A 63,074-nucleotide genomic window follows, 5' to 3' on the forward strand; every position below is an offset into this window, starting at 1 on the left:
AAAGTCCTGAAGACGCGAAAAGACCCAAGTCACGAAAGGAGCGAAGTTGAAGTCCTGAAGCCACAAGTTTAATTCTACTGAACACCAATGTGTATTTTTTTTATTTTTTTAAACCCCTGCCACCAATGTTTTTCTTAAAAAATATTCTCTTTTTTTTTTTTAACTTGTAAGGGGGGCCCTGCCACCAATGTTTTTTTAAATAACTTTTAGGGGGGGGCGTTATTTCTAATGGCGCCCCTGCTTATACCCACCATCCCTCTTGCCTAAAAGCCTGTTTAGATGGCATGGTGTTATCCACAGTGGGTCTCATGGGGGGAGGGGGTGAATCCTCTGCCCCCACTGAAGCTGTACCACTAATTATATTGGTACATACAGCCACACTTACATTTTGTTATTACAGCCCATGTTTTATTATTGATATCCGTTATAAAATTCACAGCAACGCAAAGACACATTTTCAGGCCGAACTCTGAATCTATTTAAAAAGGGGGGTTTGGAGGAGCACTCCAAGGGGCAGATTCACTAAAGGACAAAGTGGCTAACACTAGCGACAATTCTCCAGCGTTGCCACACGCAGGGACATCGCCAATTCACACAGGCGCCTATTCGATAGTGAAAGAGACCGCTGCTAGTGTTCATTTGCACTCTATCACCAGGCGACTGGGGGCTCTGGTAAAAGGGTGTTACTCCGCAAATTTGGAAAAGTGCGTATTTTACTGAACGTTATCTCTTTCGCCAGAGTTGACTTCACCACCTCAGACCAGGTGAAGTGCCATAAAGAATCTAGATCTTCCTCAATCTTCTGTCACTTACATTATATCCTGTGTGCCGAAAAAAATGCATCAAAGTTCCAAAAACTCTGGCGACTTTTGCTTTTTTGAAGCGGAATTGCCTGCAAAAGTCCTAACAAACTTTTTTTGGGAACCGTTTTTCTCCAGACATTTCGTTACATATGGAACATTCATTTTACAGTGGGCTCATGTGTAGGGCATTATATTAACTCTCTTGTCTTTATTAAGGTTTCCTGGACATTTGTAATAAAAAGTGTTAACTTCAAGCATTTGCATCAACATTTACAATAAAGACCTCCATATAACTTTAAATTACCCGCCGTATGCAAATTGATCTAAGCGCAAGATCACTAGCGATGTTTCACTAGGCACAAACAAACGCTAGCGCATCTTCACTATGAAATGCTCGCACTGCCCAAGTAACGCTAGGGAAAAGTTCAGCTTTTCGCTCTTATGCACATGCGCAGCCGTGTGAAGAAAGATGAAGACGGAAGAGGATCGCTCTGTGGTGCTCACTGGTATAACCCCGGCCCAGTGCAGTTTTCTGCTGATAGGAGCACCAGCCCAGGGTTTCAGGTAAGTCAATACATTCACTTGGGGGTGCCTAACATTTGGCAAGTAGACTTTCCTTCTCCTTTAATTAAATTTTTGTTTTCTAACATGCAAGTGACTGTTGAAATCTAATTTCTTATTATTTGCTATGGGCAACCTCAATATGTAGCATTTCTAGCCTGCTTCTTTATTGAGCTTTAGATCCCCTTTAAAATCAAGGAAATCTAATTCAAGCACAAATTTGAACTTTTTCAAATGCCCCAATCCTCCTCAACTGTACAAGACATCGATTGGCACAAACACGAGGAATACATTTGAAAACCTTGTGTATCATTTGGGGTTGCTTGGCCATTCCCGGCATCCCCAAAGTGCCAGTGACAAACTGTAGCTTAGCAACAGCTATAGAGCCACATGCTATAGTTGGTTGACCTAATTCATCTATAAATGATACTATTATAATCCGGAAACAGGCAGCTCGCGGCACTTCATTGTCCAGCACTCCCCCAATCTCGAAGAGATACACTGTTAGATAGTTAATAAAAATAGTGTCATGAAGTCCAACATCAAAAAAAATGTTTTTTATTTAAAATGAATACATAGATATGCAATAAAAGTTTAATGTGCATTTTAACAGATGCCTGCACATAAATATTTGTCTACATATATTTATGTAAATAAAAGAATGCTTGATTGTTCTTTGTGTGAATCATTGCTGTGTGTGCTGCTGTGTATCTTATATTTCAGGTATGATGCAGAATAGCGCTTCTATTTAGTAAGGGCTCTTACTGACGAGCGTTTTTACCTGCGCTCCCCTGCGTTCCGTTTTTCTGCGTTAAGCCCCAGGGTAGCGCTAGAATAGACGCATTACATTTTTTCCAATGGGGCTGTACCCACACAGGCGCGTGTAGGTGCCGAACGCAGGTTGAGACGCAACATGCTGCATTTTTCATGCGTCTATTCCTGCGCTCCCCTGCGGCTGAACGCAGAAAAACAGAACGCAGGGGAGCGCAGGTAAAAACGCTCGTCAGTAAGAGCCCTAAGTGTTTTTTTTAACTCTTGAACCTAATTGAAGTCATTTCATCTCCTCCCACACACCCTGGAAATGCCTCTGTGTTCAGATATTTATAATCAAACCCAGTGCAGCTGGTGATAAATATGTGAGGCCCATAGCTTTTTCCCTTGTGCTTAGGGAACTAAATTAGGAATAAGGGACACATGTCGTTATTTCTATTTTTAGCCAAAAATGGATACACTATAGAGCTCTTCCAGCTGATTTATGAGGGATCTGTTATTAATGGGAGGCTTTGTTCAGTTGTAATACTATTTCAAACATTGATGAAACATCTTCAACATTTAGGGGGTTATTTATCAAAGTCTGAATTTATCTCAATATTTTCTACTACAAACTCCGATCAAATCTGCTCGGGTTTATTAAATTTTCCTGGAAATTTGTTTCCTCCAATTTTAACGTTTTTTTTATTTTTTTTTTCACCCGAAATTTAGATTTCTTATGCTTTTTTACCCAAAAACTTCGGGGTATTGCACGAAACCAATCGCACATCAAAAAATCATTGGGACGTCTCCCTTTGACTTATATGTAACCTCGACAGGTCTGAGATGCCGGATTTTTAGATTATGACTTTTCCATCCTCGGGGTTTAATAAATTCTGAAAAATTTCGTGATTTTTTAAAAGTCCGATTTTATAATAAAAAAATCACAAATTGTTTGTGATTTTTGCATTCAGAGTTTAGTAAATAACTCCCTTGGCCTGTTCTGTTGCATTAAGCTGGCCAAACACACCTAAACACAATTTGGGATTTTTTGACTATATCATATATATATTCTATAATCCTATCAGAACACAGTCAGCCTATCCAAATGGAAAATTTATTTTGCCGATTCCCCTTCTCAGCAGCTGATGATGGAAAGAAGGAGGAGAGAAGAGGCCCTTCACCCACTGTCAGATCTTTTCATCTGGCTCATCAGCCCAAATAAACAGAACAATGCTAATTGGCAACTGAACAATATTAGTCCATTTGTGTTGCAGCCAATTGCTGGGACAACCTTAAAGGGATGCTGTCATGATGAATCAGGTAATAGTGCTGCTATATCAATTTTGAAATCTGACATGGGGCTAGACATTTTGTCAATTTCCCAGCTGCCCCATGTCATGTGACTTGTGCTCTGATAAACTTCAATCACTCTTTACTGCTGTACTGCAAGTTGGAGTGATATCAATCCCCTCCCTTCCCCCCCAGCAGCCAAACAAAAGAACAATGGGGAGGTAACCAGATAACAGCTCCCTAACACAAGATAACAGCTGCCTGGTAGATCTAAGAACAACACTCAATAGTAAAAACCCATGTCCCACTGGGACACATTCAGTTACATTGAGAAGGAAAAACAGCAGCCTGCCAGAAAGCATTTCTCTCCTGAAGTGCAGGCACAAGTCACATGACATGGGGCAGCTGGGAAATTGACAAAATATCTAGCCCCATGTCAGATTTCAAAATTGATTATAAAAAAATCTGTTTGCTCTTTTGAGAAATGGATTTCAGTGCAGAATTCTGCTGGAGTAGCACTATTAACTGATGTGTTTTGAAAAAAACATGTTTTTCGATGACAGTATCCCTTTAAGGTCAGTCAGACTATAGCCACCTTTACCATGAAAAAAGCTGAGAAATGGTAACACAACGACAAAAACCTTTAAACCTGTTATTCACAAACGTATCTGAACAAAGCGTCTAACAGAAGCAGCCGACCTATTGCTTTAGAAACTCTACGACGTCTCTGTTTTCCAAGGTGTTTAAAAATACTATATACGGTACATAGGTGAAATGGCTGTTTGGGTGCTCGTTCTTTGCATGTTTTTTATGTGTATTGTTTGTAACAAAGTAAAAACAGTGGATCTAAGATTTGTTTATCATATAACAGTAGAAAATTGCTGCACACAGAGGGTTAAATGTACAAAAAAATAAGGGACATGGAGTAATTCTGGTCGAGTGATTTTTGGAGTTTTATCTTATGGCCAGTCCCTTTGCACCAGATTTACTCCAGCTCCCATTTTACTCCGTTTACCCAAAAGTTGTGCAACACATATCACATGATATGACATCACAGTGCTAATCTTACTAAACAGTAGAAAATAAAGGAAGTCACATGGCATTTCCTAGGGCAGTGATATTTGATGCAGAACTCCCAGCATCCTTTGCTAAGCTCAGCTAATAAAGGCATGCTGGGGAACTGCATTTCGGAAAGGAATATCGCTGTATCGCTGCAGAGAGCATTATTTCATAAGCATACTTCCTCCGTTTTTTTTTAGGATAGCAATAAATAGCATTTCTGTTCTCAATCAGTTAAGAAGCAATGCACAATCTGAGCCAAGCTTAAAATAAAGCCTAAGAGAGAGGCTAAATAAAAAATAGGCAACAAATGTCAATACAGCTGTTGAGCAACTACAGCTCCACCCAGATTATCCAGCACATAAATGCTGGGGGTAGTAGTTATACTGCAGCCAATGTAACCCAGGATGCTTATCCTAAAGGATTAATCACAAAATAATTCTGTTATCTGAAATGCAATTTATAAGGGAAAGACCCCTTTTATTCTATATAAATGTGGGCAAGATTCAAGTTTTGGAAGCTGTCAAAAATCACATCCGTTATTTGTGTTTAATTCAGACTGAAAAAATATGTAAGATGTAGCCACAAGCTAAAGCTTCCAAAAGATCCCCTTACTGATTAATATTTTACAAGCATTTGGCTCCCTAAAAATAGCTGGAATCTCCGGCTACACGCAGCAGGTTTAAGCTTCAGTCCTGACAAGATGCAAATCTACAGTAAACTCTGCCAAACGACCCCTGCAAGATTCTTGGAAATCGAAAGGAGTAGTTCAGTGGAGTCCCAACTGTTCTTTATATGTTCTAACTACCCAACAGATACTTGAAGATATTTCACTGTAAGGGATCTAATTATCATCTCCGCTCGCTCGGCATCCAGCGCAGCTCCCCTCTTCATAAGCAGAACGTGCAGCACCTGCAAAGATTAAATAGAGAATTCATAAATATGTAGCATGTAAAGCAGCTTCGGCTTCAAGTACCAAAAAGCATTTCCATTCCACCATGAAATTAATTTAAATTAGAGACATTACAGAACACAGTGTGTTATCCCCATGCCCTGCCTTTAATGACTGGGGAAATGTTGCTTTTATCCCAAATTAAGAACACAGGGGTTTGCTAAAAAAAAAAAAAAAATGGGACAGAAATACCATTTTATGGGTCATTTACTAATAGCAGGACATGGTGCAAAGTTTAAACCTGGTGCAAGGTGCAGAATCCCATCAGTGCAAATGTGCAGTATATACAAGTTATACACGAAATGGCAGTGTTTTGGGAGTTTCCTTAAATGAGAAGGATTCAGGGGTTTTTGTAGATTCTGGGCAGTGTCATTCTGTGGCTACTAAAGCAAATAAAGTTCTTGCATAAAAAAGGGCATTAACTCAAGGGATGAAAACATAATTCTGCCTCTTTATAGGTCCCTGGTGAGGCCTCATCTGGAGTATGGGGGCAGTTTTGGGCTCCAGTCCTTAAGAGGGATATAAATGAGCTGGAGAGAGTGCAGAGACTAAGTGCAACTAAACTGGTTAGAGGGAGGGAAGAGTTAAATTATGAGGGGAGACTGTCAAGGTTGGGGTTGTTTTCTCTGGAAAAAAGGCGCTTGCGAGGGGACATGATTACACTTTACAAGTACATTAGAGGACATTATAGACAAATAGCAGGGGACCTTTTTACCCATAAAGAGAATCACCAACCAGAGGCCTCCCCTTTAGACTAGAAGAAAAGAACTTTCATTTGAAGCAACGTAGGGGGTTCTTCACAGTCAGGACAGTGAGGAGGGAATGCACTGCCGGGTGATGTTGTGATGCTGATTCAGTTAATGACTATAAGAGGGACTTGGATGATTTCTTGGACAGACATTATTCAAAGGCTATTGTGATACTAAACTCTATAGTTAGTATAGATATGGGTATATAGAATTTCTGTGAAAGTAGGGAGGGGTGTGTGTATGGATGCTGGGTTTTCATTTGATGGACTTTGGGGTATATTTATCAAAGAGTGACGTTAATAGTGAAGTTCCGCCACTAGAGTGAAATTCCGCCACTCTCCATTCATTTCTATGGGATTTTTATAGGCGTATTTATCAAAGGGTGAACTTTCACTTTCACCCATTGATAAATATGCCTTTCAAAATCCCATAGATATGAATTGAGAGCTGCGGAATTTCACTCTAGTGGCGGAACTTCACTTTTCGATAAATTTACCCATATGTCTTTTTCAACCCGATTTTACTATGTAACTATATAGGTCCTAAGGGGCTCAGTCATGAGCCAATGAGAGCTCTTGTACCCATGGAAATAATACAGAGACCTTTTATGTTGTAATATTTGCACAAAAGTAAACACATACTGCTGAAACACCATACAGTACAGAGCTAGGTAGATACAGTAGGTGGGGACATATTTTTGGAATAACAGACATACACATCAAAGAATGTGCTGTTGGGCAGAGATAGAGGGTAATTCATGTATTATTAGTTGCAAACTTTCCTCCAGGTCTATCTTGTTTGAAAGCAGTAAATGCTTCATGCTTATGGTTACTATAGGCTTATACCTTTTCATCTGTTTTCATACATTTCATCCATTGTGCTGCACAAACCATACTGCTAGGGGAAAAGTAATGAGAAGCAGAACTGAGAAAGTAGATGTGCAGATGGCGAGGATAAGAGGCCAGAGGGAGAGAGGATACAATGACTGAGCCTTAATACTTTGCCAAGACACCTTGGAAATCTAGCCATGTTAATCTTCTTTCCCTCTGTGCAGCCACTGACTACAAGGGACCCCTACATAGATATTAAGAGAGTTACGATATGCTTTTCATACATGAGAATTTCCTTCTTATAATAATAGGATCAAATTGCACTTACAATTAGGGATGGTTGAGTGATTGTCCTGTTTCGCTTTGCCGAAAAATTAGCTCTATAACATATGCAGTTCTGCAGAACATTTAATAATGGATTTCACAGAGTAACCCACAGAAAAAAAAATAATCTCCCATATTTATAAGTACCTGCTGTCTTCCCCTAATTAGGAGAAATATTATGGCATAATTTCCAACAAGCACTGAACATTTATTTTCTGCATATTAACCACATATGTGAAGTAGACACTTCTTTGATGCAGAATCCATCAATACAATAACAAGAGCAACATCTATTTAAGACCACTAGGGGCTGCTGTTGAGGGATCTAGTAATGACTCCAATGAGGGTAGGGAGCAAATTCACAGCTCCCATTCATGGTTATAAATGTAGAAATGAAGAGAGCAGATGATCTCAGGAAGCTTGAGATCTGCAGCCCATTTAAAAGGATCCTGTCATCGGAAAACATGTTTTTTTTCAAAACGCATCAGTTAATAGTGTTACTCCAGCAGAATTCTGCACTGAAATCCATTTCTCAAAAGAGCAAACAGATTTTTTTATATTCAATTTTGAAATCTGACATGGTGTCAGGGCCCGAAGGCTCTGTTGTAGTGTGGACCAAGGAGGAGACAACAACACCAAGTTCGCGGTACAAAAGGATTTATCAGGAGAATAGTCGTAAGCAGGCAAATGGTCAATACAGGCAGCAAGGATCAGAATCGTTAAACAGGCAAGAAGTCGGTACACGGATAATCAGAATAGCAAGAAATCACACCCAGGAACTATACAAGATAGACCTATAATTGGGCAAAGACAGAAAGGGCAATTGGGAATAAATAGTCCAAGGTTGGCGCCAAAACTTGACGCGATGACGTCATGACGCCGACACCGGCGTCCTCACGTTGGCGTCCTGACGCCGACGCACATTCTGACGCCGGCGTCCATTCCGTCGCCGGCGACCAATCCTGAGGCGACACGTTTCTGACGCAGTCATATTACGACCAGGAAGAGCCGCATGGTGGGGCAGGAGGTCGCCATCTTGGATGTCCCGTGGGGTAAGTTCTACACTTTCCATTTCACATGGGGCTAGATATTTTGTCAATTTCCCAGCTGCCCCATGTCATGTGATTTGTGCCTGCACTTTAGGAGAGAAATGCTTTCTGGCAGGCTGCTGTTTTTCCTTCTCAATGTAACTGAATGTGTCTCAGTGGGACATGGGTTTTTACTATTGAGTGTTGTTCTTAGATCTACCAGGCAGCTGTTATCTTGTGTTAGGGAGCTGCTATCTGGTTACCTTCCCATTGTTCTTTTGTTTCACTGCTGGGGGCGAAAGGGGAGGGGGTGATATCACTCCAACTTGCAGTACAGCAGTAAAGAGTGATTGAAGTTTATCAGAGCACAAGTCACATGACTTGGGGCAGCTGGGAAATTGACAATATGTCTAGCCCCATGTCAGATTTCAAAATTGAATATAAAAAATCTGTTTGCTCTTTTGAGAAATGGATTTCAGCGCAAAATTTTGCCGGAGCAGCACTATTAACTGATTAATTTTGAAAAAAATGTTTTTTCCCATGACAGTATCCCTTTAAAGTAAAACCGTTATAAAACATTATAAAGATTTTTATAAAGAAACGATAGTTTCCTGTCTCCACATTATGTCTGTATCTTATAGGTATATTATTCACCAAACCAAACAGGTAGAAAAAGAAATGATGTTCAAGGCCAATCTCTATACAAGGATCTGACACTCGCAGTTATTTTATACCAGATAACAATGCTAATTTTCATGGTATTCTTACAAGTACAGATTATCAATGAGTATGTGATTTAAATGAATAGATACACCGGGGAATTTAATACATTTTCGAAAAATACAAATGACAACTCCGACATCTTGAAAAAACACTCTCGAGCTTTAATAAATCAGCTCAATTAAGCCCCAGGTTACAATATTGAGATCCTGTTAATGTAATTAAAGCAGCCAGATCAATGACCCAAGAACTGGTATAATCCACATATATTCATTCATTACTTCAAAGTTGAGAGTTCACGCCATGAAAAGACTATCGGATTGCTTAATTTCATATGGGGATAGTAAGTAGTAGCTATATCAGTGGAAAGTGAACTGTTTTTACTGTATTTACTTCTAGCCTTGCTACATAGAATTGCTTATGTAGTTTAGTGAGATGTATAAAACTCTAAGGGGGTTATTTACTAAACCCCGAATGCAAAAATCTGAAAAATTTGTCATTTTTTTTTCATAAAATCGGACTTTTAAAAAAATCACAAATTTTTTAGAATTTATTAAACCCCGAGGATGGAAAAGTCAGAACCAGAAAATCCGGAATCTCAGACCTGTCGAGGTTGCATATAAGTCAGTGGGATTTTTTTGATGTGAGCTGGGTTTCATGCAAAACCCCGAAGTTTTTCGGGCAAAAATAGCATAAGAAATCTGAGTTTTCGGGTGAAAAATCCAAAAAAATCATAATTCGTATTTTTTCCCACAAAGCAAATTTTCGGGAAAATTTAATATTAAATAAGCTTAAAAAACCCGAGCGGATTTGATTTGTAGCAGAAAATGTTGAGATAAAGATTGAACTTTGATAAAGAACCCCCTTACAGATTTATTTATTTATTAATCATCTGGCAAATTGTCAAGGATTCTTAAGTAATTGAGCAAAATAGTAATACACCCAGGGCTGATTTGGAAACATTTACGATACAGTTTTGACTTGTGTCAGAAACACCAGATGAGCTAAAGCTCCTTCTGGTAGATGATAATACTCACATACTTTATTCTCACTTGGGGCAAATATACGTACCTCCGAAGATGCGCCAGCGTTGGCTTTGCAGCAGTTCGCCAGGCGAAGTTTCGCCAGGGCACCCCTAATTCACTAAAACCCAAAGTTGCACTCAGGGAGGCGAAAGGTAGCGAAGTTGCGCTAGCGTTAATTCGTCGAGCAAAGCGAAGTTACATTTCAACTTTTTTTGAAGCAATCCCTATCTACTCTATTGCACTTCGCCTGGTCTGAGGTGGCAAAGGCAAGTCTGGCGCAAGAGGTGACGTTCAGTAAAATGCGCATCTTAGTGAATTAACGTAGTTACGTCCCTTCGCCATAGCGCAACTTAGCCTGACGTAAGGATGTGAAGTAGTGCTAGAGTAGGTCCACTTCACTAGCGAATTTACGCCAGCGTCCGTTAGTAAATCGGCGAAGTAACGAAATAACGTCACACTGGTGAATTTGCGCTAGTGTTAGCCGCTTTGCACTTTAGTGAATTTGCCCCTTGGAGTTCAGGATAATGAGAATATCACCCTCATTTATTTAGAGTATCCCTTCACTGTTATGTACTCTTTTAACATTGCTCTCTGAGAAAATGCTAACATACCGTAGGAACTCTTATCATACAAGATGACAGTTTCAGAATAACAAACAGAATTGCTGTAGCCTCATTTCTATACTTGTTACTGTGCATGTGTGACGCTTATTCAGCTAGCTTAGTCACCCTATGATACTAATTAGCCATTGTTTCTCATTGTACGGCACTTTAGCAGACCGAAATTTGTTCTAAGCAGTTACTAAAAGCTCAATTGTGAGCAGGCTGGCAAGCACAGCGGTTGATCATTGTACAGAAGGCATTTTAATACTGTTCTATTCTGCAATAGATGTGTATACAGAGATTGAAGAAAAACAGGTGTTCCATGCAGATTCTCTTCGTAAATAGCAAAGACACGATGCTTCTTAATAATTTTGGTTAAAATTCACTCAAAAAATGCAATAATTAAATTGACCTGCCTGCTCTCATAAACTTGCATTGTGATTCTGGAGCTAAAAAAAAGTAATACGCAATAAATTACGATTGTGTTTAATTCAGGCTGCGAAAGCTATAATCCCAAGAGGGTGGAAATCCAATATTCGAATGGTATGTTTATATTAGGGATGCACCGAATCCAGGATTCGGTTCGGGATTCAGCCAGGATTCGGTCTTTTTCAGCAGGATTCGGATTCGGCCGAATCCTTCTGCCCGGCCGAACCAAATCCGAATCCTAATTTGCATATGTAAATTAGGGGCGGGGAGGGAAATCACGTGACTTCTTGTCACAAAACAAGGAAGTAAAAAATGTTTTCCCCTTGCATATGCAAATTAGGGTTCGGATTCGGTTCGGTATTCGGCTGAATCTTTTGCAAAGGATTCGGGGGTTCGGCCGAATCCAAAAAAGTGGATTCGGTGCACCCTAGTTTATATAGAGGTTAGAAGGGAGTATGAGGAAATCTGTGCTATGAAAAGTGGGCTATGGGATGAGTAACATGAAATATGGGATCAATAGTGGCCTTGGCAAGGTTTAACTTGAATCGAAAAGGTTCTGAAACAAGGACCTCTGATTAATATGATTACCAATTGTAATGGCACCAAATTGTAATACGTTGGGGTTTTTACATATGTTGAATTTATGATATTGTTTTTGAATTATTCTTTTCTTCTTATTCTTTTTCTGTACCCCCAAATGTTTTCCTTTTATAACAAAAGAAATTGGATAAAGAACTTGCACCAAGTTGCATCCACTCACTGTATACAATGCACCAAAATGCCCATTCTGTTTTACACAAGTTGAGGGTGAGGATGGCCTCACATCCAGCTCGGCAGCATAGCCAATACCTCCCCTTCTTCCATGTGTTGTATCCTAGGGCAATGGCACATAAGGTCTTTTTTGTTCACCTTCCAAACACTTCAGTTCAGTTGTTTTCACAAGACATATGGGGGCAGATTAGCTAAAAGTCGCCAGCGACTGCTTCACACTCATCGCTACACTTCACCAGGCGAAAATTCGCTCAGACAACGCAAATTCACTAAAATGTGTAGTTTCGTCGTGGGCAACGAATGCTGGCGACTTTTCGCTATCGTTACTTTGGCAATGCGAGCAATTCAAATCGAAGATGTGCTAGAGTCTAGGGGGTAAATTTATCAAAGAGTGAAGTTCCGCCACTAGAGTGTAATTCCGCAGCTCTCCATTCATTTCTATGGGATTTTAAAAGTCGTATTTATCAATGGGTGAAAGTGAAATGTCACCCTTTGATAAATACGCCTTTAAAAAACCCATAGAAATGAATGGAAAGTGATGGAATTTCACTCTAGTGGCGGAACTTCACTATTAACTTCACTCTTTGATAAATATACCCCTAGAGGTCTTGCGCTCAGGTTAATTTGCATATGGCATGAAATTTAAAGTGTAATGGACGTCTTTATGTTATATGTTGCAGCAAATACATTACATTTCCACTGTTAATTACACAAGTCCAGGGAACCTTAATAAAGATAATAGAGTTGTTATAATGCCCTACACATGAGCCCACTGTGAAATAATGTTCTATATGTTAGAAAATGTATGGGGGGGAAACCGGTTACCCAAAAAAAATTTTTTAAGGACTTTTGCAGGTTATCACTCTGAAAAAAGGAAAAGACGCCAGCGTTTTTTGAACTTTGATGCTTTTTCCGCAGAATATGATGTAAGTAACAGAAGAATGAGGAAGATCTATTCACTTCAGTGCACTTCGCCTGGTCTGAGCTGGCAAAGGCAAGTCTGGCGAAAGAGGTAACGTTCAGTAAAATCCACATTTTAGTGAATTTGCGGAGTAATGTCCATTTGCCAGAGCGAATTGTCACCTGGTGATAGAGTGCGAATGAACTCTAGCGACAGGCCTGTTTGCTAGCGAATTGGTGCCTGCACTTGTTAGTGAATTGGCGATGTCCCTGCGGGTGGCAACGCTGGCGAAAAGTCACTAGCGTTAGCCACTTCACCCTTTAGTGAATCTGCCCCATAGACTTTTTTTCAATTGCTTTTCATCTTTTATTTTTGACAATTTTCCTATACTCCTCCCTCCTCCTGTTATAGATCCAGTGATATATCAAGCAAGGGTTGCAAATGCACCCTGCCCCCTCACACACACACACCAGTAGGCCCCACCAGAGTCATCTCAGTGCACTATAGGAAGACCCGAAAGTAAGATTGTGTGTGCGGTATGTGTCCCACAGGGAGGGGGGCAGGAGGTACCCTTGGTTACACTACTGTATAGATCAAATTCTGTCCATTTTTGGGGGTTCGTTGTCTGGTGGCCTGAAGTTCTGTTTTGTCATGGATTCTAGAGGTAGCATTTACACTAGGGATGCACCGAATCCAGGATTCGTTTCGGGATTCAGCAAGCATTCAGCCTTTCTCAGCAGGATTCAGATTCAGCCAAATCCTTCTGCCCAGCCGAACCGAATCCGAATTTGCATAAGCAAATTAGGGACAGGAAGGGAAATCGCTTGATTTTTTTGTCACAAAACAAGGAAATAAAAAATGTGTTCCTCTTCCTATCCCTAATTTGCATAAGCAAATTAGGATTCAGATTTGGTTCGATACTCGGCCGAATCTTTCTCAAAGAATTTAGGGGTTCGGCCGAATCCTATAAAAATAGTGGATCCCTAATTTACACACAGGGGCACTTGCCAGTCTCATGTTCCCTGTGCAACCCCTGGAACTGCATTTCCTCATGTGACAGATACCCAATAAATCCAAAATAAATAAATCCAAAAGGTGTATGATTATTCAACTCAAACCAGGCATTTAGTAGGTGCTTTTTACAGGTGCATAAACCTCATGTAGCAGTACTTGCTATAAAGGATAACATACTTTTTTAAGGGCAATATATTCAATTACTAAAGAGTGCCCTGATATACAGTAAAATTATACTCCAGGGATTTGTTTTTTGAGAAATAGCTGCGAATCTTTAAAACAAGGAAGCAAAACGGTCAGTAGCTGACAACTCCCGACATTACCAAAAAGGTTCGCAATTTTACTGACAACAACTAAAATACCAATAGCTGTACTTCTATAAAGAAAAACTTAAAATACAAGATAAGAGAAAAATGTAGCAAAGGCCGGTGGTAAACAAGAGGCAGGAAGAGGAAATCTGAAAATGAATTTGGTAAAGAACATGACAGGAAGCAAAGGTAACGCAGAGGGTGATAAAGATAACGAGAGTTTTATAGCTGAATAATAATGCCACACAGAATAGGAGGCAAACACAAGATCAGAAGAGATATCAAGGGAACACAGAGCAAATGAAAGCAGCTTAAAGGAACATTAACAGCAACAAATTAAAATGTTTTAAGGTAAATAAAATATGATGTACTGTTGCCCTGCACTGGTAAAACTGATACTATAGTTTATATAAACAAACTGCTGTACAGCCTTGGGACAGGGCAACAGCACATTATAAATGAATTACTTTAAAGAACTCGTATTTGTTGGTGTTTCTGTTCCTTTAGGATTAGGACTGAGAGTAGAGGGAACATAGAAATGTACAACCCCAGGAAAGGCAAAATGGCAGAAGATGTGTAGAAGAGCTTGCTCCATTTTAAGCTCTATTTAAAATATTATCTATTCTTCTATTGACGCGCTATACTATCATATTTTCCCTTCAGTCCATACAAGTATTCAATTTGCTATTCAGAATGCTATATTCATAAAGGTTTGTTCCATGATGTGGATCTCAGTGCCTTAAAGAAGAACTATCCCCCCCCACCAAAAGCCCCCCTAAACTTTCAGGCATTACCCCCCTCCCCACAATGTGTATTAGTTTAAAAAAAATAAACCTATTATTCTGCTAGAGAATAAATAACTACAAATAACTTCCAATCATGACATTCTACATCTGTACAAATACGTTAGACAAGCATTTTAATTAATTTAATCCCCATTTCACTGAAAAGCATTAACAACACATTCTGACTTCTACTATTTAAATATACAGGGTTAGTTAGATGCGATTCTTCCAAATAATACAGATTTACATCACTGCCATTACACAATACTAAATTACAAGATAAGGCATTGTGTATATATGTAGACAGACTCGGGCTGGGCCAGGCCAGCCGAATGCCCTAGGCAACCTGGCCAGCCAAAACCCCTTCCCCTGCGTGGGTGAGCAACGAAGGGAGGGAGGGGAGAGTGACGGAGGGAAGGGAGGGGAGAGCAACGGAGGGGAGGGAGGGGTGTGCGACGGAAGGGAGAGAGAGGTGAGCAACGGAGGGGAGGCAGAGGTGCGTGACGGAAGGGAGGGAAAGGTGAGTGACGAAGGGGAGGGAGGGGAGAGCAACAGAGGGGAGGGAGGGGTGAGCGACGGAGGGGAGGGAGAGGCACTCAACGGAAGGGAGAGGTGAGCAATGGAGGGGAGGCAGAGGTGAGCGATGAATGGAAGGGAGGGAGGGGTGAGCGACAGAGGGGAGGGAAAGGTGGCCGATAGAGGAAAGGGAGAGTGATGGAGGGAGAGCGACGGAGGGAGGGAAAGGTGACAGGAGGGAGGGGAGAAAGACAGAGGGGTGGGTGACAGAGGAAAGGAAAGGGAGTAAGACTGAGGGTTACAAACACAGACTAGGGGTAGGCAGAAGACAATTTTAGAGGTAGCTGTCCAGCGCCCCCCCTATGATTGTGCCCTACGCAGCTGCCTCTTCTGCCTACCCCTAGTTCCGGCCCTGAGACAGACTGACGTACATGGTTTCTTTGCCTGCTTTTATATATCTTTGGAGTCAGGGCCTGAGTTAGAGATGTGGTGCCCAGAATATTGTAGGAAGTGTGAAACACTTTGGGGAAAATATATTGATAGACACAACCTAATTGCAACATTGTATATTACAACATAATTGCACCCTGCTTTATCACTTAAAATGTACAATAGTGAGCTGAGTAAAGGGTAATGCCTAGGGAAGAGCTGAATATTAATCCGACACTGTATACAAGTAAAGCCGTGTTGAGATTTTTTTAAAAGTTAATGCACAGATACTAACCAAAGCAAAAGTTAGTTAGAAATCCATTACCGTTAGTCTTTCTATCCATTATTATTGTCGCTAGAGTCAATTTTAAAGACTATCAAATATAATGATTGTGTGTTACAGAAAATATTATCTCCTCGGGTCTTAGGAACAAGTAGAAGCAATAGCATCATGAAAAAATGTAGTTCGCAATAACAAAACGTAGCAATCTCAGATATGCGGAAAAACAAGAAAAGCTTGAACAAAAAAAAAAAGGAGGTCAAAGGAAGAATTTAAAATACAGCACGAGAGATACAATTTATATTTTGAACTTGAAAAATCCAGCCAAGAACAAAATGTTCACCCAGGTGACAAGATACATGTTTTATAGTTATCGTTTGGCTATAAAAATGCAGTGTCATGGCATTCTAAACTACACAGGTCTAAACAATTACTGTCTGGGAGAAAGGTTGACTTTCAACAACCTGGGAAAATGCATTTTATGGGACTGCTCAGAGCACAGTTATGATGGCTGCTCCATTCCGTCCATTAAAGGGATACTGTCATGGGAAAAAAAATTTTTTTCCAAAATGAATCCATTAATGGTGCTGCTCCAGCAGAATTCTGCACTGAAATCCATTTCTCAAAAGAGCAAACAGATTTTTTTATATTCAATTTTGAAATCTGACATAGGGCTAGACATATTGTCAATTTCCCAGCTGCTCCAAGTCATGTGACTTGTGCTCTGATAAACTTCAATCACTCTTTACTGCTGTACTCCAAGTTAGAGTGATATCACCCACCTTCCTTTTTCCCCCAAGCAGCCAAACAAAAGAACAATGGGAAGGTAACCAGATAGCAGCTCCCTAACACAAGATAACAGCTGCCTGGTAGATCTAAGAACAGCACTCAATAGTAAAAACCCATGTCCCACTGAGACACATTCATTTACATTGAGAAGGAAAAACAGAAGCCTGCCAGAAAGCATTTCTCTCCTAAAGTGCAGGCACAAATCGTCACATGATCAAGTGCAGCTGGGAAATTGACAAAATGTCTAGCCCCATGTCAGATTTCAAAATTGAATATAAAAAAATCTGTTTGCTCTTTTGAGAAATGGATTTCAGTGCAGAATTCTGCTGGATCAGCACTATTAACGGATTCATTTTGAAAACATTTTTTTTCCCATGACTATCCCTTTAAATAAAGAGTTGTACCTCTTACACAACAGGGGTACAAAAAAGGAGTTCTGCCTTTTTATACTTCCTTCCCTTTACCAAGTCAGATTTATTTATGTATAAACACTGACATATTTATGTAAATTCTCTTGACAAACACACAGCTGGTTTTATAATCTATACATGATATAATAAAACATTGTAGTGTAAAAATATATCCATGTACAAGCTTAAAAAGTAAAAAAAACCAGTGTTCAAGCTTAATAAACACAAAATATCTAAAAATACATTCTCTGCTCCTCTGACAATTTAAATTTGAGGATCCCCAATGGTATACACAGTATGTTCATTATCCAATAAGAATTTACAGGTATATAGTCCAATTTTTATACTGTGAAAACCTAAAGTTGTGCACTGGTCTTCAGTAATTTTACATTTCTATCATACATATACTGAACAATATGTAGTGCAGGGTCTCAATCCAAAGGGACATAATTTGATTCTACAGTATATTCTGTACAAAGTGTAATGCACCGTTGGGGGCAGATTCACTAAAGGGCGAAGTGGCTAACGCTAGCGACTTCTCGCCAGCATTGCCGCCCGCACGGACATCGCCAATTTACTAACAGGTGCAGACGCCAAACAGGACCATCACTAGCGCTCATTCACACTCTATCGCCAGGCGACTTTTCGCTCTGGCGAGTGATCGTTACTCCACAAATTCACTAAAATTCAGATTTTACTGAATTTACCTCTTACGCCACCTCAGACCAGGCGAAGTGCTAAAAAGAAGGTAGATCTTCCTCAATCTTCTGTCACTTACATTATATCTTGTGTGCCAAAAATGCATTAAAGTTCAAAAAATTTTGGCGACTTTTCCTTTTTTAGCAGAATTGCCTGCAAAAGCCCAAACTTGGACTTTTTTTGTGTAACCGGTTTTCTCCAGACATTTTCTAACATAAGGAACTTTAATTTTACAGTGGGCTCATGTGTAGGGCATTATATAAATTCTCGTCTTTATTAAGGTTCTCTGGACATGTGTACTAAAAACAGGTGACTTAAACTATTTGCAGCAACATTTATAATAAAGACGTCCATACAACTTTAAATTTCCCGCCGTATGCAAATTGACCTAAGCGCAAGATCACTAGCAAATTTTAACTAGGCACAAATGAACTGTAGCGCATCTTCGCTATGAAATTCACGCACAGCCTAAGTAACGATAGCGAAAAATCACCATTGTGCGATGCCCGGAAGAAACTTTGCATTTTTGTGAATTATCATTTCCATAGTGCATTTGCGCCTGGTGCAGTGGTGTGATGGGTGTGAAGCTGACGCTGGCGAAAATTCCCCCGTTAGTGAATCTGCCCCTTGGAGTTTTGCAGTGCTTTTTAGTTTCAGCTTGTAAAACTCTACACCAGTCTATCACGAGAGGGTGATACTGAAAGAAGCATTGTTTTTCTTATCAAAGTGAACACAAAGTCACTGAGTGGACAAATGATATAAAAATAACCAGAACCTCATACCTTCTGAGTCTCTTTGATCTCGAACCTGGCTTTTGTCATCAGTAGGTGTCAGATCCTCTGGTGGCCAACGAAGTTCACCACTTTCCACATCTCCGCATTCTGTTGGTTCTACCACTATTGAAGGCAATCGTTTTGTCAGCTTTGGGTGCTTTTCATGAGTATCTGGAAAAATCTAAAAAGTCATTTAATTAATCTGGATTTCTAAAACCTCATTTTAATGTTCTGTCTGCAGATTTATTGCCAAAAAGTGGAAACATTGTTATTTACACATAATCAGTGCAGTTTGAAACAAAAATACCTGGATTTCAGTAGCTTTTTGCAAAACAAATCAAGCACGTATATTTACAAAATCTGAGAAAATACTTGTTACTTTTAGAACAAAGATATAATTTGCAACACTTGCAATATTTATCTGCAAACACATTGAGGCCTATTCATTAAGGGTCGAATTTGAGTGGTTTTAGAGGTTTTTGAAAGCATAAATGAACCTATTTCCCCGAATGTCAGTCATTTATCAAAAGATCCAAACTGAAAAAGCACGAACGGGAAAAAGCTGCAGTAAAGTTGCTAAAAACCATAACTTTTTCGACTTGTCTCAATAACTACAACTTTTTTGTTTTGCTGCACAAAAGCCAGCATCCAAATCATTTGAAAACCTTAAAAACCACAAAGCAAAGAAAGATCTTCCAGTTATAACATCTGACATTAACTTCTACATGGTTTCAACAAATTTTAGCTGGAGTATTTTCGGATTTGCAGTTTTGTTGCGTAATAAATCCTGGAAAAGTCACACTTTTTTTTCTGTGGTTTAGTAAGTTGGCCCCTTAGTGTGCAAAGACGATTTTAAATATCCTACATCCTAGAATGGAACCAGTACTGCATGCATTTAGGCAATATAGGGGGGAAATGTAATAAAAGTCGGTAACAGAAAAAATATTCGCAATGCGAAAAGCTATGCCTCTGTGCGAACAAATTTGCCTTTGTGCGAAGGGGCCCAATTACTTAGCTCAAGTGAAGGAATAGAGGAAAAAAAACTTCAAATTTCAAATGTTTTTTTGGCTACTTCGACCATCGAATGGGCTATTTCGACCTTCGACTACGACTTCAAATTGAACGATTCGAACTAAAAATCATTCGACTATTGGACCATTCCCCATAGGCCTTGCTATCTTCGAAGGATTCGAAGGATTTAATCGTTCGATCGAACGTTTTTTAGTTCGATCGAACGAATAGCGAACGATATTCGAAGTCGAAGGATTTAACTTCGACAGTCAATTATCGAGGGTTAATTAACCCTCGATATTCAACCATAAGTAAATTTGCCCCTAAGGGGCAGATGTATTAAGGGTCGAATATCAAAGGTTAATTAACCCTCGATATTCGACTGGCGAATTAAAATCCTTTGACTTCGAATATCGAAGTAGAAGGATTTTGCGCAATTCGTTCGTTCGTTCGATTTGCGCAATTCGTTCGATCGAAGGATTTTAATCCATTGATTGAAGGATTAGCCTTCGATCAGAAAAAACTTGGAAAGCCTATCATTCGATTCAAAGTCGTAGTCGAAGGTCGAAGTAGCCCATTCGATGGTCGAAGTAGCCAAAAAAACACTTCGAAGTATTTTTTATTCTATTCCTTCACTCGAACTTAGTGAATGGGCCCCTTAATGTAGCTTTTGCGATCCCGGAAACTGTTTAGCAACCACTTCCGACAGTGGAAGAAGGTTTGCGAATTTTATAGTTAGCACCAGTGCGCAGTGAATGTAATAAAACTTCTTTCTGAAAAAGTTGTTACATTTGCTCCAAAAGATTACGACACCTTCAAGCACTTGGTCATCTTTAGTTATGATCCAGACATACATTGTTTCACCATAAATTGAAAATAGGAATAAGCAATTAAACAGACGATATTAAGGCCCTTACCTGAACAGCATGACCTTCAGCGCCAGCCGACGCACTTAATGTAAATTCTTCCATCGCAGGATCACGTGTGTTCATTACTTCCGTCATTCTAATGAGGACAGAATGTTGAGACTGCTTATCTGTCTTGATTTTTCTGGTTTAGTTTTTATTTCTAAATGACATTGTTTACACTGCAAATAATTCACTGTACCATAAAAAAATGTAATTCCTGAACCAATAAGTGTTTTTTTTTTAGTTGTAATATTGGTGTGTAGGTGCATCTCAGGTCATTTTGCCTGGTCATGTGCTTTCAGAAAGAGCCAGCATGTTAGGATGGAACTGCTTTCTGGCAGGCTGTTGTTTCTCCTACTCAATGTAACTCAATGTGTCACAGTGGGACCTGGATTTTACTATTGAGTGCTTTTCTAAAATCTAAAAGGCAGCTGTTATCTTATGTTAGGGAGCTGCTATCTGGTTACCTTCCTATTGTTCTGTTGTTAGCTTGCTGGGGGGGGTAAAATCAGTCCAGTTTTTCAGAGCAAAAGTCACATGACTGGGGGCAGCTAGGAAACTGACAAAATGTCTAGTGCCATGTCAGATTCCAAAATTAAATATAAATAAAAAAATCTGTTTGCTCTTTTGAGAAACGGATTTCAGTGCAGAATTCTGCTGGAGCAGCACTATTAACTGATGCACAACTGCCCCTGACTTTTAATTGAATTAGACAGGTTTTAGATGGAGTATTTTTGGATTCAGACTTTTATCAGCTTCAGGACCTAATAAATCTCAAAAAATTCACTTTTTCCTCTTAAAATTTGTGTTTTTTTCACAAAAAAAACTCTAAAAAACTTAGAAAAAAAAACTAGAAAAAATCGAGTCTTAATAAATAACCCCCTTAATGTACATTAATATTTTGAAGAGTAGTTTTTAGTGTCAGTATCCCTTTAATCTTAAAGGTCACTCAAATTGCTCAGTGTTTCTCAGATACCCTTTAAGAAAACGGGATAGCTGTCTTATATTTAGTGCCAAAAAATTGTCTTTTTTCCTACAGTGGAATACTATTCTAGAGATTTCTATATGTACCTCTTATATACGTTAAAGGGATACTGTCATGGGAAAACATGTTTTTTCCAAAATGCATCAGTTAATAGTGCTGCTCCAGCAGAATTCTGCACTGAAATCCATTTCTCAAAAGAGCAAACAGATTTTTTTATATTCAATTTTGAAATCTGACATGGGGCTAGACATATTGTCAGTTTCTCAGCTGCTCCCAGTCATGTGACTTGTGCCTGCACTTTAGGATGGAACTCCGTTCTGTCAGGCTGTTATTTCTCTTACTTAATGTAACTGAATGTGTCTCAGTGGGACTTGGCTTTTACTTTTGAGTGCTGTTCTTAGATCTTCCAGGTTGCTGTTATCTTGTGTTAAGGTGGCCATACACGGGCAGATAAAGCTGCCGATATCGGTTGTTTAGACCAATTTGACAGCTTATCTGCCCATGTATGGGGGCTTCCAACGGGTCTTCCCGATCGATATGGCCATGCCGTTAGTGGCATTTCGGGGAAAGATCCGCTCGTTTGGCGATGTCTGTCCTATTTCCAGCTTGCGTTATAAACTCTCACAACAATGGGCATATGTTAAAAGATTCTACATACCAGGGTCTTTCTATCCCACTAGCTCCACACTGACCAATGACAATAATTAACGTAAAGCTTGCAATGGAATCTTTCCCATGAATACAAAGAAATATTCATAAAACGTTAGCAATCTTGATTTCCTGAAAGTGGTTGCAGAAATGCAAATGTTACTGTACTGTATGACAGGAAGAAAGCAGGAAATATAAACAACTGCACTTAAATATAGCATCAAGGAAGGATATGCTTTGAATTTCAAGCATGCTTCATACAGGATACCATTTACCTAAAACATGAAAAAGGCACTACATATTCGCTTCCTTAAAGGGATCCTGTCATCGGAAAACATGTTTTTTTCAAAACACATCAGTTTATAGTGCTACTCCAGCAGAATTCTGCACTGAAATCCATTTCTCAAAAGAGCAAACAGTTTTTTTATATTCAATTTTGAAATCTGACATGGGGCTAGACAGTTTGTCAATTTCCCAGCTGCCCCTGGTCATGTGACTTGTGCCTGCACTTTAGGAGAGAAATGCTTTCTGGCAGGCTGTTATTTCTCCTTCTCAATGTAACTGAATGTGTCTCAGTGAGACATGGGATTTTACTATTGAGTGTTGTTCTTAGATCTACCAGGCAGTTGTTATCTAGTGTTAGGGAGCTGTTATCTGGTTACCTTCCCATTGTTCTTTTGTTTGGCTGCTGGGGGGAAAGGGAGGGGGTGATATCACTTCAACTTGCAGTACAGCAGTAAAGAGTGATTGAAGTTTATCAGAGCACAAGTCACATGACTTGGGGCAGCTGGGAAATTGACAAAATGTCTAGCCCCATGTCAGATTTCAAAACTGAATATAAAAAAATCTGTTTGCTCTTTTGAGAAATGGATTTCAGTGCAGAATTCTGCTGGAGCAGCACTATTAACTGATTCATTTTGAAAAAAGTTTTTTTCCCATAACAGTATCCCTTTAACTCCCTTAAAACATGTATGTTTTCACATGTAACAATATGGGCAATGCTGCCGACAATCACTCAATGCTATTACCGATGTGCCAATGCACTTGAACTACCTTAGCCGCCCAAACCTGCGGCTTCATATCTGTATAGCCTGTACTTAACATTTGCCTTATGCCTTTCCAAGAGATTTAAAGGTTTGTCATGACTATAACCAATGAATGAAAATTGTGAGTTATTCTCGAAATATTAAGCAAGCTGTTTCGCTTTCTCGCATTACTGTCCGTTCTTACTTTAGAAGGACCAAACATTCCAAACTTTGCATGTTAGCTTAATGAGCTCGTAGGGTGGTAAATTATAAATTGCTTTTCCACCAGCAGGTATTGAAAGCTTGTGCCAGGAGCAGCCTCTTGGACTGTGTAAGTCTGCTGTGCAAAATTAAAATCTCTGCTATAAAGAATAACATTTCTAATTATTCTATTTAATGCTTTATCAGTCATGCTGGCTTCATACTATTGTGTTCTCTATATTGTTTATTTTTTCTTATAGATGGTTCAAAGGGTTTCCCAGCAGTCATCTTATTACTATTAAAATAAACCAACTCATTTCTCCTACATTCAGAACTGTATATACTTCCCTCCAGTCTTGTATTGGCTACTATTTAATACTAATATGAGTTATTGAACTGATGCCCAACCAGTGGCTTGTGAGCATGATGTTGCTTGTCAATTCCTCTGATGTTGCTCCAGTGGCCTCAAAGCTTGTACTTTTTAAAATTCCTGGCTTGGAAGCAAGTCTTGGAGTCACAAAAACACCAGTTTATTTATTGCTCAACAGAGGCTGCTGATTACGTGGGGCTTAGAATTAGCCAATCTTTATGTAGGATTTACATTGCTGTTGCTTTTCCACATTTATATGTGACTCATGAGTACAAAAGGTTGTGGTTATATTTAGTAATGGGAGAATAAATTCGCCTGGCACTCGCCGCTGGCCAATAAATTAGCGAATCTCCTGCAAAAATTTGCTGGCATCAAAAAATTTGGACTCGTGTCCGAAAAGTCGTTTGCGTCAAACCCGCTGCGCGTCAGTACTATTTGGACGCCCATTGTCTTTGACACGGCTGTCAATTTTCGATAATTTTTCGCTGTTTTGCAAATTTCACGGGAATGTCACGAATTTTTCTAGCGAAGCCAAATGGGAGAAATCTGCCCATCACTAGTTATATTTAGTCTTTCCTTTCCCCTTTACTGAAATGACTTTGATAACTTAATAAAGAGTATTTAATAAAGGTAAGCAGACAAAAACAGTTTGCATAAATATGTTATGTAAACAAATCTCGCCAAGCAGAAAGAAACCTCAGGCCAAATAAGTAAATTTGGCCCCAGACTGACCACCGGAATGATCTTATACTGTAGTGGATTGCCGAGACCCATGACTTATGTGCAAAGGGGGTATAATATGCCACAACTATTATATACAATACAATAAATGTACTTTACATAATAACCATTTTTGCTTTCAATAACCGAAAGTTATAGAATGAGAAAGAACACGATGAACTGATTTATGGCCATATCCGTTCTAGTTTTAAAACCAGGCACAAAACAGAGATAAACATATAAGATCAGAAGAGCTCATTTACAATGGCAAGGCAAAAAGTGCAAAAACCAGGTGTCACTCGTAGGCACAACTCTTAACACTGCTAAAATTTAAAAAGTTTTGCCCATCTCATGCACTTCGAATATCGAAGTCAAAGGATTTTGGGCAATTCGTTCGATCGAACGATCGAAGGATTTTAATCCATCGATCGAAGGATTAGCAAGCCTATGGGGACCTTCCCCATAGGCTAACATTGGCCTCGGTAGGTTTTAGGTGGCGAACTAGGGGGTCGAAGAAATTTTTAAAGAGACAGTTAGTCGAATATTCAAACTATTTTTAGTTCGAATCGTCCGATTCGAAGTCGAAGGTCGAAGTAGCCAATTCGATGGTCGAAGTTGCCAAAAAAAAACATTTGAAAATCGAACTATTTTTCCTTTATTTTCCTCTATTCCTTCACTCGAGCTTGGTGAATGGGCCCCAAGGTGTTCCACAGATCTGTATTTAAGGAATTAAGTACATGCCTACCGTGTGACTGTTCAACCCAGTACAAGGCACTTCCTATCACCATACTGTATAGGTTTCATAGGGTGTAAATGACTACTACCCCTTTGTTGATCCAGCACATGTGCCTCTACTCGCACTAAAGGAATATTAGAAAGTCAAAACAAGAAACTGTTCCTAAAAATTAAAGACAGCAGGAAGCTGTAATTATGTTGAGGGTTTTAATTAGACTACGTAATATAGAACATGTGTATAAGGGCCACTGGTATTGCCCCAAATACAGGGATCCCCCAACTATTAGAACCTGTGAGCAACATTCAGAAGTAAAAGGAGTTGGGGAGCAACACTAGCATGAAAAATGTTGTTGGGGTGCCAAATAAGTCCTGCAATTGGCCATTTGGTAGCCCTTATATGGATTTTCTACCTACATTGAGGCTCTGTTTGGCAGTGCAGCTGGGTTTAATGCAACCAATGTTGCCTCCAAGACTGGAATTCAAAAATAAGCTCCCGCTTAGAGGCTACTGGGAGCAACATCCAAGGTGTTGAAGAGCAACATGTTGCTACCGAGCTACTGGTTGGGGATCACTGCCCTTAATATCAGGTGATGTAATAATAAGTATGTGTATTTAATTATCTGTCCTACAGGAAATAAGAAAAAAGATACAAATATAGGAAGGTGGCAACCTTAGCTGTACAACAGAACCTATAAATGACTGACAAAGTAACAGAGGTCACCTGAGTCACCTGGAACAGTTGGCTGAACATTTTGCTCTGTTGTTTCTACAGCTTTAAAGTAAACTGACAGTTTCGCTCAATACGGCTTTCAGGTTTCTAACACTGGCAGTCTATTGTTTTGCTGACAAAGTCCTTGTAATAAAAAAAAGCATTGCTTTACTGTACATGTACAAACAGATGATACTGGGATTCTGAGATAAACATTGCTAATTACAAAAAGATCAATTTAGCCAAAGGAAGAGGAACCAGAACAGATTGAATTATTCATTGTTTCTTCCCTACAATGCTGGAATTGAAGAACTAAAAAAAAATATAAAAAGTTGAGCTTGCTTTCTGAAAATAATGTCCCTGCCAATTTAACAGTGACGGTTATCACCAATCCCAAATAATGTCATTGAACAGCTTCCTTAGACTGCAGAGTTTTTGCTTTGTATGGAATCTCAGATACAGGGGTTATTAGGTTATATTTACCAAGTTCTGTCTTGAAGCTCTTCAGCCAGATGCCATATACTCTAAGGTCAGATTTATCAAGGGTCGAATTTCGAAGTACAAAAAACGTTGAAATCCGACCATCGAATTGAAAAACTTCGAATTCGAATATCGAATTCGAAGTTTTTTCACCGAATTTGGCAATCATACGATCTAATGAAAATCGAAAGATTTTAGCGTACGATCGAACTATTTTTAATCGATGTGTAAAGCCTAGTTTGTCAAAGGTCCCCATAGGCTAACACAGCAATTCGGCAGGTTTAATTTGGCGAAGTCGAAGTTTTTTTAAAGAGACAGAACTTCGATTATCTAATGGCCGAATATTCGAACGATTTTTACTTCGAAAAGAAGTCGAAGTGAATTCGAAGTCGTAGGGGCACATTTACCTAGGGTCGAATATCGAGGGTTAATTAACCCTTGATATTCGACCGTCGAAGTAAAATCCTTCGACTTCGAATATCGAAGTCGAAGGATTTACCGCTATTCCTACGATCAGAAAATTGTTAGGAAGCCTATGGGGACCTTCCCCATAGGCTAACATTGGCCTCGGTAGGTTTTAGGTGATGAACTAGGGGGTCGAAGAATTTTTTAAAGAGGCAGTACTTCGACTATGGAATGGTTGAATAGTCAAACGATTTTTAGTTTGAATCGTTCGATTCGAAGTCGAAGGTCATAGTCGAAGGTCGAAGTAGCCCATTCGATGGTCGAAGTAGCCATATTCGACCATTCGAAATTCAAACTATTTTTCCTCTATTCCTTCACTCGAACAAAGTAAATGGGCCCCGTAGTATCCTATTCGATGGTCGAAGTATCCAAAAAATTACTTCGAAATTCGAAACTTTTTGTACTTCGAAAATTCACTCGAACCTTAGTAAATCTGCCCTAAAATGACTATTTCAAATATATATATATATATATATATATATATATATATATATATATATATATATATATATATATATATATATATACACACACATTCAAGCTTGCTCTCACACATATTTTAAGACGGAGCACCTAACAAAACCATACAGTTCAAAACAGTCCATCCTCCGTCCCAAGGAAATGCAGGTGGAAAAAATACAAAAACTCCTCTGTATTACAAAAGATCTAAATTTTTGTGCTGCTTTGCTTTGGCAAACTGAGATCTGAGGGAGAAAATACTCACACCTAATGGATAAACATTATTCCCATTTGACGGAGGAGGCAAGCTTACCTTTCCCGTACATGAAATTAAAATATCTTTGCAAATTTGGACAAAATATGTCTGCACCTTTAACTGTTTGAATGTGGCAGTGTGCAGTGACTCCAACTGGAATGAGAACCCGTTATCCAGAAAGCTCTGAATTACAGAAAGGCTGTCTCCCATAGACTACATTATAATCAAATAATCCACATTTTTTAAAATGATTTTTTTCTCTGTAATAATAAAACAGTACATTCTACTTTATTGGAAGCAGAACCAGCCTAATGGTTGTATTTAATGTTTACATGATTTTCTGATAGACTTAAGGTATGAAGATCACATTTACAGAAAAATCCATTATCCAGAAAACCCCAGGTCCCGAGCATTCTGGATAACAGGTCCCATATCTGTATTGTGTAAGAACTTAAAACAGCCAATGTGTTCCGACAGCTCCACCTAAGATCACAGTGTTCCCTGTGTAATTATACAAAATTGCAATCTGCAAATAAGCTTGTGAGAGTGAAGCAAATGTACATTCAGGATCAACAGGACAAGGCAAGCCCTGTACAAGTCAGACTCGGTGTCAGACTCGGTGAACCCTTACATGTTCATTTGGGAGGCTTTTTATTTTTGCAATGCAATCATTTAATGGAGCAGATTTACTAAAGGGTGAAATGGTCGTTGCTATAGAAAATGCTCCAGAAATCTCATCTGCAGGGACCAGGCCCGGATTTGTGGAAAGGCCACCTAGGTCCGGGCCTAGGGCGGCAGGATTTTAGGGGGGCGGCATGCTGCCCAACCACACCCATATTGGTTCAAAAACACTGGGGATGGGCTGGAGATACAATCAGTTTTTAAATTCCCATGCGCCAATCCCCATTGCTCCAGTCCAGATGATGACAATTTGCAGTACCGTAACTAGAGGGGGGTGGACCCTGGTACGTGACGCGCAGCCGGGCCACCGCCCCCCTCGGTACGGCCCGAATTTCAGGGATTTCAGTGGCATGCGGCACTGCCGGGGGGCCCTGAGGGGGTGCGGGCCCTGGCCCGCTCGCACCCCCTGCTCCCCCGGTAGTTCCGCCACTGACAATTTGCACAATTAAAGGGGAGGGGACAGGGGCGACAAACGGCAGTGGGCCTAGGGGCACCCACTACGTAAATCCGGCCCTGGCAGGGACATCACCAATTTACTAACAGACCTAGACGACAATTGGCTAGCGAAAGAGACTGTCACTAGCGCAGCTTCGCGCCATATCACCTGGCGCATTTTCGCTCAGGCGAATGTTTCTTACTGCGAAAATTCACTTTTACAGAATTTTCCTTCACCACCTTAGACTAGGCGAACTTATATGATGAAGCTACATCCTCATCAATCTTATGTCCGTGACATAATATCCTGTATGCAGGAAAGTCATAAAAGTCCTATCTATTAAAGATTTTGGTGCTAACATGTTTTCCCAACCATTTGAGGGGCATGCCACATTTGTTTTAGGGTGGGCTCATGTGTAGGACATTAGAGGATCTCTTTTGTCTTTATTTTGCTTCCTTGGACATTTGTTATAAAAATTGGGCACTTCAAGCATTTGCACCAACATCTCTAATAAAGTCGTCCATACGATCAATATGTTCCCCCCCCCTATTCACATTGACCTAAGTGTAACAATACTAACGAAGTTTCGCTCGGCAGAATTGAACGATAGTGAAAGATTGCAATGAAATGCTGACGAATTAACGCTCGTGAAACCTCACCAACATTCGGTTGCTGGAACGCAACTTCGCATTTTAGTGAATTAGCGTACTAGTAATGAATTTGCACCTGGCAAACTAGAGCAAAGTGTGGCAGATCATTCGATGGCGAAAATTCACCCCTTAGTGAATTTGCCCCTATGATATTCCACCTTATGCGTTTTCATTCCCCCTTGTACTTAATCATAAGGTATGCAATGACTATGATTAAGTACCAGGGTGTATGAAATGCGTAAGGCGGAATATAAAGTGGTCTGCATGCCTATCTTTTTAACATGATTTTTAAGTAAAGACTATTTTTTAATATAATATAGAATTTTTAGGATAACTTTTTTAGCTTAGCACACTGCACTTGGAAGGAACCGCACAGTAATCTTGAGTATTATTCATACTGCTCGATGAACTGCATGAACATGAGAAACCACACACTCCTTATGTTGCTTATTGTAATTCCCCCACACACATCACTGTACTGTATTGTCATTTCCTACCCAAACATATTCCTCCTCTTTTCTCTTTGTTGTGCTTTCCCCGTTGAACACTCATCTCTCTCTCTCACTCCTCACTGTAATCCCACACACACTAACATATGCCTCTCTTATTCTTCTTATTGTACTTCCCCCACACTCATATCTCCCATTCTCACTGTAATCCCCACACATGTCATATACTTCCATTCGTCTATTTATTGTGCTTTCCCACACATCTCCCTCAACCTCCTCACTTCAAAAGTCTCTTTCATTTTCCAATTGTACTTCTCCCACACACATTTACTTGTGTAACACCCACACACATATACCTCCCCTATTTGCTTTATTGTACTTCTCCACACACACTCACATACTCACATACACACACATACACACACACATACATATACACACACACACTCACACACACACACACACACACATACACACACACATACACACACACACACACACATACACACACACTAACACACACACACACACACACATATACAGATTTTTTTATATTTAATTTTGAAATCTGACATGGGGCTAGACATATTGTCAGTTTCCCAGCTGCCCCCAGCTTGTGCTCTGATAAACTTCAGTCACTCTTTACTGCTGCACTGCAAGTTGGAGTGATGTCACCCCCTCCCTCCCCACCCCAGCATCTTAACAACAGAACAATGGGAAGGTAACGAGATAGCAGCTCCCTAACACAAGATAACAGCTGCCTGGAAGATCTAAGAACAACACTCAATAGTAAAAGCCAAGTCCCATTGAGACTGATTCAGTTACATTAAGTAGGAGAAATAACAGCCTGCCAGAAAGTAGTTCCATCCTAAAGTGCTTGCACAAGTCACATGACTGGGGCAGCTGGGAAACTGACAATATGTCTAGCCCCATGTCAGATTTCAAAATTGAATATAAAAAATTCTGTTTGCTCTTTTGAAAAATGGATTTCAGTGCAGAATTCTGCTGGAGCAGCACTATTAACTGATTCATTTTGAAAAAAATGTTTTTTCCCATGACAGTATCCCTTTAAGATAAGTACCAACTATTCACTCAGTTCATTCTTACTGGCAGTTTTTCTGTAGGTTACTGTAATCAGTGTCACAGCAAATATCGAACTAGAAAGGCGGCAACCACATAAGTCATAAGCAGCAGTTTTAATATGCAGATGCGGAATTTCTTATTGCTAAAGTTTTTTTGGGGAGGGCAAAAAGAATAAACTTCTAGTTAAATTATTGCTTCCCAATGAACTTAATAGTCCTGAAGAAGGCAAAGAATGGATGTAGAGGTTCCACTGCCTTCACACTTCAAATGCTTTAAGTAATTGTGGGGTAAGCAGAGGATCTTGGTGTAAATTACTGCCATTGGGTAACTGGTAGGGATGTAGCGAACTGCCGATTTGGTGTTCGCGAACGCCGTTCGCGAACACCGGCAAAAAATGCGAACGTTCGCGGACAGTTCGCGAACTTCGAACACCCGCTAAAACCGTTCGATTCGAACGATCGAAGGATTTTAATCATTCGATCGAAGGATTTTCATTCGAATCGAACGATCGAAGCCATTCGAATGCTTTTCATTGAATCGAATGCTTACAATCGTTCGAACGAATGGAAATCGTTCGATTTTAGCGGTCGAAGGAATTCGAATGGTCGAATGGTCGAACGACTTGTATTCGAATCGAACGCGAACTCAAAATGCGAACGTTCCCAAACGTTCGCGAACGTTCGGCGGACGCGAACAGTCGAAGTTCGCGCGAACTAGTTCGCAGCAGAACAGTTCGCTACATCCCTAGTAACTGGACTGTTACTGCTGATGGATTAACTGGATTCAAATCAGTGCTTTCACTCGGCTATTGCAAGATATTCTGCTTTTTTCTTTTGAGCTGCTACCAATATTAGCTTGGCTTGTGTCTGGGATCTTTAAATTTTGACCAAGCTTTATTCTTTTTTATCAGAATTAAACAGGTTCTCTGATTTGCAACATAATTTTATTTTACCAGCACCACTGAGAAAAGAAATTTCAGTGTAGGGTTTATTGCTCAGTAAAAAGAACTAGTCATGGGTCTGAATCTATATACACAGTATATATATCAACAAAAAAAGTATTACACTCAACAGGCTCAGTTACAGTAACTGATTATCAGCCTAAAACCAGTCGAACAAAAAAATAATAAAATAAAATGAATGTAAGCGTTAACTGTAGATGGTGTGGGAAGTCTGGTTTCTATGGTAATTAATAGGATTACTGTTTTCGGCACCATTTTCTGCACAGGGGGAGGATTCTTAAGGCCTTGCACTACGTTCATTCTTGTTTGTTTTTTCCCTGAGGAAGATGATGTGATCGAAACATTGGAATTAATTTTGTTTGTTTTTAAACTGTACTTTTTGGTATGCTGGGTGTTTGTATATATATATATATATATATATATATATATATATATATCATGTCGGTACAGTGAACCCGGATATAATTCTGTCGATGGTGGTGCGTTGGTCAAAGCTTGATAATACAATCCAGTAAATGGGCCCGCACTCGTTCATATTAGTGAAATAAATGTGTCTTTATTCACAGGTTCAAGGATGAAAAAGGTCCCAGAGAGGACCGAAACGTTGGAAATGAACCTGTGAATAAAGACACATTTATTTCACTAATATGAACGAGTGCGGGTCCATTTACTGGATTATATAGATATATATATACTCCTCAAAGAAATGGTGCACACCGGGATTTGTTATAGAAAAATTAAAAATTCATAATTTTATTTAATACATTAAAAAACGGGCGTTTTTTTAATGTATTAAATAAAATTATGAATTTTACATTTTTCTATAATAAATCCCAGTGTGCACCATTTCTTTGAGGAGTATGTATCATAGCAATGTTTGGTAGCACCCGGGTTAATTCCTGAGAATGGAGTGCGGAAGGTTCAAGGACTGTGTATATATATATATATATATATATATATATATATATATATATATATATATATATATATATATATATATATATATATATATATATATATATATATATATATATATATATACAGTAAAACGTCACATTCACTAAAGAGCTGTGAAACAATGCCACTATGATATTTCTCTGTGTAGTTCTTTTTTGCATGACATCTTGATTTTCATAGAATTTTCATAGAGTCATATATCAAATACAGGCGTCATCTCACCCGAAATCATCAGCAGTAACAGTCCAGTTACCCAATGGCAGTAATTTACACCAAGATCCTCTGCTTACCCCACGATTGCTTACTTAAAGCATTTGAAGTGTGAAGGCAGTGGAACCTCTGTATCCATTCTTTGCCTTCTTCAGGACTATTAAGTTCATCGGGAAGCAATAATTTAACTAGAAGTTTATTCTTTTTGCCCTCCCCAAAAAAACTTTAGCAATAAGAAATTCCGCATAAACATCTGCATATTAAAACTGCTGCATATGACTTATGTGGTTACCGCCTTTCTAGCTCGATATTTAGGAATAGAAAAGGCACAAAAGGGGGCTGGGGTGATGGCACAAAGACACAGTGACACTAACAGAACAGATCAGGCCCATTCAAGTTGAAAATTGGTGGGAAAGAGCTGGGAACTTTGGGCAGGCCAGGACCGCAATGCAAACAAATACATTACTGGTAAATTTGTAATACTGTTCCACCCATAGCTGGGTTATACCAGCCAGGTATCAGCCCTAATCACTTAGTGCCTCCCAGGGCCCCTCGTGCATCCTGAGCCAACAGCAGTCACAGGTTTTGCTTCTTCGGGGACTACAATCCTTTTGCACAAAAAGTAATTGTACCTATATACATATATCTACTTCACTCGTCAGTCTGTTTTGAGATTTTTTTTACCCAAGTGCAAAATACAGGACCCAGAGGCTTGAAGTGAGGCAGCCTTGACTTTCCAGTAATTTCAGAGTTCCATTTGAACAGTTGACTAAGTACACACACGCAATGGTTTCAACAAGACAGATACTGCTTTAAATAGCAATTCAATGTACATATCAATTTTAAAAAAATTAATGTACATTGGAATATGGCCTAAAATTACATTTTCTTTCATTAGGCAAAACAGTTTTTGGGTGGAGCCCAACTTTAAAGCCAGCTGGCAGAGAATTAAAGACAAGAGATCAAATACACTATTTATTAATAGCATCCATAATAAATGTATTTATTTAGCATTAACTAAAGTAAGTATGGTATTAAATGGAATAAAATATTGTGTGCAGGAATGCCTTATTTTATGCATAGCTCATTCTCTCACATAAATAAATGGATGATAGATAGATAGATAGATAGATAGATAGATAGATAGATAGATAGATAGATAGATGGGATTGGCAATACACTAATATAACAGAGAGGTGGATAAATAGATGGATAGATGATAGCTAGAGAAATAGATAGATAGATGATAAATAGATAGACAGATAGATAGAGATAGATAGATAATAGAAAGATAGATAATAAATAGATAGATAATAAATAGATAAATAGATAGATAGATAATAAATAGATAGATAGACAGATAGATAATAGATAGATGGATAATAAATAGATGATAGATAGATAGATAGATAGATAGATAGATAGATAGATAATGATAGATAGATAGATAGATAGATAGATAGATAGATAGATAGATAGATAGATAGATAGATAGATAGATAGATAGATAGATAGATAGGCTTTTATATAGAATTGTTATAAATGTGCCTGCTATAAAAAAAAACATTCTGTTAGAGGAAAAAAAATCGCTATATTCAGTTTCTCATCAACGAACATTTCTCAACAACCTTTTATCTACTGCATAATCTACATTTCTAGATATGCTCTGTATCTTACTGTTTGCTCAGTCTTCATAAGCAGCATCTTTATGAACACTAGGGGTGCTGTTGTCCTGCAGTCTATCCAGGCTATATCTACCACAACAACCAATATGATAATTCCAGTTCATCTGTATGAAAGCAAATATGCTGAGACTGTATACTGTGCACATCACAACCTATGCCCTCACTGTATCCTCTGTTTAGGGAAAAATCAATGGATTATACAAAGGGTTTGTTCATTTCCATTAACAATTCTTAGTAAATTCTGTTTAATGTAAACATCGCCTATCATATAAACCATCTGTTTGTGGACGTTCCAAGCCCTAAATTACCTGAAAGTTATTCAGTTTGCCAGGCAGTAACTATTCTTTTTCCATACAATGGAGACTGGCCACATATGCTTGGAGTTATACAGGGTGCCCTCTATTGGAGGAAGATGGTATACTGATGCTATTTAAGCACCCCCTATATATTATAAGGAAAACATAATCATTTCTCAACCAATACTGAGACCAAAAATAATCCCTATACAGTGACTGTCAGCACATTTTAATATTTTAATATCCCCCCCCCCCTCAAACACTAGCCCTTCTCTTTCATTATACATTTCTGGGAACTCTGATTTCTTATACATTTCACTTAAAGGCACAAAACAAAGAGCCACATATCAGAAAACAAGTTTGTGCCGCAAAAGTGCTTTTACCCCAACTCCTTCTGCAGCCAGTGTCCCTCCAGCATGTCATGTGCAACCTGTGGCTCTTGCTGAACTATAACAAAAACTATCCCAGGTCATCTAAAAGGCTTTAGTGGAACCCGGGCAGCTGTATATAACTGAAGCTTTTGGTTTTAGATGCCAAAAAGGGCATAATTCGATGGCTGGTACTCAGTACTCACCTATTCAGCAGCAGAGTGCTACCTAGATTACAAGTAAAAGTAAAGGCTGACTGATTATGTAGGGATCCTGGTAGAACTCTATAAGCAGGAGCTATAAGAGACAGTAGCTGCCTTGCTTGGTGTCCAACTTGTTTTATTTTTAACTCTTATTTCCTTCCTCTACAAACTGTCCCCTAGCCAAAGTGAGCCCAGACTTCTACTCATATCATAGTTCGACCCCACAGCCCCGGCACAAGCAATTAGCATAGACTCACAGAGCTTGTCTCACCTGGGGAGTTGGAGCCTGAAGAGCTGATTCTCTGTTGCTTGTGGATTGAGTGCTGTCTCTTTCCTGCTTGGTGCACCTCAATTTCTCCCAGACAAATCCAAAGACAGCAGTGCTGTTCAGTAGTGGGGGTCAGACTTTCAGGCAGGGATGATGGAGAGATGTGACAGAGAGAGAGGGAGAGTGAGAAAGAGAGAGCAGGGTAAGAGCAGCTCTTGATAGTGAGCAACACAGTTTCCCTGAGAGGGAGGAAGTGCGGAGCTGCTAAATGCTAAATGCTCTGTGTTGTACAGGCAGAGGGAGCCTGTGTGTCTTCATTCCAAAGCATGTACTGTACATTGCTCTTACACACACTCGGGGAGCTTTCATACCCACTGTGACTGTGGGGAGAATAATTCTGGGTCACAGTGGAGTCCAACAACATAGCTAATAACCCCAGCTGGGTGGGAATTATAATAGAATTGTAAAACCTCCAACAGTTGCAGTCACGGCACGATATATGCCACCCTAGGCTAGTCAGTTATGGCCACCTGTGCATGCCTCCCATATATATACTGTATATATATATATAGGCTTTTCTATTAAAACATATTGTATTGGATTTAAAGCAGTGTTTATTAAAGGCGTTGTTCACCTTTTAGTAGAGAGTGATATTCTGAGACAATTTGGATTCAAATCGAATTTGAAAAAAACTGACTATTCGAATATCAAAATTTATCATGTACTGTCTCTTTAAAACTTTCGACTTCGACCATTCACCATCTAAAAACCTGCCGAATTGCTATTTTAGCCTATGGGGGACCTCCTAGAACCTATTTGGAGGCATTTGGTGGACCTCGATTCCAAGTAGATCGAAGACAATCTTACTTCCAATTGAACTATTCGAATACCGACAATTTTGGTTGGTCTTTTTTTTCTTTGATTTTCGAAGTTATGGGAGTTAAAAAAAAAACCTCCCATTACTTCGACCCTTGATAAATCTGCCCCTAAATGTATCAATTTAGGACAGTTTACAGGGTCGGCGACCCCCCCCGAGCTGCTTTAAAAAGTGAAAAATGACAATTCACACTTCAATATTAAAAAAAAAACGGTGACATAAAGAAAATAGAAAGTAATTAGAAAAAGTCATTATTTCTGGTGATCTATCTGAAAACAACTAGTTGTTTGACGGTGAGCAACCCCTTTAAGCTATAAAAAGGAGTATTAGGGTAATATATAGTAAATGATGCAAGTTACATCTACATGCACCCAACTGAAGAGTTTATATGCTGAGAACTTCCCACACCAGTCAGTTGAACTGAAGAAGCTGCTCGGATGAGTAGTGAAACGACTTCAACGATTTCTCAGCAAGTCCAATTGTTTTAGAATTACTTATATTAGATATACCATGACCTGGATGAATGAAAATCTTCATAGTGATATGGTTTTATTTAATTCCTCCTGCAATAAAGAAACAGGATCTCTGCTCCACTGGACAGAAATCTATAATAAGCTGGTTTAAATGAATTACTGTTCACAGCACATTACAGTTTTTGGTCATCGTTGGTTCTTTAAGTGCAAAGAAAAAACGACTAAAAGCCGACAAAAGTACAAAATGCTTTAAAGAGAACATCTGAGAACTCCGTTCATAAAAAAGCAGCATTTTCCATTGGATCGATCTGAATTGCAGGTTGACTGTCTGGACTGTCCTCCTTGACTCCTGATATGATTCACTCTTTTTCTATTTCAACACCTACTAATGAAGACAGAATAGCTGACAAGTTTTCAAGTTTTGCCTGAAGGCTGAAAATGGAAAAAAAAACAACTCAAGTGTACTTTCTATGTTAGAACAGAGTTGCACAATTGGATAGATTCACATGGAATGCAGTGTTCCTGTTCCTGCATTTTTTTCAAAATGAATCAGTTAATAGTGCTGCTCCAGCAGAATTCTGCGCTGAAATCCATTTCTCAAAAGAGCAAACAGATTTTTTTATATTCAATTTTGAAATCTGACATGGGGCTAGACATATTGTCAATTTCCCAGCTGCCCCAAGTCATGTGACTTGTGCTCTGATAAACTTCAATCACTCTTTACTGCTGTACTGCAAGTTGTAGTGATATCACCCCCCTCCCCCCCCCCAGCAGCCAAACAAAAGAACAATGGGAAGGTAACCAGATAACAGCTCCCTAACACAAGATAACAGCTGCCTGGTAGATCTAAGAACAACACTCAATAGTAAAAACCCATGTCCCACTGAGACACATTCAGTTACATTGAGAAGGAAAAACAGCAGCCTGCCAGAAAGCATTTCTCTCCTAAAGTGCAGGCACAAGTCACATGACCAGGGGCAGCTGGGAAATTGACAATATGTCTAGCCCCATGTCAGATTTCAAAATTGAATATAAAAAAATCTGTTTGCTCTTTTGAGAAATGGATTACAGTGCAGAATTCTGCTGGAGTAGCACTATTAACTGATGCGTTTTGAAAAAAACATGTTTTCCAATGACAGGATCCCTTTAAAGGTTAACTATGCCTTTTTTCAGTTGTATTTAGTTTTCATTTTTCATGGAGCATTAAAGCATTTCCAACACAAATTCATTGCAAATGTTTAGCGGTTTTAAAAGTCCTTTGCAAAGGTAATTATTTTGAGAGCACTCTCACTGTCTGCCCCTCACTATTCTCTGCACTGCTGGTTATGCATATTTAACAATTTAGAAAAAGCCATATGATTTACAGACTAGTCTTCGGATTTGAGGAGAGCTGACTTCTGTTACCTTTTTTCAAAGCTCAGAAAGGGGGCAGATTTACTAAAGGGTGAAGTGGCCGTCGCTATCGAAAATTCACCAGAAATTCCATCTGCAGGGACATCGCCTATTTACTAACAGGCGTAGAGGATAATTCGCTAACGAAAGAGACCGTCGCTTTCGCCATTTTGCTCCCTATCAACAGGTGAATTTTCGCTCAAGTGAATGAACGTTACGCAAATTTACTAAAGTTTGAATTTTTCGCTAACTCTTTCGCCAGATTTCCTTCACCAGCTTAGACCTGATAAGATGAACTGATAAGATGAAGCGACATCCTCCTCAGTCTTATGTCAGTGGCCTCATATCCTGTATGCCGGAAAGTTATTAAAATGATAAAAAAAATTCGTTTTTTCATATTTTAAAGTGGAATGGTCTCTAAAAGTTTAAACTATTACAAATTTTCATTTTAACCTATTTTTCCATTTGAGGGGCATGCCAAATTTGTTTTAGGATGGGCTCATGTCTAGGGCATTAGAGGATCTCTTTTGTCTTTATTTTGCTTCCTTGGACATTTTTAATAATAAGTGACCACTTCAAGCATTTGCACCAACATCTCTAATAATATATACAACCTATATGCATCCGCCCTATTCAAATTGACCTAAGTGCAAGTTTACTAACGATGTTTCGATAGGCAGAAAAGTTCGCCAGTGTTCGGGTGCTGAGACGCAACTTCGCATTTTAGTGAATTGATGTAGTGGTAGCAAATTAGAACCTGGTGAAGTTGCGAGAAGTGTGATGAAGCCTTCGCAGGCAAACATACGCCCTTTAGTGAATTTGCCCCAAAGGGACTGGGTGTTTTAATGAATGTATATTTGAAAGTTGCTCAATATTACACTTTTTTTATGGGTTTATATACTGTATCATTTAAGGCTAATGTAATGCTTGTGCTTTTTCTTTTGTTTTTTGCAGCTGCGTCTTCTCTTCTACGGTAACTGCCACAGACTCTACAAGTTATAATGGGAACTGGTAGGATTCTGCAATAGGGAACAGATGGGTACATTTTTGGGTTACAGTTAGTTTGAGCTATAATTGGAGATCCTTTTCCAGAAATTTCAAATGAATTTTACCTGCCACAATTGTCAGAATTAAGCATTTTGTAAATGGGCACAATGAGACATATGTAAACACTCTTTAATTGCACTCTGAGCCTACCAAAGTGGTGCACAGCACTAGTATAGATGGGCGCAAACATGATCTTTTTGAAGCTCACAATTCTGCACCTAACACTGTGCCTTACAGTTACAAATGAGCCATTTCATGTTTAGCTATACAGTAAATACATTATTGTTACTAGGCTGGAGTTGGGATGCTAGCAGCTATAGTAAGACAACTGTAAGAGCTTGTGTTATCTATTCCTGATCTTAACCCCAGTTCACTTCTGTCCCCCTACAAGTTTGTGCACTAGAGGATTAACAAAAGTAATCCAGCCTTCATATTTCCTCTAATCCTGACATCCTAGTTAAGGATTATAGTGTTGTCCTATTATTCATCCCATTATATTATTTAAATGGATGCACAATTGAAGCCCTGACAATAACATCCATTTAACACATGAATTTCTAGCACAATCCCTATCATGCGTTCCTTCTTCTGAGGGCAGAGACATGAGCTTAGATTCGGGGAGATTAATCGCCCAGCGACAAATCTCCTCTTCTTTGGGGTAACTAATCTCCCCGAACTGCCTGGAATGTAAATCGCCGGTGGGATGCCAATTGGTGCGCTTTGATTTCCGAAGTCGCACAAAGTGCCTCACAAGGAAACTTTGGGCGACTTCGGAAAATGAAGCGATCCATCCCACCGCCGATTTACATTCTAGGCGGCAGGAGGCAGTCCAGGGTGATTTGTCCCCTGGAAGACTGGGTGCTGGGTGACTAAATCTCCCCGAATCTGAGCGTGTCTCTGCCCTGAAAGTCCAGCTCTATTCCATTCTTAGGATTTTTGTGTTCATTTACCTGGCCTCATTTTGTCACCTTCATGTCTACCATAGGTTACACCAGCCTTTTAATTAAACTACTGAAGCATAGCTTTAAAGCTTAAAGGCCAAGAATGTTGCAACCTGCCATTTAGATGGAGCTCTACAGCAGCTTTTACTATCACCTGGCTAAAATGTACACATGTTACAGACATTATTGGATGCAGAATATTCAAAGTTTTAGCTTGTGCAGCCAGTGGATAATGTTTAGTTGTCTTGATCAAAGGCTTCATTTACTTTTGCCCCAGCAACTGCAACTTGGGGCAGATACATAGAGAACTTGCAGCTGGGGCAATAGACTGTCCACATTCTGCTATGCACCTTGCACCAGATTTAAAAAAATAAAACATTGATATCTGAATGACAAAAGATAGGAGCATTCCAATGGTTTCCCACCACCCACTGCCTCTCAGTGCTAATAACAGTAAGTGCAGTATTAAAAGCAAAGTAGAGCTCTTTGTGTCTTTTTTTTTAAAATCTTTGTTTTGCATCTGCCATCTTCATTCCCAGGGATTCTTTGTAGTGCCCTAGACCAGTAAGTGCACAGTATAGTAAAGGGTGGCAGAAGGGATCCGTAGGAAAAACAAAGATGGTGGCTCTCTGGATGGAATGTACCCCAAGCTCCTGTTCCATTAGACTACATTAGACTACTCTTATGTTTTTCCCATTTTTGCATTTAAAGCAGAGGATCCAAGGTCCCAGGTTAGAAATCAGGGCTATTGGGGTGATGCACAACAAATTGGCATCCCCAGTTAAATGTGAAAATATCTGATAACTCCTAATTCTGAAAGCCATAAAGTGACTTCCCAATTGTAGGTATTTTCATGTTTGACCTTGAGGCAAAACTATCGACTTTAAACTGCTATTTAAGGGCAAATAGTTACTAGTACTGCCTACAGCATTGCAGCACATACAGTACCCTTATCCTAACTGAACTTCTGACATTTTTGCCATATTTCTAAGCTTAAAAGAAATGAACCCAGTATATGTGCAGCTGTAACTCCTGACATATTACAACTGAAGCACAGATCATACACATAATGATCCCTTCTCTTCTGACTGTGTTTGGTAGCAGAAATGAAAAAAAACCCCAAATATTTCTGATTTTATCTCAGTGATAACGTCTGCAGGAAACGGCTGAGACAGAAAGGCAACTCACAGAAAATCCTCTTGTTAAACACACATCACATGTAAGGTTTGTGATCTGCTATTCATGGATCATATGTAGTCACATGCAGCCATAAACTACCCCATTGACTCAGTAAGTACCATTAATAGCAGCTGCAGCATATTACAAATATATGTTGTGTGCATTTGACTATAAGGAAAACTGGGCAAAAGGGATATGGATGATATTAATATCTCTGTAATGTAACATTCTGTTATTTAAGATAGCTAAATGGAATTGCAATTTAGGCAGTAATTGATTATATAGGAATACGTAGTCCACTGTTGTACCATTTAGAGACCAATTTACATCAATCAATTTACATCAAAAATGCACACGTAGCACATGCCATCAGCAGACCTCCTCTAGCTCCAGCCTCCACAGAAACATTAGAATTATCCGGGAGGCACCCATATAGACCCATTCTGAGTATGAAATGCCTAAGCAAAGGCATTTTCTTGCCTCCAAACTCCAAATGGCAACGTGGCCAAATTCACCCTTTCACAGGTTTCATTAAAATCTCTGTAAGTATGTTGTTAAAAACATGTAATCACATGAAAATACATTTCTGTGCAACTGTGCACTTTTACTGACTCTGGTACTTCAATGTTTACCCATGGAAGGGTATTCCCAGAAATCGGCAGTGTATGGAGCCCTACAACGGGTTAAATCTGCCAGATGTTGATCGGCCAGGTTTAAAAAATCCAGTTGGATCAAGGACTGCATCAGTTCGTTAATATGGTCATCGGTCCAACCGGCTGTAGTCTCAGCATTGCAATCTGATTGTTGGGTCCTAGGGCCAGATCAGCCCGATAATACCCATCTCAAGCTGGACATATAGTGGGAGAGATCCACTACTTTGGCAACTTTGCCAAACGAGTGGATCTCTGAATATATGCCACCTTTAGACAATAAACTGTGGGTAAATGTAAAACAGCTTTCAACGTCCACGCACCTCCTACATCTCATATATATAAATCAAATTGGAGACTCTTCTGTCTTCTGTAACACACTTGAAATATATGATCATACCAGACTGAAACAATCTTCCTATCCCCATTACTACCAATAACAAACAACCTGTCATTTCTGTATTTCTGCCAGATTTGACTAGTGAACATTTTAAAGTCTGTCTTATTGATATGGTTCAAACCTTGGTGAAGAGCTCTAGATGTACCCGAAACTACAGTAACTACAAGATTTTGACCAAATGCTACTATACACCGACTAACATGTTCCCTAAATCTACTCACATATGCTGGAGATATAAGGGAGACACAGATACCTTTTTACATATTTTCTGGACATGCCCCTCCATTTCAACTTTTTGTAATTCTTTATTCCAGATTTGTTCCCATATATTAAGGGGAAGAAACCCTATGGGCCCCTTTTTCAAATTACTCTTTATAAGTCTTCCAAAGATAGATAGCATGAAGGCTGTCATGCTATCCTTTACTCCACCCTTTCCTCAGTTTGTCCACAACCTTCCTATAATCTTCTAAGATAAAAACTTCAATTTTGTACATGAAATTATATACATACCGTATTATGCCCCTGTATGATACCATTGATGACTGTATTTGCTTTATATTATGTTGCCAAATTTTGTTGTATACCCTTTCTAAACAAACATAATTGATATGCATCTGATGCTATTGCATCAGATGCAATAGCATCAGATGCATATCTAGGGCGCCTGCCCAGCTTGTCACAAAACAAGTAAGTACATTTTTCCCCCTTCCCACCCCTAATTTGCATATGCAAATTAGGGTTTGGGTTTGGTTCGATATTCGGTCGAATCTTTCACAGGATTCGCCCGAATCCATAATAGTGGATTGGGTGCATCCCTAGAAGAAAGACAAAAATATTGGAAGGCCACCATTAATGCCGTCAAGAAGCAACATGCCTCCATCACTATTGGGGATGCACCGAATCCAGGATTCGGTTCTGGATTCGGCCTTTTTCAGCAGGATTGGGATTCGGCCGAATCCTTCTGTCCGGCCGAACTGAATCTGAATCCTAATATGCATATTCAAATTCGGGGCGGAGAGGAAAATTGCTTGGCTTTTTGTCACAAAACAAGGAAGTAAAAAATGTTTTCCCCTTCCCACCCCTAATTTGCATACGCAAATTAGGATTCAGATTCGGTTCGGTATTCGGCTGAAATCCTTCATGATGGATTCGGGGGTTCGGCCAAATCCAAAATAGTGGATTCGGTGCATCCCCAGTCACTATGCTATTAAGGGAGATTCTCTATAAGCCTAAGGCGGCTCCTGCGATGCCTCCCCTCCAGTTCTTACCTTTCCTGCACTGGATTGGACCCGGGTACACAATTGTGCTCTCTTGCACTAGAAGAGCAGAATTGAAGTTAATGGAAGTTACTAAGAGGGACTTTTTGCTCCCCCTGGGAAATTGTATGGCACTGCCACCTGAGGTGAGTGTTTCAACTCTCCTCATTAGCACAGCTCCCCTGTTTGCTGTCAATCTTTGCACCCTCCTGATCACACTTTAGGTTCAGAAAATAAGGCAAGAGGGGAAGTAGGGTAATTGCAACATTAATAAAAGAAAGCAGAAAAATACAGTACACTTCAAATATGCGTTATAGTTTTGGAAGCTAAAAGAAAACATTTCTCTTGTCCATGGAGTTTGTTAGTCCCTAGCACCCCTACACCTATATAACATTTTTTTCTAGAAATGTACTTGTCTGCTTTAATTTTCACTCACACATTCTGAATTGACTGTTGTGAATTCACACTTTACTTGTCCTTGTTATGTTACCCAGGGGCATTTCTTGCTTGTCATCTGTAACAGCCAGACCTTTCCACGCTAGTACTTGGGTAAGGGGTGTATTGCTAGTGCAGGACACAAAAAAGCACCCCCAGAATTTAAACATTCACACTCAACTTCAGCCCATTCTACTTCCACATCTGCCAATATCCCAAGAATAGACTGTTGGAACAACCACCACTGAAGAAGCCATGCTTGCCAGACAATATCATAGAATTTCCATGTTTTTTGTTGTTTCTGGTCTTTACCTGGGAAGGCATTTTGTAAAGCAACAATGAATATGTTGACTATAACCTGCTTTTTATGTAGGAAATCATACTGAACCTGAACTACATATTGGGTATTGCTTTAAATTCTTTATTTCTTTATATTTCTGGTCATTCGAGGTGAAGAATTTTACAGTGTTCACAGTAGTCATTGCTGAGTACAGCTGTGCTGCTTTACAGGCTTTGCTATAAAAAGAATTTGGGTGGACAATTCATTAAGGCAATAAGATGACAGATCAGTACTAAATCAAGATAATACCCAGGTCTTGGTAATATGAGCAGTTAAATATATCCATTCTACTCTAAAAATGCCCAATGCACAATTGTGAGCATCCAGTGGGATGTAGTGAGTAAATACAGGCTGCTACTGGGGGGAAGACCTGGAACCTGTAGAAATTGGTCTTCAAACCTTTCTCGTTCCTTGCTATACAATCTTTCGAATAAAATGTTGATGTTCTAATCTACTCTCATATTTCTGCTTATTAAAGCTGTAAAACTTTTATTACTTTGAATAATGAATCAGAGAGGCAAGCTACAGTCCATTACAATCTTATTTAGCTCATATTTGCTTGATTTAATTTATGTTACAGTGTTTTATATTAGAGTGAATAAAAAATTTAATTCAGTGGTGAAATGGAAAGTCTGTTAACCATAGTGATGTTTCAGAGATGTAATAAGGTTTAAAATTGTCTTACCCTATCCATTTGCTACACAAATTATAGTTTTGTTTTATTAAAGGAGAAGGAAAGGCTTTGTGCACTTGGGGGTGCCAAATGTTAGGCACCTCCAAGTGATTGTATTGACTTACCTGAAACCCCGGGCTGGTGCTCCTATCAGCAGAAAACTTTATCTAAAAAGTCGGCTATTTCGTTCTACTGTGCATGCGTCTGCCCCGGATAATTTGAAGAAAGAAGAAGCCGGAAGAGGATCGCTCCGTGGTGCTCACTGGTATAACCCCCGGCCGGTGCAGTTTTCTGCTGATATGAGCACTGACCCGGGGTTTCAGGAGGTAAGTCAATACAATCACTTGGGGTGCCTAACATTTGGCACAGCCAAAGGGAACAAAGCCTTTTGAAATCCATTTGTTTGGCTCTCGTACATAAATGATTCAGGCAGACAAGCTGACACTGCATTATGGGAAAACTTGGCGCTTGGAATATCGCTTTGTACACCACACTTGTAGTCATAAATGACCCCTAGTAACTTTTAGGTTATCTTTCTGTGATTTGAGTGATTTGTAAAATTGCAAATACACATGAAAATATTTGTTGAAAATAAATAGTAAAAAACCTCAAAACAGCTTGAAAAAAGACCAAGGTCTGTCTAAAACAAGTGATCGGATCAGAGCCCACATTTTAATAAAGACTTTTAAGCCCCCAAATCCTTCACAAAAGATTTGGCTGAATACCGAACCAAATCCGAATCCTAATTTGCATATGCAAATTAGGAATGGGAAGGGGAAACCATGTTTTACTCCTTGTTTTGTGACAAAAAGTCACTTGATTTCCCTCCCCTAATTTGCATATGCAGATTAGTATTCTGAATCCATCTGAAAAAAGACGAATCCTGGCTGAATTCCGAACCGAATCCTGGATTCATTGCATCCCTAGTTAGTAATAGAATGGAGTGGCAGATGGATGTGGCTATCGTAAGAAAACTTGGTAGCTATTGCCACAACCCACTAACGGAGTCCTTAATTACCATCAGGTCCAGGCTGAGGCTAATTCCATGTTACCCTTGTGTCAATGCGTTGACTTGTTATTCACCAGAGTCAGCTAAAGGGATCCATTGGCACTGTTGCAAGTTGTATATAAGGAGCAAGTATGGAAGCAAGCACTTTTCTGAATATGGTCAGTGTGCTCTCAATTTTGTAATTTCGCAATTGCTCTTACATTACAGTTGACACCTTTCCTAGAAAAATAAACTACCGGCCATTATATGTATTTTCCTCTCTTCGTTTTTAATAACATTGGCACCATCTTGCAGCCCTATCTTGCATTTATCAAAAAATGTAACTATTTGTAAATACATGTAAATATTTGTAGTCAGTTTTGGACTGGGGTGCCAGGGGCCCACCAGAAAACCTTAGGCTGAGGGTCCACTTTACAAACTATTATTCCTCCTCTCCTCACTCAACCTCTTTATTCTCCTAGTCTCTTTTCTCTACATACTATACTCTATTCTTCCATTATTATGCCTCTTTGTTCCTATAAAGATATAGGGAATGACCATGAAATAGGTGAAATGTTTAGAAGCAAAAGGGCCGACTGACACCTGAGCCCACCGGGAGTTTTCCTGGTATCCGGTGGGCCAGTCCGACACTGTTTGTAGTGTCTTTCATATCAAGGGGTCACTTTGCCATTGTGCACCAGGATATTCTCAGGATTGGATCTCCCCAGTGGATTTAGTCCAAGGACAAGATATTGCAGCTTACAAGAAGCAGAAGGAGTAGACAGAATGGAGAGAGTAGGGACTGCTCAGCTAGCTGGTTCTAATTAGATGGCTTTGCAACTGTTGGCTGCTGAAATGTTTAATAATGCGTTCCTTTTGCAGAACATTTTGGACCAAATGTGACAGACGAGGACCTCCCACAACATGGTTATCTGAACAACTTACATCAGCTTTTTTGCTGTGGTAGGAAAAAAAAGTTTTTGGAGAATTTAATTTCACCGTTCCCTTCCCCCAACAATTACACAGATTGGTTCTCTGTCTAATCACAGCTTTCTTTCTCACTGTTGACAATTAGTTTCTTTCTTTGCCGTCTCAACGTCACTCAGCGCTGACACGGCTCTTTGAAGGGAAATGATAATACCTGGCTATGCCAGTTCAAAACTGAAATTTTAAGCAGGGTATTATTTTTCGAACGTGAAAGTGTCACCAAATCCTCTCGGAACAATGGCTGGGTTTCGTGCCAAGCTTTCAGACTTAAATTAGTCACAAAGACATCAATTTTTTCGGGAATTCCATCTGGATGAATTTGCAGCCACTAGTGACTGGTTTGCCTTATATGAAACCTGTAGCCTGTTTTCTGGACGACAAAGAACTAAAGGCTTTATTATCTTATGTGCTCCGACATATGAAGACCTGACTCCACCTTATATAACTCATGTCATTTTAATATGGAACAAAAGACTGCAATCCATTAGCAATCCACAATTTCATTATCATGCAATTACAGTGTTTCAATTCAAGGGCGACTACAGAAGCAGAGTGTGCATATATTACTGAGTTACATCATTTGTTATAAAGCAGCCTTTTTGTGATTTAAGTAAACACCCCCTCCCATCCATAAAGCTGGCCATAGATGTAAAGGTTTTTAAATGATCTTTTTGTCATCATGAGACCAAGATTATCTTGAAAAAATTGTTTAATTGTACAATTTGTCCATCAACTAAAAAGACCATTTCAAGTGATGTTGACTAGTTGAAGCCAGGAAAACCGAGGGTGGGAAATGTTTATAGAAAACTCAGAAAGAGAAAAAAGGAACAGTAGAAAAACCAAGAAAAGATAAAAAAAAAATGTGGTTTGAGAAGCTGCTAAAGGAAAGAGGCATAAATGAAGAACACGGACAAAAGAAAATGATTGTGTTATATAAATACTGTATGTGTGTGTGTGCAGGGTTAGATTGGGCCGGCGATAAAAACTTATTGTCACTGCTCTCAAATTGGGGCAGGGGGACCTAAGGTGTGGGGGCCCTGGACCCCCCAGTCGGACCCTGATTAGGGCTCTCATTTCTCCATGTAATTGCACTCACTGATCCTATCTTCTGTATTAAACCAAGCTCCCAGTGGCTTTAATATGTCTCCTCTGATTTGACAGAGATCTCTAGCACTTTTATTCTGCCATACTGCTTTCCTTACTGAAGCAAGATTCCCTAGATTCCAGCAAAACAACATCTACAGGGGCAAAATGGCCTGTGCCTGTGCATGCTGGGAGCTGTAGTTGCACATGGGCTGGTTGGCAAGAGGTTGACTGCAAATAAAGAACTGGAACAGAACCAAGAGGAGACTAGGGTAAGACTTTGATTGAACACTTCACACTTTGATAAATCTGCCCTGTAATCTTCAATAACTTTCACGAATGTAGCTTCTGCATAGGGTTGCCTCCTTTTTTAAAGAACTTCACGAGCCAGCTGGGGGGCGGCTACAAAAGGGGTGGTCTGTAATGTCAGATGGGCGTGGTGATGCTGAAAGTGGGCAGAGCCATGACTTTGCAGTTCATGAGGATCGGGGGGAAGAAAAGGAAGCCAAAGGGTACGTTTACGATGGATTCTGGGTGGATTGGTAGCGGACAGAGGTTGAACTTAAGTATATTATGAATTGAATTTTTTAACCTGGATTCAAGCCCTGTACACCAAACATACAGCCAGGGCCCCCCCTTGCAACCCCGACAAAGCTGGTGACAGTCTCTGGTGACTATCGGCAGTACATGCAGAGAAATTATCAGCAGCTGACAGAAATCTTTTAACCTGGCCAATCGACCAGACCGATCTCCGCGGGACGAAAAATGTTGGGACTCTCCACATATGGTCCGAAAATCGTACGAATCGAGGATTTGTACGATAGGATCTTTGCATCTATGGCCATCTTAACAATAGTCACCCAGATCAAACAGGTATTCAGGCAGGCCATTCAAACATCGGTGATACCTGAATTAAAGGAGAACTAAACCCTAAAAATTAAAATGGCTAAAAATGTCATATTTTATATACTGAACCAGCCTAAAGTTTCAGCTTGTCAATAGCAGCAATGGACTAAGACTTCAAACTTGTCACAGGGGGTCACCATCTTGGAAAGTGTCTGTGACACTCACATGTTCAGTGGGTTCTGTATAATACTCATTTTATTGCATGTTGACTTGTATTTCCTATAATATGAATGGAAATCCCTCAGTAATACTCTGTTAGCTATCATAACCACAGCTCCCTCCAGTGGAATCTTAGTTCTAGTCCTGCCAAGTTGTTTTAAATCAAGAGTACAGGGAGTTGTATTTATAAGATAAAAAATCCTCGCTGTGCTTTGCAATAATGATTCTGAATGCTTTGCACACATTAGTCAATTGCACGGGGTATGATTTGTTTCTGTATTCTGTGCATGTACAGTATGTTCTTGTTACATATCTGGATAATTATAGTCCACTTGCAATTAGTTTCTTCCATAAGAGACAAACTCGGTACAGAAGCAATATGTAAGCCATAATGTCATCCTTTTTTTTCTATTTTGTAAGCCTCTTTAAATGTAGTACATAATGATCTGTATACGGGCATGCATACAGTAAAACATGTATGTGTCAAGTTCTTAAACCGTGTATTGTATTTGTTGCAAAATAACATTTACTTTATCTCTATACTTCAACTGAACACAAACCCAATGATTGGTGTACACACAATGTACATTTCCAAGAAGTACTGGGAGCCTATGGCATATATAGGTCTACAGTGCCCTCCTTCCATCTCTCAGGGAAGGTGATCTGTTTTCCAAATACATAAACTGAAACTGAGCATCAATAAGTAACATCAGAATAGGCCCCCAGAAGCTGTTATATCTTCTACTAAAATTGTTACACCAATGGACCCAGGGATGCACAGCAACCAATCAGCAGTTAGCATGAATTACTGTACTGTACTTACTGTATACAATCAGGTTTCTGGTGATATTTATCTTCTTAATGTACACACAGACATTCTAAACCCATTCCATATGCAAAATGCAGTAACTGCTGCTAGCTCTGTTTATACACTCACACAAAATATTAATCCATCCTAGTAGTTATGCACATATGGATCAACTCATTCCCTACTATAAGTAGCTGGAAGCAATGCAATGACACAAACACACAGACAATTCATGACATTTTCCCAAGCCATATGTAGCAGTGTATGTCATGTGCACAGCAGCCTATTTAATGACAAATGAATCCCTACCCATTTCCCATGTTTTCTCCTGCAAAAACAATTTTTTCCATTGATTAAGAAGAACCTGCTTTCTTCTAATCTGCGCAGATGCCCTCATCTATTAGGAGAGCGAGCCTACTGGTAAATAAAGCAAAGGTCCTATTTCTACATATTTATCATATCCCCCATTTAAACTTCTCTTCTCAGTGAATAACCCCAACTGGAACAGTCATTCTGCAAAACTAGGACTTTCCTTCCCCTTTATCTCTTTTTTTGGACTTTCTCGATTTCAGTAATATTGTTTTTGAGCACTGGACACCAAAACCGCAATCCATATTCCAGATGAGGATTTACAAGTGCTTCGCAAAGGGAAAGAATGACCCTCTCTTCTGGTGAATCTATATCTTTTTTTTAATAAAAGACAATATCTTGCTGGCCCTGCCTGCTGCTGTTTGGCATTGGTTACTACAGCTAAGTTCATTATCCAAAAGTGCTCCTTGGTCTTTCTTCACCAAAAATGTACTTAACTTAGTCCCATTAATGGCATGAGTGTCCTGCAATGTTGTCCCATGATGATCTACATCCATAAAAGCATTGTTAGCATTCTGTTCCATGGAAAATATTACCTAAATATTGATTTATGAGAAAAGGTATATTGCTATATTTAATAAATAACTATTTCTTATGTAACCTTAATGTAATAAATATCTGAACCAAAAGAATGAAACAGGAGGGCGATTTAGAGAAGTTGTTTGTTGACAGTGTCTTGAGATCTACTGATCGCCAACTAAAGGTCTACTGGTAAATACCGATCTACCTTTTGGACACCCCTGCTCTAAAAGATACTGACACAATAGACACATGTAAATCAAATTCAAGAGTCTGTTGTCTGGTGTACAGTTACCTGCCATCTTTTGGACCCTAAAACCCTCCATGACATCTGGAAAACTACTGTTTCCTACTAAAAGAACCTGGTCAATATTGACCACCAGCATGACCCCAGAAGTTGCTCTGTCTATTCACAGCCAAGCACAACTAGTTACGACACCAGTAGAGAGAGAAGATTGTGCATGGGGAAGACATTTGTAAGGGGGCATAACCCCTGTACCCCAATATATGCAGCAGAAAGATATTTTTAGAACCTTTCTATGAAATACATTAAGAATTGAAGTTAATTGAAAAGTTGCTCTAAGAGTATTTTGCATTTACTTTTCATCAAGGGTTTACATGTCTTTTCAATAACAGTAAATATATATTCCTTTAAAGAGCCATCAAGGTAATGAATTTGGTCAAAATGTTGCTAATGTGTGATCTTAGCTATAAAGGATTCCATCATATACGGTTAAGTGACAATCCCCTCGTCAGTTCTTAGTAAACACAATCCTTAGGGCATAGACACACTCGAAGATTCGGGGAGATTTAGTCGCCCGTGTAACGGCGTCCACTCACCCTGGTGGTCTAGCGGTGCAAGGGGGACGGCCGGGACACCGGTCGCCTCCTCGGCGGGGATGCCCGCCACACTGCCGTTTCTCTGCAGTTCTGGCGCCTTAGGGCATGTGAGCCGCACGTTTCCTCTTTTTATAGGTACATGTGCGCTGGCGTGTTGACGCCAGCGCGCAATGGCGCGAAATTCAAACGGATTTAAAGGGACATTTTGTATTTTTTAGTTGCCCGTTATAGGTTCATTCCTAGTGAATTCCTGGTGTTTATCTGAGTTTATTCCTGTCTGATTCTGATACCTGTTGTGACCCCTGCCTGTTTTGTGACGATTCTGACTTCCGAAATCCTGACCCTGCCTGGTAAGCAACTCTTCTATCCGTAACCCTCCTGATTGATCTCCTGATTTGACCCTTGCCTGTTTGACTCCGTTTGCACTATGCCTGCCCCGATCCGGCCTGATCTGACTACGCTTTCCGTCTACGCCTTGTACCTTGATCTTCTGCCCAAAAGACTTTGCTTTACCATCGTGCCCCTTTGCTCGTCCAGAACCCTTCACTTGGCACTTCTCTTAATAAGACTTGGCGGCATCCGATTAGCCGAGGGCTTCTCCCAAGGTGAAAGGCGGCTGTTAAAGGCAGAAGCAAGAACTGAGAACAGGGTGCTTAGCATTGGTTCTGGATTTAAGGTGCCGACCGTGACAGCCCTGCAACAAATTGCCTTTTCTTCGGGCGACTAAACTCCCCGAACTGCCTTCCCATCGGTTAGAATCAAAGTCGCAGACGGGATGGCAGTCGGAGCACTTCGTTTTCCAAAGCTGCCAGAAGCTGCCTCACGAGGAAACTATGGGTGACTTTGGAAAACGAAGTTCTCCGACTGCCATCCCGCCAGCAATGAAGAGGAGATTTGTTGCCGGGTGACTAAATCTCCCCGAATCTTCGCATGTGTCTCTGCCCATATTGAATGACACAATATGGACTGTTAGAGATTAAAATAAATTGCACTTCCTTTTCTATTATTCGAAGGAACTGAAGTTCATACCTTGTTCTAAGTGGCATATGAACTCACCCTGTTTAATCCTGAGTATTTGATACAAACAAGGATTCCAAAATGCCATTCATATATCAGCCTAATTAAATTAGTAATAAAGGTATCATATGTTTTATGTCTCCTCCAAAATCACCCGTCATTAGCACTTATTTTTTACTTAGGTTTCACAATAAACCACAGGAATATGTTCTGCCAGATGGTAAATTTGAGCTTTTTAATTACGCATAGAAATGTTTTCCATGCACTTAATTTAGCCAGAATGAGGGATTGAAAGAATTGCTCTAACATAAAAGGGTATGCTATAAGCTTTCCATATTTGGATGAGCTGATACCTACGACTACCCCTCCTCCTCCTCCTTACATGTACAGGCATAATGCAAGTGCAAGCTGCTGGAATAGGTTGCACATATCAAACACAAGATAACTACTCCATAGGTCACAATATATACACATACCTTCAGTGCTCAAAGGAATGTGAGGGTTTTTTCCTGAAAAAATTGAGTTTTCCCCATTTAAAAGTCCAACCAGAAAAAAATCAGACTTTAGTAAATAACGCCCAAAACAGGTATGTTGAATTAAAAAGGGAAGTGGCCATAAGCTGAACATTAACCAAAGTGAAGCTGAGCATGTCATGTTGTCTACCTCAATATATGAAAACACCTAGGGGCTGATGTAGACCTTTAGCCAGATTTGGCAGCTCATCTGCAAATGTATTGAGCCTTCCTAACGGGCCCACCTGGCAGATATCTGGCGAACAATAATCCCTATGTCAATCGGGAAGGTTGGATTTTCTCTTCTGATTGAGGACCGTATCAGCTAGTTGATGTGGTCCTTACTCTGATGGATCTTACTCCTATTGTTGTAATCTGATCATTTGGCCCTAGGGCCTGCTCATTTTAGGTGGGCATTTCATAGGAAAGAACTGTTTGTATGGTGACCTTGCCAAACAAGCAGATCTTGTAGTGTATTTCCAGCTTTAGTCTTCAGGGTTACTGATTCCAAACCAGCCAAAACAGGGACTGCTTTGGGATATCAGATTTCATAGAAGCCCATGGTCAATGTCAGTAGTTTACACTGGAATTTGTGGAAAAAAATCTTGCATTATAGGTTAAAAACATATCAAATAGCACTTTGCATTCATTTAATAATTGAGCTGTCCTGTGTAATAAACCCCTCTTTATCTGTAGGTCTATTTATAACTCTAGCCCTATTTTATTGCAGATCTATTAAACCAGATCTACTTGAAATGTTCAATAGATTTGAAAACCATAACAAGAGAGCCTTAGGCTGGAACTACACGGTGCGCGTCTTTCTGATGCGACGCAATGATAGGAAGTGTAGGCGTCACATCAGATGCGCCGAATCTAATGTAAGTGTTGCATCTACAAACTGACTGCATCCGACAGATGCGAACGATGCGCGTTGCGTCTTCATCCGACAGTCATGTCGGATGCAATCACTTTGTAGATGCGACATTTGTATTACGTACATTAGATTTGGCGCATCTGATGTGACGCCTACACTTCCTATCATTGCGTCGGAACAGAAAGACGCGCACCGTGTAGTTAGATTAGATTTGGCGCATCTGACGTGATGCCTGCGCTTCCTATCATCGCGTCGGATCGGAAGGCACGCACCGTGTAGTTCTAGCCTTAAGGTGGCCATACACGGGCAGATAAAGCTGCCGATATCGGTCGTTTGGACCAATTTTGACAGCTTATCTGCCCGTGTATGGGGGCTTCCGACGGGTCTTCCCGATCGATATCTGGCCACGATATCGATCGGGAAGGCTGGATTTTTAACCGACCGACCTGTCGGAGGCCCTTGGCGCATCGTAATTCGATCGTTCGGCCATACGGCCGAACGTTCGAATTACCCCCGATATAGCCATGCCGTTAGTGGCATATCGGGAAAAGATTCGCTCGTTTGGCGATGTCGCCAAACGAGCGGATCTTTGAGTCTATGGCCAGCTTTAGACTCACACAGCAGCATGTTGTTTATCAATTGACCAGAAGAGGGCACAATAGATTCAAAATTCAAAAGTGTGCACTAATAGCATTCCATTCCAAGCAATGTCATCTACATCACAAATCAAATTGTGGTGTTGTTCTGTGGAAAACTAAAAAGTGATGGTGCCACTAATATGCATTAAATATTGTTCCACAACAATCCATTTTCATTTTTTTTTAGAAATAGGCGAATACACCCCAGTGCTGAAAGGTGTTAAGCAATGAAGAGTTTCGGTGAGAAAGGTAGTCCTGTGGGTCTTGTGTAATTGGGCCTCATCCAAATAAGCACATAGAGCTCTGATATCATACCCCAGCAAATGTATCCAAAGAAATTTTCTGCTGCCAAGAAACAGAATATGTAAATGAAATTATAATAATAAATGGAATGAGTAACTAATGGCATATCTAAATATTTTACTATGTTAAAGGACAACTGCAGGCACTGATATGAAAGATAAACAATTTCTCTACAGGATTTTGTAAAATGTTTGCAGTTATATAACTGAACAGAGATGGGTGAGTTTTTTCGCCTTGTTTCGATGCGGAAATGACGCGCATAGACTTGTATGGCTGCGCGCGTCAAAAAAATGATACGCGCAGAAAAAAATTTGCCGTTCGTCAAAAAGCTTTTGACACCCATAGACTTTAATGGCCGTTGGCAATATTTCCCAGGCAGCGAATTTTTGCCAAAACTAAACGGGTCACATTCACCCATCCCTGCTGAACAGTAATTTGTTGCTGACTATTAAAGGAAGAGTTCAGCGTAAAAATACAAACTGGATAAATAGGTTGTACAAAATGTTGAAAATTCTGAAGATATCCTGATCTGCAATGGGTTTAGTTTGATAATCCGAAGATTTTGTGGTTTCCCGGGTCAAATCTGAAAAAGTTCCAGGTTTCTGGCGTCAAATCCAAAAAAGTCACAGTTTTCGGCGACAAATCTGTAAAAATCATACAATTCGGATTTTTTCAACATTTTATCTAGTACTTACTATTAATAAATAGTGGGGGGAAGTCCATGCAGATTTGGTCAGAGTGGTTTTCTGAAAATAGTGAGAACATTTTGGATTTTGATAAATAACCCCCTAATTCTGCTATGGAATCATTTAAACATTAATTAAACCCAATACGAATGTTCTGTATACAATATGGATTAATTATATTGTGTTTGGGATAAAGTACCATTTTATTATTACAAAGAAAAAATAATAATTTTTAAAATAATTATTTTTAAATAAAATGGAGTCAATGGGAGATGCCTTTTTATAATTCAGAGCTTTCTGATAAGAGTTTTCCGGATAATAGATCCCATACCTGTAGTACGGGGGCAAATCATGTCTGTTCATAATAATAATTCAGGCCAGTTTAATCAAAATGACCAACCAAGCGGTTCCGATTTGGAACCCTAGCATAAGTCATCCTGAAAAAAATCCCCAGTGACCATTTAATGTATTCTGTATTTGCGGTCTATTCACCAGAAATACCATCCACAGGGACATCGACAATTAACAGACGCAGAGGACAATTCGCTAGCGAAAAAGTACATCGCTAGTGAAGTTTCATGCTCTTTCGCCAGGCTAATTTTGGCTTAGTTGAACAATCATTACTCCGCAAATTCACTAAAGAGCGAATTTTCCATTATGTTACCCCTTTCCTTTGCCAGCTTAGACCTGGGGACTGATATGGTGAAGCTACATCCCCCTCAATCTTATGTCAGTGACATCATAACCTGTATACCGAAAAGTCATTAAAAAAAAACCTAAAATAAAACCACTGGTGTTTTTAAATATTTTAAAGTGGGATTGTCTTTAAAAGTTTTAACTGTTATAAATTTTTGTTTTAATCTCCGTCATGACTGTCTCATCTCCACCACGGCTCTTTCATCTCTGACATGCCTGTTTCATCTCCACCACAACTGTTTAATGTCTGCCATGCCTGTCTCATCTCTACCACACCTGTTTAATCTCTGCCATGCCTGTCTCATCTCCACCATACCTGTCTCATCTCCACCATGCCTGTCTCACCTCCACCATGGCTGGTTCATCTCCACCATGGCTGGTTCATCTTCACCATGCCTGTCTCATCTCTACCATGGCTGTTTCAGCAAATTAACTGTTATCAACTCATTAATGAGCAACTAGAGCTCAGTTATTGTAGGACTGAATCCATGTTGACCCTTCCCCCAAAATGTAGTAATCCTGAGGAATCTTGTGTGCGCTGGGTTTAGCACAGAATTTGTTCTGTTGATCTGATGCCAAGGACAGACCGACTACCATATGAAGAGATAGTATTTTACAGTAGGTAAACTGAATAGAATGTGTACATGTTGGGTTGGAGAATCTTTTTATAGGTCTGTATCTTGGGTTTTACTGTACTATATGCTGAGGCAGGTAAAGAGAGAGCTCAGTGGTAAATAATTTTATTGTATAAACAGGAAAAGGAACATAATAATATTATGTCTGCCTTTTCCTGCCTGGGAATACACATGCTGCACTTATACAATATCATTCTGATAATCAGGCTCTGATGAAAACTCTTGACCTATATGTGTCATGGAGGGGCCCATATGTAAAAACATACATAAAACATACATAAAACCACAAAGGCCTGGGCTTAGGGCGGCAAGGATCTGGGGGCATCATGCTGACCCACTGGCTGCATTTTATTTGGGCACTCTGGAGCAGCAGCAGGGAACAGGTAATGGAAGTGTGATCACATGGGGTGGTGCGAGGACAGGGGACATGTGCAGGACCAGATTTCTGGAAAGACCATCTAGGCCCGGGCCTAGGGCGGCAGGATTTTAGGGGGCCGGCATGCTGCCCAACCATTCCCATGCGCCAATCCCCATTGCTCCGGTCTAAATGATGACAATTTGCACAAATAAAGGGGAGTGGACGGGGCGACAAACGGCAGTGGGCCTAGGGGCACCCACTACGTAGGATGAACTTTCACTTTCACCCATTGATAAATACTCTTTTAAAAATCCCAAAGAAATGGATGGAGAGTGGCGGAATTTCACTCTAGAGGACTGTGGCAACCTCTAACTTCACCCTTTGATAAATATACGCCCCCGGATTCTGGCCCTTGCTGCAGGAATAGCATAATGTACCTTCTGGGAAAATGATGAAATTGCTGCTGAGCTACTGCTTGCTTTTCTTGACTTTCACATTCTGACAGGTAGAAATTCACACAACAAATACAGGCAACAGAAACAATAACAGTTCTGACATCCAAGAAAGGGTTAGCAATCACCATTTATATAGAAAGCTTCAGTCCTGCCCACAATAGTCCTACATTCTATCTGGAAAATCAGATTCTTAGGGTACATAGCGGGTTAAGTAAATAAATGCACTGTTTGCCCAGTAACAGAAACCCATAGCAACCAGCAAATAGCATTTACCAGACACCTGTTTAAAAGCAAACATCTTAAAGGGATACTGTCATGGGAAAAAAAAAATTTCAAAATGAATCAGTTAAAGGAAAACTATACCCCCCAAACAATGTAGGTCTCTATTAAAAGATACTGAGTAAAACAGCTCATATGTAAAACCCTGCTTCATGTAAATGAACCATTATCATAATAATATACTTTTGTAGTAGTATGTGCCATTGGGTAATCATAAATAGAAAATTGCCATTTTAAAAAATAAGGGCCGCCCCCTGAGATCGTAAGATTCACTGTGCACACATACAAACCACATGTGAGGTCACATGAGCCAATTAACAGACAGAGTTCTGCCTTTTGCTTCCTCACTTCTTCCTGTTACAGTTAGTGTTGTAGTATTTCTGGTCAGGTGATCTCTGAGGCAGCACAGATAGAGTCACGAAATGGTGGTTCAAGGCAAGAGATGTAAAAGGGCAATATTTATGTAAATATATATTCCAGTTTGGTAAGATTCTTTAATATGTCATTCAATTTGATATAAACTATCTGTTGCTTAAGTATTCATTTTGGGGGTATAGTTTTCCTTTAATAGTGCTGCTCCAGTAATTCTGCACTGAAATCCATTTCTCAAAAGAGCAAACAGATTTTTTTATATTCAATTTTGAAATCTGACATGGGGCTAGACATTTTGTCAATTTCCCAGCTGCCCCAAGTCATGTGACTTGTGCTCTGGTAAACTTCAATCACTCTTTACTGCTGTACTGCAAGTTGGAGTAATATCACCCCCCTCCCTTTCCCCCCCAGCAGCCAAACAAAAGAACAATGGGAAGGTAACCAGATAGCAGCTCCCTAACACAAGATAACAGCTGCCTGGTAGATCTAAGAACAACACTCAATAGTAAAAACCCATGTCTCATTGAGACGCATTCAGTTACATTGAGAAGAAACAGCAGCCTGCCAGAAAGCACTTCTCTCCTAAAGTGCAGACACAAGTCACATGACTTGGGGCAGCTGGGAAAATGACAAAAAGTCTAGCCCCATGTCAGATTTAAAAATTGAATATAAAAAATATCTGTTTGCTATTTTGAGAAATGGTTTTCAGTGCAGTATACTGCTGGAGTAGCACTATTAACTGATGCATTTTGAAAAAAACATGTTTTCCGATAACAGGATCCCTTTAATAGTTGCTGTGGGTTACTGTTCCTGGGCAAACTTAGTGCCTTTAATTATATTTGGGGGATAGTGACAAGGGTGTTGAGTTTTATACTGCCATCCAATTACCTTCAAAACCACACACCTGCCAAATTTCCAATCAGATGGTGCCATATTTAGTATCATAGAACTGCACTTACTTAGACTTAAAGTTCAACAGGACAGGAACCTCCTTCCTACTTTGTCTCTTAACACATAGCACTTAAGCTCAATGTCCTTATATAAGCTCTGTGTACTGTGCATATGTATTGTATCTATTATGTGACTTGTCCTCCCTGTGTGTACTTTTATATATTGCACTTTTATGCATCGTACAGCACTGCAGCTCCTTAACACCACTTTACAAATAAAGGACACAGCAGTTCACCGTGACAAAGGACAAAACAAATACCTGGAAGGGGGGGGGGGTTCAAAGGTGTTGAGCTTTAGTCTGGCATCTTTCTTCTCCAAAATCACACATCTGCCCATCTGATCAATCATTACTGTAGCACGCATGGTGGCAATGGGGAAAAAACATTTACAGTTTTTTAATGGTTCTAAGCTTTATCTGTTTATACCAAAACCCCACGCATGACTATATGATCAATGAGATTGCACCATTCTAAAATACTGGAGACTTATGCTACAGGGCATTGTATCAAACCTGTATCAACACATGTTTTGCAGTGCAGAGTGCTTTTTTTTTAATAAAAAAACTATAATTTTAGAAATGTACCATCACATTTCCCAGGCAACGCTGGGTGTATCCTCTGCTGTTCACTTTATGAAGGTACCTACAATAGCACAAGCTGACAACTGATGTCTTTTTGCAATTTCTTTTCTTTTTTTCCAGAAGGAGGAAACATCCAAAAAAGACCTTGCCTTGAAGAGAAAAGGCCCCTTCCACTAAGGATCACTAGCTACAGTATCCATGCTGTGCTGGGTAAGGGCGGTTTTGGCACGGTAAGTGATTGCATCTGTTTTTATCTGGAATTGAATTTAGAGGTAAACATGAGAATCAATGCATGATCCTATATTGATTTGTACAAGCTAAATGTAAAGGCTATAGGCTCACAAACCCAAGTGAAAAATATGTACTATTTTGTGTGCTATTGTACTATTCTGTGTGCCCTTTAACACTATTAGTAATAATACCTGTGCCTATACAAACTCTTTAACGTTGGCACATCTGTGCTCTGTTTCAAGCTGCTACTCTCAGGCCTCCCTTGCAAAACTGCACATTGCACATTGTACCTAGACTTGAGTCTTTATAACAGGACACTGTCAAAGATTTTCTCTTCCTTTTGTCTCACTAATTCTCAATTTATTAATGACCTTTCAAGCCCGTCAGTCCTGACAGAATTATTCAGCTGCTAGAAAAAATACCCTAATCCAATTATTTCCAAGTAGTGTGGGCTGAAGGCAGGAAGGGGACAATTTTGAAAGGGGTTGGTAACTTTGTGTTTACTTTTAGTATGATGTAGAGAGTGATATTCTGATATTTTGCAATAGGTTAAATTTATAAAATAAATCTATAAAAAACTATATATTTTATATTTATATAAAAAATAAATAATTCAGCCCCTTTAAGGTTGAATGCTTATTTACTACTTTGCTATGTCTTGAGCAATAGAAGAGTGAGTTTGTAGCAAATGTTAAACCAAAAAGTCTGCAAATCTTCACTTTAAACATTCAATCCAATATTCTCTCACTATATAAATATTGTTTATATGTAGCAATGCAGCAATCTTTTTGCCCAGATATAGACTATCTTCTTCCCAGCATATAAAGTGAAGAATAAACTGGGCTACAAGGGGTCTTGTGCCAAAATATTACTCGTTCCTCAAAACTTTTCGAAACCAAAAGTATATAATAATGGATATCTAATGAAATCCATTTGGCTATAATATGTATATATGATATTTCAGTGTTTAATACTCAGCAATATGAAGTCATATGAATTGAAACTAATGTGTGAAACACACTTTAAACTAATCTTTAATATAAAAATGTGCATTTAATAATAACGGATAAATGTATGTTTTATTTACTACAGTTAACAACACAAGACAAGAAATATTTCAAGCCGCCGATGATGCTCATGGAAGAGGGGGGCAGCGATTCTTCAAATGTGAAAATACTGGATGAATTACAGTTGGAAGAGTTGAGCCACTTCAAGAAAGTCAGGTTTCTTTAGATATATTTACCAACCATTAACATCATTTAACCTGTCATTGTATTCTATCCAGTCTCCATTGAAGAACAGTGAAGATTAAAACATCTCTGAGCATCCGAGGACCACCTGTCACGGCTTCGTATGGGTACATTTCCTCAGACAGCCATGTTTAGCTCTTAGAGCCAACTGCATCATTGGCTCTACCTCTGGCCCTTGCCACTCGCCCATCATCTTTTGGCCCTTATCATTGACCTCCATTTCATGTCCATAACATCGTTCCCTATGATTATTATTAACATGTATTTATATAGCGCCAACATATTGCGTATTGCCCGCATCTCTGGTTTTCTCCATCGGCACCCATCTTTGGCCCTGTCTATTAGACCTAGGTCTGGTCCTTATCACCATGCCTCCATCTTTGGCCCTTGTCCATCTCTGACTAGTACCACCAGTCTCCATTTCTTTGCCCTATTTTTAAGCCCAGAGTTTGGTTGAGTTTGATTACATTTCTTAAAGTCTTAAAACCAACCCCCCCTCCCCCTGCTCTTTGTGCATCGCCTCTGTTTATGCCTCCCTGCTGCCACTCTCCACTTGCTGGCAATCCTGAGTGCTCTCAGCAGATAATCAGCTCCTTCACCTGCCTCCATCTTTAGCACTTATGACTGTCCCTATCTCTGGCCTTCACCAACAGCCTCTATTTCTGGCCCTCACCACCTGGCCATCATATTTGGCCTTTATCACTATACCGATCTGTGGGTCATAATTGGCCTCCATTTTTGGCCTAAACCATTGGCCCTTATCTGTTGCTCTATTGGTTCCCATCTCTGGTTTCTCCATCAGCCACCATCTTTGGCCCTCTAGATCAACCCCAATCTTTAGCCCCAGAGTTGGACCAAGTATATGCCACTGAAGGCACACAGATGGATGGCAGTTG

General features: G+C 39.6%; 1 protein-coding gene across 1 annotated transcript; it reads right to left on the reverse strand.

The window, feature by feature from the left end:
* Positions 1–3,952: 3,952 nt before the first annotated feature.
* XB5959262.S (provisional ortholog of LBH regulator of WNT signaling pathway S homeolog) lies at positions 3,953–36,507 on the reverse strand. Its single transcript, XM_018232315.2, has 4 exons — positions 36,023–36,507; positions 20,729–20,816; positions 18,810–18,981; positions 3,953–5,378 (listed from the first exon to the last, which is right to left on the reverse strand). The coding sequence occupies exons 2-4, from the start codon at positions 20,813–20,815 to the stop codon at positions 5,311–5,313; spliced, it is 327 nt and encodes a 108-aa protein (XP_018087804.1). The 5' UTR covers position 20,816; positions 36,023–36,507; the 3' UTR covers positions 3,953–5,310.
* Positions 36,508–63,074: the final 26,567 nt, after the last annotated feature.

Source organism: Xenopus laevis, chromosome 8S, assembly GCF_017654675.1.
Source record: "Xenopus laevis strain J_2021 chromosome 8S, Xenopus_laevis_v10.1, whole genome shotgun sequence".
NCBI classification, from domain to species: domain Eukaryota; kingdom Metazoa; phylum Chordata; class Amphibia; order Anura; family Pipidae; genus Xenopus; species Xenopus laevis.

Coding starts and splice junctions, on each gene's coding strand:
- XB5959262.S (XM_018232315.2), bottom strand. CDS start 20,815: ATGACGGAAGTAATGAACACACGTGATCCTGCGATGGAAGAATTTACA. Junction 18,982..20,728: donor CTGAAGGTCATGCTGTTCAG/GTAAGGGCCTTA, acceptor ATGACTTTTTAG/ATTTTTCCAGATACTCATGA. Junction 5,379..18,809: donor AGATCAAAGAGACTCAGAAG/GTATGAGGTTCT, acceptor TAATCTTTGCAG/GTGCTGCACGTTCTGCTTAT.